The following is a 60,948-nucleotide window of genomic DNA, read 5'->3' on the forward strand; positions in this document are numbered from 1 at the left end:
TAGGCCATGATGTTCAAGGCTGTGATAAGTAGATTGTTAATCAGTAAGGGGATCAAGGGTTATGGGGATAAGGCTGGAAGGTGGAGTTGAGGGTTAGGTCAGACCAATCATGATCCCTTTGCATAGTGTAGCAGACTTGATGAGCTGAATGGCCGACTTTTGCTTTTGCATCTTGTGGTCTTACAGTCAGTTTTACCCAGGGCTGCTCCATGATGATCTAAATATCAGCAACAACAACAGTTTGCTTTCAGAATTGATCATTGCACAAGTGTTTTAAAAAGTTCATTTATTATTGCCACAAGTAGGTTTACATTAGTGACACTGCAATGAAGTTGCTGTGAAAATCTCCTAGTTGCCTGTTCGGGAACACTGAGGGAGAATTTAGCATGGCCAATGCACCTAATCAGCACATATTTCAGAGGAAACCAGAGCGCCCGGAGGAAGCCTACGCAGACAGGAAGAATGTGCAAACTCCACACAGACAGTTATCCAAGCTGGGAATTGAACCTAGGTCCCTGGTGCTGTGAGGCAGCTGTACTAACCACTGTGACATGCTGCCGCCCTCATGGGGGAACTGAGAGGCTGCCTTGTGCTGGGTTCTAGACCTCTGACTCACTTAAGAAATTCCATGTTGCTCTCAACCTAATATCTTCCAAATAGAAGTTAAAGCCCTCAAGTGGCTAATTGATCACCAAACCCCTCTCCGTTCCAATGAAAGGAGCACCCCATGAAACTCAAGGATGATGACTGCTGCCCTCCATGGAAAATTGAACCCAGGTCCCTGGTGCTGTGAAGCAACACTGCTAACCACTGTGCTGCCGTGCCGCCCTTTTTATTACCCTTTTATTACCCAGTCCTCATTAACCTTAGGAAGGTGGTGGGTCCTCTATTCGCAGCTGTGTCTTAAAAGTGCTATTAGCGAGGGAGTTCAGGGATTATGACTCAGCGACAGTGAAGGAATGGTGTTAACCACAGTCTCAGTATAATGCTGATTGCATCAGAACTTTAGAAACCTGAGTAAGAAAATTAGGATGTGAGGAGTATTTGTTTTTTGAGAAAAAGTTCATTCTCAATATGTGGTGATTGTCTGCCTGAGGGAAACTTGATATATTGGAGCGACTTGCGAAAATACTGAGAAGAATAATAAAGAGTCGACCAGGTTAGCATGGGACATGATTCACTCACAGGTCAAACTAGGTAAGGACAGTGCGCTGCTGAAGGACAATGTTCAACCAGTTCGGGGTTTGGAACAGCCAATAACTTCAAAGCGCTGAAATAAATCATAAAACTTTATTCTTGGTTGAAGAAGAAAAATAAACATTCACTTCTGCCATTGACAAGAGAAATAATTTATTTCAAATTTCTATGTTTGGTAAAAAATGATTACAAATACATTTGTTAAATAAGGAACATGCAGTAAATTTTCATTATTTTTCCATTTGTTGTCCCAAGATAACAATAAGGTATTCAAATTCTTCCACAGAAAGTAATCGCACAAGTAATAACAGGCTGAGGTAGCAAAGAGCCCAACACTAACCAGTATCCTTCAGAAGAGAAATGTGGTGCAGACGCAAAGATACACTGCTTCTTGTTATTTTCATCTGTTAATTTATATAAAGCGTCCTTTGTACAATTGTAATTCCAATTTGCATGTTTTGATAAATGAGAGTTTAGTTCTTGCAGCATGTTCACGGACATAGTATGAATTGTTTAAAATATTTGCAATATATCACTTAAATCAGCCTTTCTAAACTGTTGAGAAATGTAATAAATGTAATTGCAATAGGCTGATTTTATCTAAGCTTCCTGATATATCTAAACTTCCTGCTTGAAGGATGGAGATTTCTAATTAAAGTGGTTCCTTTAATGAAACAATGGCAATCGCATCAGAAGAATCATAGAATTCCCACAGTGCAGAAGGAGGCCATTTGGCCCATCAAGCTTGCACCGCCAACAATCCCACCCAGACCCTATCCCCATATCCCCATGGATTTACCCTGCTCATCCCCCTGACACTAAGGGGCAATTTACCATGGTCAATCCACCTAACCTGCACATCTTTGAGCTGTGGGACAAAACCGGAGGAAACCCACGCAGACACGGGGAGAATATGCAAATTCCACACAGGCAATCTCCTGATGCCGAAATTGAAAGCGGGTACCTGGCACTGTGAGGCAGCAGCGCTAAATTGAATTGAATCAAGCCTTGACATAGGGCAGCGTCCACTAAGTTGCACTGAGGACAGATCTGGAGCAATGCCAGAAGCATCAGAACATTTAATAGAGGAGGAAATAATGCAGCAAATTTGGTAATAACTGCCAAATTCAATTGTGGAGGTGATAAATTTATAGGTGAATAAACACATGCCGAGCACCCTGCTTAATATTGTCCCTCTTAGGACAGATATTGTTGATATTAGTGACTGCGGCATGGTCCAAATGGTCGGCAGAATTATTCCTAAGTGGAAAAATTCAAGTTAAACAATGTTAGGAATGTATTATAATAAAACCAACTATGTTCTATTTTCTTTCTGATCACGTCGATCTGAAACGTTAACTCTGACTCTCTCCACAGATGCTACAAGGCCTGCTGTGTTTATACAGCATTTTCTGTTTTTGCAGTATTTTCCTTTTATTAGTTAAGAATGTATTTTCCTGGCCCAAATTATTCTCTGGAATTGTGCACTTTCCTGAAGTACATTTGGGCTGCTTAGTCAGCAGGTTAGATCTTAACCAAGGCTCCATTTTTCTTGGGCAATAGGCACTGATAAAGGAGGGTAGTTGTTCCACAGTCACTGGGAGAGGAGGAAGTGTTGGCTGGTGCCTGGGAATGGGGAATTATAGAATCCCCACAATGCAGGAGGAATTTGGCCCATTGAGTCTGTACTGACCACAATCTCATCGAAATCCTATTCCCGTAATCCTTTATATTAATCCTGTTCATTCCCTGGCATTTGAGTCAATTTAGCCTGGCCAATCCACCTAACCTGCACATCTTTGGGAGGAAATCGGGGCACCCAGAGGAAACGCAAACATAAGGAGAATGTGCAAACTCCTCACAGCGGATGACCCGAGGCCGGAATCGAACCCAGGTCTCTGGCGCTGTGAGGCAGCTGTGCTAACCACTGTGCCACCATGTTGGCAATCGGATCATTTGTAATCCTGGGATGTACCATACTTTCCCCCACATTCTCAGAGCACTGGAGCCTTCCCTTTTTGCAAGATCATTCATACTTCTGCTCCTCCGCTGCTGTTCTGTTGTAACCATTTACAGGACCAACTATTGTCTCACTATCTATTGCATCACCTTCCAACATCAACCTTTTTGTCATTTAATCACTCATATCTCCATCCTATCCCTTCCCCCTGCCAATCCCAATTTCCCCCAGATTTGTATTTGCTTACTCATTTCTAATATCATCCAGTTCTAATGAAAGGTCTCAGTGTGAAATGCTAACTTTGTTTCTCTCTTCACGGATGCTGCCAGTATTGCTGAGTGTTTACCAGCACTCTCTGTTTTTATTTCAGATTTCCAGCATCTGCAGTATTTTAGTTGTATTCTCATTAAATCGACTGTTTTGTACAAAGAGGGATGAGCTTCAATAAGCCTTTTCTCAGCCTGGGCTTTTTTTTTTAAGTATTCTTGTAGCATAACTGGGCGTAACTCACCCATTGCAAGTTTGGTGAAGGGGGGATATTTAATCGGGTGGCAGGATGGCAGGATGGCTGGTGCAGATCGCCCTTCCCCCCACCTTTCCATCCATTTGGTCTTTGGCGAAAGGTCTGAGGACAGTCATCCTGCCTCGCTTCCAATGGACATCCCTAAGTAGTGAATGAACTCCTATTTAAGGGCCTTATCTCACCATCACAGGTATTAACCCAAGCAGTGGGCAGGGGTTCATCACGTGGGAAGCATGACCAGGTTGCTTATGGCTCTCAGCGAGGGTGCATGATTAAGGGACTAGGCATTGGAAAGGAGTGGGGAGCCCAATGACAGTCACCTTCCCTATTTTCCCCTCTCCCTTCTCCTGCCATTACTCACCTCTGACCAGGAATCCAGTAATGATTCACAGCCTCAAACAGGTGCCATAATGACAACAACCACTGCCTCCCCAGTTGTGGCACTATTCAATAGAACTGATTGGCTGGCAGCTGCCACTCAATAGAGCTGCTGGCCTCTGATTGGCTAGCAGCTGCCGCTCAATAGAGCTGCTGGCCTCTGATTGGCTGGCAGCTGCCACTGAATAGAGCTGCTGGCCTCTGATTGGCTGGCAGCTGCCACTCAATAGAACTGCTAGCCTCTGATTGGCTGGCAGCTGCCACTCAATAGAGTTCAACCATAGAACCCTACAGTGCAGAAAGAGGCCTTTCAGCCCATCAAGTCTGCATCAAACACAATCCCACCCAGGCCCTACCCCCATACCCCTACATATTATACCCACTAATCCCTCTAAGCTATGCATCCCTGGACACTAAGGGCCAATTTCTTAGCGTGGCCAATCAACCTAACCCGCACATCTTTGGACTGTGGGAGCAAACCAGAGGAAACCCACGCAGACACGAGGAGAACGTGCAAATGCCACACAGACAGTGACCCGAGCCAGGAATCGAACCCAGGACCCTTGAGCTGTGAAGCAGCAGTGCTAACCCACTGTGCTACCGTGCCGCACACTTTTGGACTTTGGGAGGAAACAGGAGCACTTGGAAGAAACCCATGCAGACATGGCGGGGGTGTGTGCAAACTCCACACAGAGAGTCACCCGAGGCCAGAATCGAACCCAGGTCCCTGGCACTGTGAGGCAGTAGCACTAACCACTATGGCACCATGCCACCCCTCAGCTGGCCTCTGATTGTTTGACAGCTGCCCTTTAATAGAACTGGTCTGATTGGCAGGCTGCTCTCCGCCACTTGGATTTTACTCCCTTGGATCTTCCCTAAAAGAGGAGACATGGAGCTCTTTATGGCTCTTCAGCTGAGAGCCAAAATCCCCATCACCTCCACAAAATTCTGCCCATTGTGTACAAATGATACCGGGCCTTATTTTTAAGTGCACTGCGAACTTAGACTTTGCTTAAACAGCTTTAACAAACAAGTATCGTTAAATTTAAAAAACAAAGACACCGGGTCATTCTAAGAAGTATTTTGCAGCAATAATTTCTGGGCAAGTTCAACTTAAATCATCCGCTCAGCATCCCCAAGCCAGCAGATCTGTAGATATCCAATGTATTCAGAGTAACCTTTCATTTCACATTCAATCCATTAAAGATCATTCATTCAAAGGGTGGCTGGATTTTATTGGTGTGGGAGTTTCAATAAATATTTGGAATTAGAACGAGAGGAATTATTATTAAACAGTCATAACTCTCCACACTTCAAACATGACTTTTGTTTGGAAGTAAATCATGTTGTGGAAATTTAGTTTACATTAGCTTCAGGAAGCATGGAGAAATTTCTGTCAAATTTTCTTCATATTCCAGAAGTTTTTTCCAAACTTTTGCAGGAAATTCTGGGAAGTAAGCTGGCATGCGGTCAGATAGTAAACCAGTTTTAAAAAGTTCCAAAGTTTACTTCTTAGTGTCACATGTAGGCTTACATTAACACTGCAATGTGGTCACTGTGAAAATCCCCTAGTCGCCACACTCCAGTCCCTGTTTAGGTACATTGAGGGAGAATTTAGCAAGGCCAATGTACCTAAACAGCATGTCATTCAGACCGTGGGAGGAAACTGGAGCACCTGGAAGAAACCCACACAGAAACGGGAAGAACATGTAAATTCCATATAAACAGTGCCCCAAACCGAGAATCAAACCCGGGTCCCTGGAGCTGTGAGGCAGCAGCACTAACCACTGTGCCACCGTGCTGCCCAATTTCAACCAATTTCAAACAAATGCAATGTTATTTTTAAAGAGTTACAAAATAAATAAATGTATATAAAATATTTCAGCTTATAGACCCTTTCTGCTTGTAGAAATCTATTGATCGCACTGAATCACAGCTTAATATTTGAAAGTGGTGCATTGTTGTAACATTACATTGAATGTTTGCAGAGGCTTTGATGATGGAGCATCTCAGGAATAGTTGAGCACCAAAATACAGTGTCCACAAAGTGATGGGTCATACTTCCCACCATTGTGGCTCTGTGCAGATGCCCCACAGGTGGATGAAAAACAAGAGGGAAAAAGTTCCTTATGCACTCCTGCATACCTCACGGTTGTTGCAATGCAGCCAATGGTAACATGCTGTGAAGGTCAGCTGCCCAGCTGGCCTGATTGACAATGTAACCAATGGCAACATGCTGTGGTGTCAGCTGACCCTGTATGAACAGGAAGCAGATGGGGGGACAGGAAGGCGCATTTATGGCTCAGGACATGGCCTAAACGGTGGTGAACTGAAGATTCTTTATTCAAGTTTAATTATTAGTCGCAAGTAGGCTTACATTAACACTGCAATGAAATTACTACAAAAATCCTCTAGTCGCCACACTCTGGCACCTGTTCAGGTACATTGAGGGAGAATTTAGCATGGTCAATGCACCTAACCAGCACATCTTTTGGAGGGTGGGAGGAAACCGGAGCACCGGGAGGAATCTCACACAGACACAGGGAGAACGTGCAGACTCCACAAAGATGGTGACTCAAGCCAGGAATCAGACCCAGCTCCCTGGCGCTGTGAAGCAGCAGTGCTATCCACTGTGCAAACACACTGCCTCTAATAAATCTTTATAATGTTGTTACTTTTTGTTTATTATCGCTTGCTACTGGAGAATCCTTACTGCCAGATGAACAACAGTGGCTACTCCAGAGCTGTTTTGGGTTCTTTGGCCAGAGTTGGTATACATCCCAGAGATTGAGAAGGGTTTTACAATGAGGGATTTACAGGGGGCAGAAAAACACTTTACAGCTCTCTGCCAGGTAGTAATGTACAGAGAGAACTATATTGAGAATAACTTGTTAGAAGGCTGTGCACAGTGACAAGGATTTGATGAGATAAACATGGCAGAGGACATTATGTAACCAGATGTCCTAAACTCCTTTCCAAGCACAGTTTAGTTTCATAATATATGTTGTTTCATTTTTGTTTAGCCTCTAGAGCTTTCTCTTCAGTTTGAATCTTCCGCTGCCACTGCAGCCAAGAAACATTTCCATCCAATTCCATCTCATGAGAGGGAGAGGTTTAGAAATTCTCAACCAAGATTCGAAAGGGTCAATTGACAGATTTACCATGAAATAATGCACTCTATTTCATAATGCATTAAAAAATAGCTCATGAGGGTTGTAAGTCTATACAGTTCTATATATATTTATGAAAAAAATACACAAAGTAATGCCATAACACAAAACAAAGTCGTTAAGCAGCTACCCTCACCCCTGTTGGCCCTCCTCAGTACAATAAATTATATTCAATGGTATCATCGGAATTTGCACATGCAGATACTAATTCTGGAAACATCTTCCAGATCTCTGATGGTTTATAAGTATGCCATGAAGAGAATTTCTTTTTAAATAAGAAAACTACATTGGTGACTCCAATGCGCTATTTTTTAAATTCATTTCTGGCTGGCCAGCATTTATTGCCATCCCTAGTTGCCCAAGGATTGTTGAGTGTCAATCAAATTGCTGTGGCTCTAGAGTCACATGTAAGCCACTCCTGGTAAGGGCGACAGATTTCCTTCCCTAGAGTACATTAGTGAACCGGATGGGTTTTTCCGACACTCAGCAGAGGTTTCATGGTCACCAGTAGATTCTTAATTCCAGATATTTTTTATTGAATTCAGATTCCACCATCTGCCATGGCAGGACTCAAACCCGAGTCCTCAGAACATTAGCTGAGTATCTGGACTAATAGTCTAGCAATAATACCACTGGACCACCACCTCTCCAAATCGATTACTCATTTAACATGGATTATTCATTTAATATGACTTATGCTTGTCACCCCATTATCATCGTGTGTTTTCCCATGGATTACTGATCTGATGGCAGAATTGGTTTTACAATAGCGTCCCTCCCAGCTCCCCCTCTCTCCTAACCTTCCAACCGTAACCATAGTTTCGGTAATGCACATGAACTGGTAAGGGCGTCAATGTCACATCATTCTTAGCAGGGAAACTGTGATGGAGTCATGTGGTCTAAATGACTGGGCAAACTGCATCCAAAGGATAGGTAAGAAATTTCTAACAAGCGCTGAGGGTAGTTCAATAAATTGGAAATTCCGACTGTATTGTTGTGAAAGGAATAGTTTCGCTTAGATAGTTCTGATGAAAGGTCAGAGATCCATATGCCGAATTTTACCGCCTCGTCTGCCCCAGAATTGGGACGGGCGAGGCTCACAGAACAGCATTCTCTGTTGGCCTCAGGCACAATCTTACGAGCCTCGGGTGGGCAAGGCAGTAGAATTCCGGCAATAATGTTAATTCTTTGCTCTCTCCACAGATGTAGCCAAGCTTGTTGAGCTTCTCCAGCATTTTCTGCTTATATTTCAGATTTCCAGCATCTGCAGCATTTTGCTTTTATACAGTTTCACTTAAAGTTTGGTTTACCTTTAAATCAAGTTTATTTGTGGAATATTAGACAAACAAGGGTGCAATGTGGTCCTCAATTAATCTGAGGCAGTATTTACACAAGTGGCACAGCCACAAGACATTACAAACCCTAAGGTAATGAGGCATCACCTGTACATCTGTGTAACTCATTCCTTGCCCACCAAATTTTGTATAAAATATACAAATTCCTTCCTCTGGTCTCAAGTCATGTACCATGGCTGTGATATTACAAGTGTAATATGACCTTGTGGTCAGCAATCCCAAGACTGAGCCTGTGGACATCTGACATGTTGGGACACATTCTGATGTAAGTACAGATTACAAGGATACAATTTCTGAGTTCAAAGAATGAGAATGGAGCTTACATACATTAGAATCTAACAGTTACATGATGCAATAACCTTTAACACAATTGGTTATCCAGATTATTCAAGCCAAATGCTATGCGAATAACTTCTGAGGTGAAACTCAGGCACCCAGTATCTTCAAAGGAAAAAGTCACCATCGTTTTGCTATGCAAATGGAACTAGCATTGTTGACATTTTAGCTGAATAACCTGGATGTCCAGTAATATTTACCAGCCTTCATATCCTGTGCACTTCCAGCCAAAGGAAAAGCTACCATGAAGTCCTGAAGGCTTTCCCTTTAACTGTTCTCTAGAACTTGTGTCACAATATGTACACACAGCCAATTTGAAGTGAAGTAAGCAAATGTAAAAGACACACAACCCCTAATCCCAATAGATTGCACTGAAATATATATCAAACTAAGAGTAAATACTTAACTATATTAATATCGAGCCATTTAACTTATAGAATTACCAGCACTGCTGTAAATAACTATATTTCTGCCTTTAAACAAAATATTAAATTTATTATGTACAAAAATGATAGGAATGTTCAAACCAGAGTCCATTATTTTTGGCAGATGAGATGCAAGGTATGTAGTCTGAGAGTATTGTTTAATTCTTCTTGTGATGAGGATGGTCACTATTATCAAGTGTGCACAGTTTCTGTTAATATTTCTTGTGTTCATGCTTCTTGCCCTCGGAAATCAGTCTGGCAAACCCAGAAGAGTTCTCTCACGATTAACTTCACATTCATGCCACAGCAAATATTCTGAAAGCTTTCCCATCAGGAGGATTTTTTATACTGGAAGAGAACAAACGACAGAGGTAGTCAATGTCAATTTTATTTATTTATTAGTGTCACAAATAGGCTTGCATTAACACTGCAATGAAGTTACTGTGACAACTCCCTAGTCACCACACTCCAATGCCTGTTCGGGTACACGTTAAGGAGAATTTAGCGTGGTCAATGCACCTAACCAGCACGTCTTCTGGACTTGTGGGAGGAAACCAGAGGAAACCCACACAGACACGGGAAGAACATGCAGACTCCGCACAGACCTACCCAAGCCAGGGATCGAACCCAGGTCCCTGGCACTGCTAACCACTGTGCCACTTGTATTATAGCATCGTGTGCATTGTCTCTATGGATGTGACATAGCAACTCAGTAACGTTGGAGTGGAGTTCCATTTATATACTTACAAGGAGTTTCCAACATAATTCCATAGAAGTGCGGGGAAAAAGTTCCAAAACAATTCATGGCCAAAAAAAATCGAAAACTTATTTAGTCTCATTAACTTCACACTATCTATTAGTTCCTTTCATTTCTTTAACAAAGACAGCATGGGTTTGTTATGGGAAAATCATATTCAACTGATTGCGTTATTTTGATGAAGCAACAGACAGGATTTTTTTTTAAATATTCATAATGGGATGAGGTTGTCACTGACAAGGCCAGCATTTATTACCCAAGCCTTTCTCAACCCTTTGGCTTCTTGAATCCAACTGATTGTCTTATAAGGCCAATTTAGAGGGCAGTTAAGAGTTGAATTGGCTCTGGAGTCAGATGTAAGCCAAACCAGATAAGGATTGCAGATTTTGTTTCCTAAAGGACATCAGTGAACTAGTTGGGTTTTAATGACAACCCAAAAGCTTCACGGTTACTGGTACTGAGACTACCTTTTAATTCCACATTTAATTAATTAACTGAATGTAAATTCTCATATCTCCAAAGCATTAATCCAGGTCTCTGGATTACTAACCCAATAACATAACCCCAGTGCTACCATACTCCTGAGGAGTGACAAAGTGCCACATACAGATTTGTCAGCATGATTAAAGCCCCTGGAATAAAAATGACAGTGGCAAAATACACTGGCTGACAAGAAATTAGGGCTGTTCTTCTTAAAGGAGTTAGGGAAGATGGAGAGGACATTTGAGAGAGACGTTCAAAATCAGGAGGGGTCGAGCTGGAATAGATGAGGAGAAATTGTTCCCATTGGCAGAAGGGTCAAGATCCATGCGACATTGATTTAATGTGATGACGAAAGAAACAGGAATGACATGAGGAAAAAAATCTTTCCTCTAACAGTTGGTTAATATCTGGAAGGCACAGGCTGACTGCAATGGACGTGGATACAAATGTGGCTTTCAAAAAGCAATTGGATAATTCATTCAAGAAACAAAAAAATTGCAAGGCAACGGCGAAAAGGTGGGGAGGCAGCACGGTGGCACAGTGGTTAGCACTGCTGCCTCACAGCACCAGGGACCAGGTTCGATTCCCGGTTTGGCTCACTGTCAGTGTGAAATTTGCACATTCTCCCCATGTCTGTGTAGGTTTCCTCCAGGTGTTCTGGTTTCCTCCCACAGTCCAAAGATGTGCAGGTTAGATGGATTGGCATGTTAAATTACCCGTTAGTGTCAGGGGGACAAGCTAGGGTAAATGCAGTGGGGCTAAGGCCTGGGTGAGATTGTGGTCAGTGCAGAGTCCTTCTGCACTGTAAGGGATTCTATGATTCTCAGGTGAGCTGCTCCTGCAGGGAGCTAGCACAGACATGACTGGCCAAATGGTCTCCTTCAGGGCTCAAATCATTCTGTGTAAAGAATATTTCTTCTCAAATATTTGTTCTCACCTCAGCCTACTTCAACTGAGAAATGCAACAGCCACCCATCATCACCTTTGGACAGTTAGACATATAACAAGATGTAATGCACAATTTCTCTTCTTTCTATTCTGAAGGTTACCTCTCTGACTTAATTCCATTTTTGGAGGTTCCTGTGTATCGATTCTTCTTCTCCACAGGCTTCACATCCACGAGGCCCCCAATGTGGTTCTTAATCACACCGGCGTGTACTGCTGTTCGACAGATACTGGATCTCTAGAAGAGCAGCAGAAAAAACGATTTGAATTCTTCAGTGCCTTGTGCAGCTCAAATCTTGGCAAGGTTTGCAGTTAGAAATTCTATCTATATATGGCAATGATAAAACAAGCTTTCGTAATGGAGTGCGGAAAGGCAGATCTCATTTGCCTCTGATATATCCATCTAACTATTAAATGAGACAGGAAGACTTTTATTAGTTTTCGTATAAAAGTAACGGTGTTCATTTTTGTTAAGCTCATTTCCAGTTTTTTTTTCTAACATACTATTTTGCCATTTATCCTCTCAAATCAGTCTACAGTCCAGCTTAGAAGGAAAGGCCACTGTTGTTCTTTGAAAACGCGGCTAGCAGAATGAGGGGGAGTAAAAGGAAACTGAGGAAATTGAAAAGGTGCCAGTTATCTGATCATTGACAAAAAGATTCAGATTGACATCACGTCACTTGGTCATCTGTTTCCATCACCATTGAGCTGAAGTGACCAATGCTTTTACTGATTATTGATAGATTCTATTGCGCTAGACCTAGCTCAATCAATCTAAGTCATCCTTCCTAAATTGCTGCCATTCTCTCTTCAGTCCTTTGCAACAATTCTCCTGCTGCAATTGCAAACAGCATAACTTATAAAATTCCAACAGGGTTAGACAGGGTAGATTCAGAAAGAATGTTCCCGATAGTGGGGAGTCCAGAACCAGGGGGTCATGGTTTGAGGATAAGGGGTAAACCTTTCAGAACTGAGGTGAGGAGCAATTTCTTCACCCAGGGAGTGGTGAATCGAGGGAATTTACTACCACAGAAAGTAGTTGAGGGCAAAACATTATGCGATTTCACGAAGAAATTAGCTATAACTCTTGGGGCTAAAGGGATCAAGGGATATGGGAGGGGATCAAAGGGGGGAAATCAGGATCTTGAATTTGATGATCAGTCATGATCAAAATGAATGGCAGAGCAGGCTTGAAGGACCAAATCGCCTACTCCTGCTTCTAGTTTCTATGTAACTCATTCCTAAGAAGCTTATCTCCAAACTCTGTGGCCTGGGCTTCGGCTCCTTCCTCTACAACTGGATCCTGAACTTCCTAACCCACAGGTCACAATCGGTAAGGATAGATAACAACTGCTCCATGATCATCCTCAACAAGGATGTGCTCCACAAGGCTGTGTTCTCAGCTCCCTGCTGTACTACTGATATACCTACAACTGTGTGGCCAAATTCCCCACCAACTTGAGTTTCAAGTTTGCTGATGACACTGCCACAGTGGGTCGAACCTCAAACAATGACAAGACAGAGTACGGAAAAGAGATAGAGAATCTGGCAAACTGGTGTAGCCACAATAATCTCTCCCTCAATGTCAGTAAAACAAAGGAGATTGTCATTGTCTTCAGGAAGCATAAAGGAGAACATGCCCCTGTCTACATCAAATAGGATGTGGTAGAAAGGGTCAGGTTTTTAGGTGTCCAGATCACCAACAACCTGTCCTTGTCCCTCCGTGCTAACACTATCGTTAAGAAAGCCCACCAACACCTCTAATTTCTCAGAAGACCAAGGAAATTTGGCATGTCAGCTACAACTCTCATCAACTTTTACAGTTGCACCATAGAAAGCATTCTTTCTGGTTGTATCACAGCTTAGTTTAGTTCCTGCTATGCCCAAGACCGCAAGAAACTACAGAAGCTCATGAATGTAGCCCAATCCATCACACAAATCAGCCTCCAATCCATTGACTCTGTCTACACTTCCCACTGCCTCAGCAAAGCACCCAGCATAATTAAGGACACTACGCACTCCAAACATTCTCTCTTCCACCTTTTTCTGTCAGGAAAAAGATACAAAAGTCTGAGGTCATGTACCAACCGAGTCAAGAATAGCTTCTTCCCTGCTGCCATCAGATTTTTGAATGGACCTACCTTGGATTAAATTGATCTTTCTCTACACCCTAGCTATGACTGGAACACTACATTCTGCACTGTCTTCTTTCCTTCTCTATGAATGCTATGCTTTGTCTGTATAGCGCACAAGAAATAATACTTTTCACTGTACGCTAATACATGTGGCAATAATAAATCAACTCAAATCAAAACTACCCCCCACAAAAAAAAATCAGTATTACATTCCAACTGACTCATGACACCATATGTGTACCATGCAGTGTCAAGAACCACAAGAAAGAGCAAATGGCCAAATCTACAATTGCACAACTCAAACCCTCAGCGGGTAGCTCCTTAAGACAGCTGCACTACCAGGTTTCCAGTTCAACTCATTTGTTTAAGCCTCCACTTGTGTATGAATATAATTGTTATACATCTGCAGTCCTTCTGCTGTATACAGCAAACAGTGTGAGTCCAACTGGAGCTGACTAGGGTTGCTATTAATATATATCTAACCCATTTATATTATGCCTTCCATAAGATTCTTCCCAAAAAGGAAACGGAATCACAATTAATTTGTTGAAAGGTACTCGCTGTGCACATTACAGCCCACTGGTCACACAAGGCAGAAGAAACCAATCACTCATAACTTTACTGTAAGATTGTGGGCTTGGAAATTAGAACTCTTAAAACATATTTTGCTACAAAATCCATAACTAAAGGCTCACCCTGATTTCATCTGATAATCCATAATTCTCCCTCGAAAAAACTGGGAACCCAAACTCTCTGCATTAGCTGACAAAATACCTAAACGTGCAGCCAAGTATACATATAGAAATTGGTTACCGACACATCTCAATTAATTAACCCACCAATAACGGGTAAGAAGGACACTGTCGTGAGTCTAGGGAAATCAGAACCCATCCTGCGTCAACCTAACAGTGCCAACCTGTGCCAAGGAGCAGGCCCCAGTGGGGGCCTCATGGGAGAGGTAGGGCTTTATTCAGATTTGAGTTGGGGGTTGGGAGCGGACGGAGGAGCAGAAGATGCTGGCAATGGCCATTGGAGGGTGAAGGGAGGTGTTGGGGGGTGGGGGGATGCTGACTTCAACTATGGGGTGTGGGGTAAAGGGCCCATGTTCTGGCGTGGGGGGAGAAGTGCCAACTCCAATCAGGGGTGGGGAGCCTCTGGGACCTCCATGGTGGGCCGGGGGGGGCAGCTTTATTCTTGTTATGATCGGGACACCCTGACCTCTGTGCAGTCAGGATTTGCAGGTGTGTTGAGGCCCCGTCTCTCAACATGACGGAGTGAAACACGCCTCCCTGATTTATTTAGGCAGAGTGTTGTAAGATCTGGCGAGAATATCCATCCAGAAAGCTCCAGGATTTGAGGTCTCAGGAGTGGTGTGGGAGCATGTGAATCAAGTGAATGGTGTTAAGGTAAGATGTTGCCACAGAACAGTGGGAGTCAGAGACTAGAGCCATTAATAACAATTAACTTTGTTAACCTGTGATAATACTGTGCTATTTTGAAGTATTTGATGTTTAAGGTGGAGCTACTGTAAGAAGCAGAAGCAGTGTTTTTTTACAAGAATCAATTTGTCTGACAAACATGCTGCAGATGCTAAGAATGCAGGCTAACAAGTGTTTTTATCTAGGAATGTGTAACTTTTTAGTGTCAGTGGACCTTTCATTTATTTAGGTTCTCCTGGGATTTTAGACTAAGTATGCAGAGACATGTGAATTTTTGATTAGGTTGATTGACAGGACAGAGTCATATGATCAATGAGAGGAGCTAACCCTGTTTCATTTTCATTTTAAAATATAAGCAGTTGCTGTCTGAACCGGTTGGAAGAAACAGGTGCCTCTCTCTCTCTTTCTCTCTCTCTCTCTTTCCAGAATGTTCTGAAAGCTCCAGAACTATTAACCTAGGACAAGCAAGGATGTCTGTGTTTTGCTAACTAATTGTAAAGAGGAGTTTGCATCTGTAAGGGAGATATTGCTTGATTGGAACTCATAGTGATAGATTAGCTGTTAAGAATTGTATCTTGTCACGTTTAAGTATTGTTCAATTGTTAAATGTTAAGCTAATTCATTTGTTATTTTTAAACTGAGTTGTTAAATAAAATTTGTTTTAATAAAGGTTCCCTGGTTTATCACTAGAATCACACCAGCCATGAAACAGCTTATCCTCACATTAATGCCAAAATAGAACATTCTTGGGGTCTATAATATACCTTAGGGGTTCTGATCTGGTATCCTAACAAATCAGAAAACAGGCCCCACAGACTCCATTCCAGAATTTCGGATGAGGGAGAATTCTGGTTGACAGCATGCTGGATAATAGAAGTGTTACTACGTCACAGATTTACTGATAAATAGTGAACATTCAAGTTTCCTAAGTGTAAAATCATAAACAGTATAGTCTTTGGTCAGTGTGACATAGGCCTACTCGCACTGCAGTGAAAGAACTGAGCGTATCCTTTAAAAAAAATGTTATTACACTCAGGCTAGGCAACATTAATGTCTCATTGTTCTTTTTCTATCTTGGGCATTGGTGAAGAAGCTGTACTCCATAGTTGGCAGTGCTCTATCTGTCAGCCTCGATTTATTGCCCCTGCATATAACAAAGTTCTCTGGAGATGTGCAAGAATGCATTTACTCTTGTCACACAGTGTCACCACACATTAACAGGACCTGATCTGTTGAAGAGACACAAGGACTTATCGAATCCAGGTCTTTCCCTTAAAAATTACATAAAGTTGGTACATTATAACAGATTGTACTTCAACTCAAACTCTTGGCTTAAGTATTTTGCAAAGGGACGATCCTATGTAGTTTTTAATCATCAATGGCAATGCTGCCTCAGACTGGGATTTTTAAAATGATTTATATAAATGTTTCAGTGGATGCTTTTTGAGAGTTTTAGAGTGCCCAAAAGAATGACATGCGTGCAAGTGTAATTACTTTATTATTCATTTATAACACATTCGCTATTGTAGTTAATGAAGTTGATGAAGTTAATGGGTGGAACTTCCCGTCCTGCTCGCCACAGGAACCATAGTGGGCAGGACACTGACCATGCAAATGTCCATTGAGCTTTGTATGGTCTGCGTCGAGGCAAGCATGGCTGCAAAATCCCACCCAGTGTGTTTGCTCACCCCGAGGTCCAGGGAGAAAGATGGTTCAGTAGATAAAATGGAGCCTTACCCCGATTGTGAACAGCCAACACAAAAGTGATTTAGCAACAACAGACTTCCTTCTGAAACCTGCACTTGGAATTTTCCCAATTCTCCCCAAGATCATCCAGATTGTAAATAAACATATCAACTACTAATCTAAAAGCTCAAGCCTGCTAAACATGTCCCACCAGTGGACAGCAATTAACAGATTTTAGAACTACTTCACCAAAATAGTGGAAATACAATTCAAAGAAATGCACAATCAAACATACAATGCTCTTGTCAGACCACACTTTGAGCTTTGTGGCAAGTACTGGCCACTGTGACACATGGAAGTCATTGGAGCACTGAAGACCGCATTGGGAAGCACCACAAGATTGATCTCTCATTTCATGAGTTATGGAGGAAGACTGGAGATACTGTCTGGAGGGGAGATATTTAAGAGATGACCTTATAGAAGCATGTAAAGTAGTGAATGGAATAGCTATTAATTAATCCAATAAGGAATCCAGAAGGAACTACTTTCCTCAGTGAGTAAGAGAATGTGGAATTTGCTACCACATGGAATTGTTGAGGCAAATTGCATAGATGCATGATGGAAAGCTAGACAGGTTTCTGAAGGAGAAAGGACTAGACAATGATTCTGATAATGAAGCAGGGTGGGAGAGGCTAGTGTAGAGTCTAAACACCAGCATAAATCAGCTGAACCAAATGGCCTGTCTGTCAGCTATTGTTTTGATGTAATTATCTTAGCAGTAAAAGCACATTTAAATTTGGACAAGGCTACACAGATTCACATTGATAAAATGTAAATTAGGAAAAGTTTCTACACACAGAGAATGGTGAATATAGAGAATAACTTTCTGACGGATAAATTCACTGGAAACATCTGGATGATAAAAGGGGAGAACTTGAGGGTCTGTCTAGAAGGATGAATTCAAAAGGCCATCCATAAGTCAGAGATGATCTTATAATCAGCACAAAACTGAGTAAGATGACAAGTTAGTTCATCTAGCATAACTTTACACCAAACAAGAAGAACTAGTTATAAACATTATGTTTTCTCATTTATATGTACACCATGCACCAATGTGTAATCATGAAGACATCTAACTTTGTGTACTGCAATAACACATTAAAATAGAAAAACCTGTCCATTAACAACACTATTTCAATTCACTTCCAGCACCTAATGGTGCACTAAGATAGACTTTTGTCTGTTTCTTTAGCTAGCAATTGCTAGACCAGGTCACTATCTTGAGGGATATCACTCCACATCAAGCGTGGCAGACCAGGACTCTCTCCTGCTCTTACCACCAGCCATTCGTGTGTTTGGAAGGATTTGCAGATTGACACTCTCAACCTGTTTGGTTGTTCTATGAGCACACCTGCCTTGGCCATCAAGTCCTGAGGTGGGACTCGAACCCAGAGCTTCTGACTCACAGGCTACGCACTGTGGCACAAGGTCTCCTTGTGCTTCAGTTGGGACGAAACAATTTTACTGTCATAGGTGGGTGTGTCATGTTTGCCAAGGCACTGCGTAACAAGATGCACTGAAATTCATCTCTGATAGATAGATAAAATGACACAAGATATTCACAGGTAAACTCATCTTTAAAATATAAGCATTATGCAGAACAAAGCCGGAAAAAATTCATCAGAAGAAACCACAAAAGTTGCTTAGTTAGGCAAATTAGAGTCTAAAATGTAATCTAGTGAATCAGATTAATGCAGATTAATGTTCTTTTTAATCAAGCATCATTATTTCCACATTGTTCCTTATCACAAGGTGAATGATAGATACAGACATTGACTGATTTCTCTTCCATTCATACACACTAGCTCCAATTCTTTCTCCATAATTACTATATTCTCTCTCCTTTATATCAATGCTTATCTTGGCTTAGTCTGTCCATGTGAAATTTCTATTACTTTTCCTTATTACTTCTTTTCCCTTCCAGTTACATTAACTTGCTTTTTGCCTGATAGATAATATGCCCTTCCTCTCCCTTTGAGCTTGCAGCTGTGCTATCTGACACTGCACGTGACTTTTCCTGGCAAACCATCACTATTCAATGTGTGCCCTACATACAGTAAACCATTCCTTTCACCTCCTTCCTTATCAGTAATGCATTCTGACACATAATTATGCAATTCTGGTCAAGGCTGATCATTAGGTGGAACACAATGGATTAACTCTGGGAATGTCTACAGTTACGTGTTTACAGCTGAGTCCCATACCACCCCAGTTGCCCTCTTAAAGCAAAACTGACCCTGCTGAGAATATCAGGATGTGTGCCCATTTATATGAATTCAGCTAATTATTTTGTTAATATTCCTGGTTGTCTCACATGCAGTCAATATGACAGAATAGAGACTAAAAGGGATATATGCCACTTTTGAACTAAAATGGATGCTGAATTCTAGGTTTTAACTTGATTGATTCTAAATTTGGAGCCATCAAAGAGGAGTCCATAAAAATTGTTTAGTTAAGTAAATTAAAGAGTCTCAAATATAATCTAATCAATCAACCTTTACCATTAATATTGCAAAAAGGAATTGTTAAAAACATCTGCTAGAGAGATTAAAGAAATTCACATAAAAGTTCATTAAACTATTATTAAATCAAAGCATATTAGCATTCCTGCCTAAATAAATACTCGTTAAAATCTGAATTTTTAGTATCTGTGATTAGAGGGACATGACAATTGGTGATTAAGAAGGCCTATGGTATGCTTGCTTTCATCAGCCAGGGCATTAAGTGCAAGAGTTGGCAAATCATGTTGCAGCTATATAAAATGTTGGTTAGATCACATTTGGACTATTGCGTGTCGCTCTGGTCACTACATTACCAGAAGGACGTGGAAGGTTTGGAGAGAATGCAAAGAAGGTTCACCAAGATGTTGCCTGGTCTCGAGGGTGTTGGCTATGAGGAGAGGTTGGATAAACTAGGAAAGACAGAAGCTGAGGAGAGACCTGATTGAGGGCTACAAAATTATGAGAGGCATAGACGGAGTGGATGTCAAAGGCTTTTTTCCCCAGGGTGGAAGTGTCAATTACCAGGGAGCACAGGTTCAAAGTGAGAGGGGGTAAGTTTAAGCAAGATGTGTGGGGGATGTTTTTCACGCAGAGAGTGGTGGGTACCTGGAATGTGCTGCCAGAGGAGGTGATGGAGGCAGGCACATTAGCAACACGTAAGAGGCATCTGGATGGGTACATGAGTAGGGAGGGAATAGAGGGATACGGACCGAGTAAGAGCGGAAAGTCTTTTGTTAGTTTAGTTCGGGCATCATGATCAGCACAGGCTTGAAGGGCCAAAGGGCCTGTTCCTATGTGTACTTTTCTTTGTTCTTTGTTTGTCTAATTCCACTCTGAAGGGCTTTAATGATAATCAGCCTATTCTCTAACGAGCTTTCTCTGGCTTTGATCCTCGCACAGTCCAGTGATGCAATTCCTGCAAGAGATCCTTAGCCCAGACACTTCACATTATATGAAAAGAGACACTTAGTGATTTGGATCACATCAACTGTATCAGTCTGTCAGTGATAGTTATCTAGTCTGTTGTGGGTGCAGCTATCAATGAAAAATATATGCTTCATGGCTTCAATGTTTTTTTTACTGTGAAATATGATACTAGCAGCAAAAGAGGAACAAAAGGATTTAGAAAACAGAACATCTGCTAGAATGAACCAGTACCAAAAGCATAATTGGTCATCGCACAGAAAACAAAACTGAGAAAGTGAATGAAGTAACCGCAACGGAAAGCTCCCTCATTGGCTTTCTCTTGTTGCTGTTATCCAGCTTTTAGAAACACTGTTCTGATATTAATGAAAGCACAATACAGAATGAAAAACAGAATGCTCTGTGAACCTTCCGGAGAGGTGAACAAATGCTCTTTTCTCATGGGACGTTACATTGGATTAGCGTCAGACGTTATGAACACAAGCCGCACAATCCATCCCACAAAGGTGGCTTCTACACATCGTGCTACTGCTTGATCCAAGCACTTACATTTCTAGATAATGTATAACAACTGCATCAAATAAAATGTACTTACATCAGAATAAATCTTGTTGCCGATGACCCGCGCCCAAAAGGGAAACTCTTCCAAACAGTTCGGTGGGCAGTTAATTCTAAGGATCAAATAAATTAGTCTGTAACTTGGGAAGTGCACAATAAAACATTATTATCGGAGTTACACAGAGATTAATCAATGCAAGCTTACAGCTATAATGACATAAAAATTCTTTCATTTAAATACAGATACGCAGTTTCAAATCCAGTTTTTACCAAGGGCTTAATGAGTGGAAAGATGGGCACGGTGGCATGGTGGTTAGCACTGCTGCCTCACAGCACCAGAGACCAGGGTTCGATTCCCAGCTTGGGTGGAGTTTGCACGTTCTGCCCATGTCTGAGTAGGTTTCCTCCAGGTGCTCCGGTTTCCTCCCACAAAAGACATGCTGCTTGAGTGGATTGGCCATGCTGAATTCTCCCTCTACCCGAACAGGCACCGGAGTGTGGCAACTAGGGGATTTTCACAGTAACTTAATTATAATGTTAATGTGAGCCTACTTGTGACACTAATAAATAAACTTTTGGTGACACAAAAGAAACAACAGCAAGTGGCAGGTGGAAACAAGATCAAGATAAAATAAATTATATTAAGGAGTTGTAAAAGGGTTCACGTCTGTTTAACTTTGTACTAAACTTCAGCTTTATCCTTGTGGTTTAACTTCACAGTAACTTGGTGAAGCAAAGTATAACTGAGTGATTAACATTACTTTCTTGCATTGATCTGGCAACCTTAGGATGCTCGATTAATGGAAACATAATGGATGTCTAGCCTTTAGGGAAAGATTAGTTGAGTGAGCCAAATTTTGATAAAATAGATATGTTTTGGAATTTTTTCAAAGAGGAAGAAGTGGAATGAGCAGGGATCCAGGGAAGGAGTTCTGAACATTGAGATTGTGGAGCACCGTTAGCAAATGTGAGACAAAGGGATAGAGACACACACAATAAAAGGAATCAGTTCATTGAAGAGTGTAAGAGGGGCAACATGGTGGCACAGAAGTTAGCACGGCTACCTCACAGCACCAGGGACCCAGTTCAATTCAGACTTGGGTGACTGCATGGAGTTTGCACATTCTCCCCGTGTCTGCGTGGGTTTCTTCCAGGTGCTCTGATTTGCTCCCACAGTCCAAAGATGTGCAGGTTAGAGGGCTTAATGGAGTAAATATATGGGGTTACAGGGATTCGATTTGATTTATTATTGTCACATGTATTGGTATACAGTGAAAAATATTGTTTCTTGAAAAATATTGTTTCTTGCAGACTCTACAGACAAAGCATACTATACATAGGGAAGGAAAGGACAGAGTGGAGAATGTAGTGTTACAGTCATAGCTAGGGTGTAGAGAAAGATCGGCTTAATGTGAGGTAGGTCCTTTCAAGAGGCTGAAGGCAGCTGGGAAGAAACTATTTTTGAGTCGGTTGGTACTTGATTTCAGACTTTTGCATCTTTTTCCCGATAGAAGGGGATGGGAGAGAGAATATCCAGGATGCAAGGGGTCCATGATTATGCTGCCTGCTTTTCTGAGACAGCGGGATGTGTAAACAGAGTCAATGAATGGGAGGTTTGTTTGAGTGACGGACTGGGCTCCACTCATGGCCCAATCATGTTTTTCACAACATTTCTTCATAATAATCTGCAATGTTAATCTGAATTGCTGGAGAAGAATAACAGATAGGCATTGTTCCTGTCTTACCTGGGACAATGAGTGGCTGGTTTGCGGAATGGACACAGTTCAGCCACTGTTGCATAGCAGTCAACTGACTGAGCTGGTAAAACAAGATCATATAATTATGTTCAGTACAATGACACCACTCAAAGTGGAAGTAATGCGCAATAAAGCAAAACATCTTGAACCATATGAAAATTTGAAGAAATGAACTTACTGGTCACTGCAGTTACACTGAATCCATTTGCTGACTTGAACTTGCTGTAAATGAAATCACATGAATTAAATTGCAGATCAGTGCTGGGCATGGAATGACAATCATCATCCCTAACGTCATGATTTCTATCTCTCAATTAATCAGCTGTCATGTACCATATTGGAAAAATCAAACTGCAGAATCCAGTTTTGACTACCCATTCCTGAATTTTGCCTTCTTTTCCAATGAAGTGTTCTTGCCAAGAGAATCGCAGTTGGCTAATACCAAACAGATTAATTGCATACACATGTAAGCTATCGTCATATCTTCTTCTGAGAGTGATTGTGTTTGTGTGCGAGTGAGTGAATGACCGAGAGAAAAGGGCTTGTAAACCTGCAACAAAAGGGTCTCTGAGCCAGGCATCATTGGCTTATTGATATTTGCCAGTTTTATTAGCCTTTATAATTAGTGATTAATCAACTCAGTGGCCACATGCCTAGAGGGGCTCTATATAATTACTTGAACTTTCCATGGAGGTCTCCAGATGGAGGTCAGCGCAATTGCCCAAAAAGCAGTGTTAAGTGGCTAAAAACAACCATTGATCCAGCTTTTCCAGAGCTCTGGCCAATCTCCTGATAACTTTATGGAAAGAGATGGTGAGTTCTTCCATTTAGTGCCATGTTGCACCACAGTTTTTTTTTCTCATAACTCATGTTGATGGGAACTAAATTAAGGTGCACGCACTTTTATTGTTCCAGTCTAGACTGCATACATTGCCATCCAATAAATTAATACACTGTGTAAAGCAATTACATAAAAGTCACTGCACGAAGATTGGTCATTCAATTCACCTTTTTCTATGTTGGTGCTTATCCTCCACATAGTAACAATAATCATTTTATTTTAAAATTTTAATTTTAGTCTTTAGTTTCATGAAGATTAAAAAGCCCAGCTAACCCTGGTTGATGTATACATAACTGTTAAGAATTTTGCCGCAGCATCAAAATTAAATCAGTAAAGACTTTGAATACTTCTACCCATATATTGCAAGCTCTTACCTCAGAGACTGGACACCATTTCGAGAAGATTTGACAAAAAATGGGATCTTTCCCTTTCGAGTCATATCCACAAGCCCACCTTCTTCATTACTGATAATCCCTTGATGCAACGCAGCCCGGCAAATGCTGGATTGCTATTAATACACAAGAGAAATGTTTTGTCCATCTGCCACACTACCAGCCAAAATACCAGAAAAACAATAAGCCACTAAAAGTCCAAGATGTTTCCAATAAACTCCATCGGGAACCCAATGGAATGCTACAAATCCAGCCAGGACTCTCAGATTCCAGAATGGTCTAATTGGAACACAGCCATTGCCTCTCCTTAAATGGTCACCATGGAAGATGGAAACACAGACAGTAAGTGTTCCCACACCATCACTTTCTGATGGGAGGCTGCATTATGTCCAACCCCCAAAGAAGTGGGGCCTGCATGGAGTTCCAGGCTTGAGTTGAGGAACAACTCAATTTTTCAAACAAACATTTAAAAGTAATTCTCTGCCAAAGAAGGATGTTGGGTTGGGGTGACAGCCGAGATTTCTGTGTCTCTAGGAACTCCAGTGGTATGGCGATTGGCAACACCAGTAAACCACCGCACCCAACCACCCCCCCTCAACCAACCCAAACTGATTCCACTGCCACCTTCATTGAATGTGGAGCAAGGGAATAGTGCCTCAGGTGTGCCCTATACCCCCCACTCCCCCTCAACATCCCCCTCTCCTCCACTTCCCGCCAAAGGTCTGCATCACCTGGCCCTATCTATAACCTTTGATGAGGTCAGCCAATAGGAGTCACCCCATCCCAGAAACCTTTGTGGATCATCGAGATAATGGTAAACTGAAAGGCATTCGAGCTCTTACTGTTTCATAATAAAGTGTTCCGATTACTTTAGCCTTTGAGAATTCGCAATTCCTTGGGCACTTATACCTAAACAACAACAAGAATACTATTAGTCAATATTTCTGCACTTGTTGCTTAACACCTGAACATTAGCAGGTCACAGAGCATTTTGAAGATAAATTTTAACAAGCAAATTGATCAAAATAAAGATGTACTCATAGTAAGTGCTCTCACTGCCAGTTTAAAAGTACATTTTTTTCTGGCTTTCATTGCTGCTATATGCCGAACCATTAATATAATGGATCAAATGTCAAGCTTTGACATTCAGCTCTGCAGCAACCTTTAATGGCAACACCACTACTGTCAATTTTCTTTTCAAAGGCTTAGTACCAACGTAACAAAAGCAGAACTGTCACAACATTGTGGGAAAATACCAGATATGTTGAACACGTGTTATACAGCCAGATATGACCTTGAAATCTTCTGGAATAAAAACAGAAAATGCTGGGGGAAAAAAACTCAGCATGTCTGATGGCACTTCTGTGTCAATGCACTGGTGATACAAGAATATTAGACACAAATACAGATGTAGGAATCAATTCCCCTGTGGACGTCTAGAGCCCAATTGACTCTTCTTCAGCCACCAGACCTGCTGACCTGCTGTATCATCCCACCCACCATGAGAATCGGAGCAGGTGAGTAGCAGACAATGGAAAGGTTCGTTGACCCCAGGCAGGATTTTGTGGTTTCAGGATGAGCGAGGCTGTAAAAACCCGCCCACTGAGTTTTCCCAGCATCTTCCATTTTTACTTCTGATTCCCAGCATCCGCGATATTTTGCTTTTATGAAACATTCTGACGTGTTCCTTCCATTTCCAAGTTATTTAATTGTGCACCTTCCATGAAAACAACTTCATTTTCCTCATATCACAAGTATCAATAACAGTTTGTGTCACATAATAAGAAGGGTTTTACTCCCATTATTATAGAAGAAAGCAATGCACCATGGCTAACTTGCATTACTAATTATTAAGTAAAGTTTATTTATTAGTCACAAGTAAGGATTATGTTACTGCAATAAATTTACTGTGCAATTCCCCTAGTCACCACATTCTGGTGCCTGTTTGGGCCAATGCACCTAACCAGCGCATCTTTCAAGCTGTGAGAAGAAACTAAAGCACCCGGAGGAAACCCATGCAGACACGGGGAGAATGTGCAAACTCTGCACAGACAGTGACTCAAGCCGGGAATCAAACCCAGGTCACTGGCGCTGTGAGGCAGCAGTGCTAACCACTGTGTCACTGTGCCCATATACAATTGTGTCTTGTGATCACGTGACTCCTGGGGTAATGGTCCCTCAAAGGGCAATTCTCTTTACATCAGGATTTCCATGTAAATCCCTCACAACAATGCTATATCCTATTACTGCATCCTATTGCACCATTACTATATCCAGTGCCAATGTGTTCCGGCTAGGATTAGGTGATAATCCAATCAGATTAATTCAATCTAAGACAATATATTGTCATATCAAGCTGTTTCAAAACATGTGCCACATATTGGATGAACCATAATCTCTATGCTACCAAGATATAACAGGAGTTACTCAATTACAAGTGTTTACTGTCGAATTGATTACTTTCCCAAGATTTGCATTCTTTATGTGACACAGATCTGTTCCTGTCCTTGTAGAATCCAGACTTGTTGAATTCTAACATTTTACGTATGTACCTGAATTCCAGTCAAGCACTGTATTCTTGTTATTAATGTGTCATGCAAGAAATACAAGAATATTAGACAGAAATACGGATGTAGGAATCAAAAATGATACCTGTTGCACGGTGTCCCTTTGCATTTATCCCTCATTTTAGTTTCACACTTGATGATTTGAGCTGGAAAATTGGAAGACAGTCACGTGTTACTCAAATAATCCAAAAGCAGAGTAATTTAAATCAAATTGAACAGTGAGCATATGAACATTGAGATGTGATGGTGAATCGATGTAAAATCTTAGTGAAACCATAATTGTTGAATTATGTTTCGGACTTATCACGAAAGATGTTGAGGCAATTGAGAGAGTATAACGCATAATCATAGAAACATAGAAGGCTGAAGCAGGAGAGTCTGCTCCGCCATTCGTCATGATCATGGCTGATGGTCCAACAATAGCCTAATCCCCATAACCCCATAACCTTTGATCCCGTTCGCCCCAAGTGCTATATCCAGCTGCCGTTTTGAATACATTCACTATTTTGGCATCAACTACTTCCTGTGGTAATGAATTCCACAGGCTCACCACTCTTTGGGTGAAGAAATGCCTCCTCATCTCCATCCTAAATGATCTACCCTGTATCTTCAGAATGTGACCCCTGATTCTGGACACTCCCACCATCGGGAACATCCTTCCTCCATCTACCCTGTCTAGTCCTGAGAATGCCTGATCTGCGAAAACACAAATAGAAAGAATGATTAGAAAAATTGTGAGCAGTTTTCATTAGGAGAGATTATAGGTGATTTTATAAAGGTGTTTCAAATTATGAATGGATGAGGGCGGGTACACAAAAATATGTCTTTAGTTCAGTTGCAAGGCCTAAGTTAAGGGGACAAGGATAGAAGATTAAATCACAGAATGGATACAGCACAAAAGTAGACCATTCAACCCGTCTTGTCTGCTCTGTCTCTCTGAAGGAACATTCACTTAGTGACAGTCCCCAACTTCAATGGGGTGAGAAGGCAACTGAGTCGAGTGAGTTGGAATCAAATGTTGGCAGAAAAGACAGTGGCAGTAGACCACCTTCATTGAGAAAGTACTGCAGCCAATGTCAAGGTATGTTTCTTTGAAAGAGATGGATAGAAAAATAAATCTAGAGCACACTGGATGAAGAGAGAGCTGGAGGTGAAAATGAAAAGGAAGATGTGCGAGGACAATAGATGTCAACAGAAAATACAATGGACAATCAGGCTGAATACAAAAGAACCAGGTAAGAAGTGAAAAAACTAATAAGAAAAGCAAGGAGAGGGCATAAAAAGAGACAGGCAGCAAACATAAAAGGCAACCCAACATCTTCTATAAGCATATAAATAATAAAAAGATGGTAAGAGAAGGAGTAGGGCCGATGGAACATAAAATGGGGACCTGCACATGGAGACGGGAGAAAAGTGAAGGTATTAAATGAATATATTTAATTTATCTTTCAATGCTACCAAGGCTGTGATGAGAGAGGAGGTAACTGATACACGAGAAGAATTTACAGTTGAGAAGGAGGAGATGTTAGAAAGGCTATCTTTATTTAAAATTGATATAGAGCACCATGACCACATGAGATGCATCCAAGGCTACTTAAAGAGGCGCTAGTGATAATTGTCCAGTCTTCCTTACACACAAGTGTGGCACCAGAGGACAGAAGAATTGTGAATGTTATTCAAAGAGGGGTGCAAGATCAACCAATCTGTTTGAATTCTGGAAAATTCTGGAAACTATCTCAGGATAACATCAATAGTCACTTAAACAAGTGCAGAATAATTAAAGAAAGCCAGGGTCAATTAATTAATGGAAAATCATGTTTAATTTGCTGGCGTTTTTGAGTTTAGTGTAGTTTCTTTATTAGTGTAGGCTTACATTAACACTGCAATAAAACTGCTTTGAAAATCACCTACTCGCCACAGTCCAGCACCTGGTCAAGAACACTGAGGGAGAATTTAGCATGGTCATTGCACCTAACCAGCACTTTCGGACTGTGGGGGAAACCGGAGCACCTGGAGAAAACTCACACAGATAGCGGGGGGAGAACGTGCATTCTCTGCACAGACAGTGACCCAAGCCAGGAATCAAATCTGAGTCCCTGGCACTGTGAGGCAGCAATGCTAACCACTGTGCCACCAGGGGGAGGTGATAACTGAGAAGGTTAAGGGCAATGCTATTGATGTGGTATATATGAATTTTCAAAGGCATTTGATACAGTGCCACACAACAGAATTGTGAGCAAAATTCTAGCTCATGGAATAAAAGGGAAAGTAGGCATCTGGATAAGAAATTCGCTGTGTGACAAGAAACAGGCAGTAGTGATAAAGTGTCGTTTTTCAGGTTGGAGGAAGGGTTGTTGTGGAGTTCCCCAGGGGTCAGTGCTGGGATCCTTGCTCTTCCTGATATGTATTAATGACCTGTGGGAGGAATCCCCCAACCGTTCACATTGGCGGGATTCTCAGGTCCGTCTGGCAGTGCACCCTTTCTCGTGGATATTGCAGTGGCATGGGGTAACATCAGTGGGAAATCCCATAATCAGCGGCAGAACCAGAGAATCCCACCGCCACGAAAAGCCCACCACCTCCCACCACCGTGAAACAAGCAACTGGAAGGACAGAGAATTCCCTTTGTGTGGTTCAGCGCATAATTTCAAAATTTGCAGATATTATAAAGATTGGAAATATTGTCAACTGTGATGAGGATAGTCTCAAACTTCAGAAGCACATAGACATATTGGGCAGACATGTGGCAGATGAAGTTTAATGTAGATAGGTGTGAAGCGATTCATTTTGGTAGAAAGAATGTGGAGAGGAAATATAAAACAAAGGGAGAAACTCTAAAGTGCAGGAACAGAGGGAGCTCCATGTATATGTATACAAGTCATTATATGGCTTCATTTTGATGTCTTCTGGATTCTCAATTTTCTAACTAATGGTAACAGCTTTTCCTTGTCTACCCTGTCCAGACACCTTATGATTTTGAACACTGCTATCAAATCTCTTCTCAACCATCTCTAGAAGGAGAACAAGGAGAACACTCCCAACTTCCCCAACCTACCCACATAACTAAACTGAAATAAGTGATTTAGGACAGAGAGCAAGAGAAAATGCTTCTCCACATTTAGAATTAACTCACGGCATTGTTACTAATGGGAGCAGAGTCCATGTCAATATTTAAGAATAAACGAGGTAAGTGATTGACTGAGAATAAACAGATATGTGAACATGGCAGGCACATGGATTTGGGACTTCTGCTCACATGGAAGATAAGCACGTGCCAAGATCAATCATGCTGATAAGATTGTGGCCGGAATATTCCAGTCATTCAGCGAGATTTTCCGGTCCCGCTGCAGTGAATGGAGATTCTCTGTCCTTGCTTGCAACGGCATCGGGGTGTGAATAGCTGAAAAATTATGGCCAATGTGTCTTATTTTAGAAATAACAAAACCCATTCTGAAAACTGCAGCGGCCCACTGGGAGAAATTAGAATCACAGAATTCCTAGGGCAGAAGGAGGCCTTTCAAGTCTGCACCAGCTGCCCGACAGAGCACCTTTATCACGGCCCTATCCCCGTAATCCCATATATTCCCCCCCCAACCCCACCCCCGCCAACCTACACATTGTAGGACAACACTAAGGGGCAATTTAGCATGGCCAATCCACCTAAACCGCGCATCTTTGAAGTGTGGGAGTAAACCAGGGCACCTGGAGGAAACCCACGCAGACATAGGGAGAATGTAACAACTCCACACACACACACACACACACACACACACACACACACACACACACACACACACACACACACACACACACACACACACACACACAGTCACCCAAGGCCAGGTCATTGATGTTGTGAGGCAGCAGTGTTATAACCACTGTGCTACTGTGCCGCCCACAAAATTAGACCTGTCTTTCTGTGGGTGCTGTTTGATTGATTCAGTCAGTCTGAAAAGAAGCAGCTTATAGGGCAATTTTTAACTTACGCGTACCAGCTGGAGTAAACTGCCCACCCATAACAGCACGAAATCAACCAAATAAAAAGTGGGCAGCTTACACTCATGAAAAGTTTGTTTGTATATTTCCAATTTGTTACTGCCCTGCTCCCATCGATAAATGATGCAGTTCGATCAGGCATCGGGGTGCTGCTGATTGCTGAACCTTGCAACACGCACAGCTGCTGGCTGAGGTGCCAGCTTCAGCTTAAGACTGAAGGGTATAATTATGGTGCATTTTGTGCACTGTCAGATGGGAAGGCAATTTGTAAACAAAAAGCCTCTCTCAGGGCACTCCATGTGTTTTGGCTGCAGGCAGTAGGAGTGTGAAGGGACCACTGTCTTTCATTACATTAACCAAATTATATGTTTTGCTTTGAGCAACTAACTGAACCTCACGTAAATTATTATATTTGACCAAAATAAGCATTTTGTTCCATAGCATTCTTTTTCTTTTGATCTGTAAACTAATCCACTGTGAAGATTCTAAAGTGTACTTTTACTGTGTAATATATTATATTAACACACACAAAATTCCACATAATCCCATTTTTATATAGCAAATAAAATATATTTAGATTGAAAATATCTTTAAGAACAGTTGTTTGCTTCTGAACAAAAGGCTAGAAAATATAATTAAACAAATTTAAGGAATAATTATGCTAACCCAAATGTTAACCTTAAAGAAGCTCTATCTATTTTAATATCAGGAAAATATGTAAAACTAAGTCAAATGCCTCTGTTATTTGTTACGGATCTTGTTGTGTTCTACGCTGCGCAGAGAAAGGTGGTGTTATGTCAGGTTTTTTTCTTGGGTTCACTTACAACATTCTGTAGTTGAACCACTACCTCCCTGCACACTGGGTACATAAGAACATAAGAACATAAGAAATAGGAGCAGGAGTAGGCCATCTAGCCCTTCGAGCCTGCCCCGCCATTCAATAAGATCATGGCTGATCTGTCGTGGCTCAGTTCCACATTCCCGCCCTCTCCCCATAACCCTTAATTCCCTCTCTTATCAAAAACCCATCAACCCGCGTCTTAAAAATATTTAGCGAGGCAGCCTCCACCACTTCAACGGGCAGAGAATTCCAGAGATTCACCACCCTTTGAGTGAAGAAGTTCCTCCTCAACTCCGTTCTAAACTGCCCCCCTTTATCTTGAGGCTGTGCCCCCTAGTCCTACTGTCCTTTCTGAGCGGGAAGAGTCTCTCCACCTCTATCCTATCCATCCCATTCATCATCTTATACGTCTCAATGAGATCTCCCCTCATTCTTCTGTACTCGTTAAAGTACAAGCCTAGTTTATTCAGCCTCTCCTCATAGCTCAACCCCCTCAACTCCGGCATCAGCCTAGTAAACCTCCTCTGCACTCCCTCCAAGGCCAAAATATCCTTGCGTAAGTACGGCGCCCAAAACTGCACACAGTGCTCCAGCTGCGGCCTCACCAATGCCCTATACAGCCGCAGCAAGACCTCCCTACTTTTATATTCAATCCCCCTCGCTATGAAGGCCAGCATCCCATTCGCCTTCCTGACCACCTGCTGCACCTGCAAGCTGGGTTTTTGCGACTCATGCACAAGGACCCCAAGGTCCCTCTGCACCGTCGCCTGCTGCAGTTTTTCGCCACGTAAGTAATAATCCTTCCTACCATTATTCCTACCAAAGTGGACCACCTCGCACTTGCCAACATTAAATTCCATTTGCCAGTTCCTGGCCCATTCGCCCAGCCTATCTAGATCCTTCTGCAGACTCTCCACACCCTCCGCACAATTTGCCGTTCCACCAATCTTGGTGTCATCAGCAAATTTCAACACCATACACTCGGTTCCCTCCTCCAAATCATCTATATAAATGGTAAATAGCTGAGGCCCCAGCACCGACCCCTGGGGCACTCCACTAGTCACCAACCGCCGATCCGAATAGCACCCATTAACCCCCACTCTCTGCCTCCTATTTGACAACCAATCCTCTATTCACGCTAACACCCTACCCCCAACTCCATGTCCCCTGACCTTCTGCAATAACCTCTTGTGACGTACCTTGTCAAACGCCTTCTGAAAATCAAGAAAGCTGTTGTCTAGTCAGGGAAAGGGAGATAAATGATAGGTTTAAAGTTTATTTTTCAGTCACAAGACTTTCACAGTAACTTCATTGCAGTGTTAATGTTAGCCATAAGTAAGACTTACATTAACACTGCAGTGAAGTTACTGTGAAATTCCCCTAGTTGCCACAGTCCAGCACCTGTTTGGGTCAATGCATCTAACCAGCACGTCTTTCAGAATGTGGGAGGAAACCAGAGCTCCTGGAGGAAACCCACACACACACGTGGAGAATGTGCAAACTCCACACAAACGGTGACCTGAGGAATTAAACCCTGGACTCTAGCACTATGAAGCAGCCGTCTAACCACTGTGCCACCATGCTGCCAGGTTGAAGAGGCAGGCACAGTCTTATTATGAGCAGTCTGGGACTCATCAAGCCATCTCATTCAAAGCCAAGTTCCCTGTTTTCAACATAAGCAAAGTAAGTGAATCTATTCACTTGGATTCCAATGGATTCCAGCCAGTCTAATACTATCTGCAGAACTCACTGTTTCTGCTTGAAAGCATGGCATTATATGAATTACACAACACCTGAACTGATCTGTCCCCAGACCAGGGGTTCCCGACTGCAGGTCGCAACCCTCAATGGGGGGGGTCGCAGAAATGACGTTTGAGACCGCAAACTGTCCCCTCATCTGAGATATGGAAAGGAGACTCCGGTGGGACAAATCTGGATTCATTGGCAGCATGGAGCCAATCAACAAGGAGCAGCTGGTGAACCCAACACCCTCTTTATCCTCAGGAAACACCTTTAGCAGTGAATGCCAACGGAACCCAGGATGTCTGGGCACCAGCCTGGCGCAGGCAGAAGGGGAAATCATAGAAACTAGAAGCAGGAGTAGGCCATTCGACCCTTCAAAACTACTCTGCTATTCATTTTGATCATGGCTGATCATCAAATTCAATATCTGACCCCTCCCTCCCGCCTTGATCCCTTCAGCCGTTTTGAGCTATATCTAATTTCTTCTTGAAATCAGACAACATTTTGGCCTCAACTACATTTTGTGGCAGTGAATTCCACACATTCACCACCCTCTGGGTAAAGACACTTCTCCTCACCTCAGTTCTAAAAGGTTTACCCCTGACCCTCAAACTATGACGTCTAGTTCTGGACTCCCCCACTATAGGAAACATTCTTGATGAATCTACCCTGCCTAACGATATTAGAATTTAATAATTTGCTATGAGATCCCCTCTCACTCTTCGAAACACCAGCAAATATAATCCTAACCGACTTAGTCTCTCCCCATATGATAGGCCTGCCATCCCAGAAATCAGCCTAGTAAAGTGTGTGGGAAAAACCAAGATGCCGTGGTCCCACACACAGGGGGCAAAGAGTCTGGTTAGAGCCTGTGGGGTTTGTGTGAGTGTGTGTGTGTGAGGAGGAGCGGAGAGGGGCTAATTAAGTGTGGGGAGAGGGGCTGATGATTACTGAGTGGGGGGAGGGGCTGATTACTGTGTCTCAGGAGAGGGGAAGATTACTTTTGCACATGGGGGGGAGGGACAGAGAGAGGCTGATTACTATGTGTGGGGGGAGGGGTAGAGGGCTGATTACTGTATGTGGGGGGGTAAGGGGCTGATTATGTGAGGGAGGGAGAGGGGCTGATTACTGTGTGGGGGTGAAGAGGGATCATTACTGTGTTTGGGGGGGAGAGGGGCTGATTACTGTGTGGGGGGGAGGGGCTGATTACTGTGTGTGGGGGGGGAAGGGAGAGGGGCTGATTACTGTGGGGGGGAGGGGAGAGGGGCTGATTACTGTGGGGGGGGGGCTGATTACTGTGTGTGGGGGGGAGGGGAGAGGGGCTGATTACTGTGTGTGGGGGGAGGGGAGAGGGGCTGATTACTGTGTGTGGGGGGAGGGGCTGATTACTGTGTGTTGGGGGGGAGGGGAGAGGGGCTGATTACTGTGTGTGGGGGGGAGGGGAGAGGGGCTGATTACTGTGGGGGGGGGAGGGGAGAGGGGCTGATTACTGTGGGGGGGGAGGGGAGAGGGGCTGATTACTGTGTGTGGGGGAGGGGAGAGGGGCTGATTACTGTGTGGGGGGGGAGGGGAGAGGGGCTGATTACTGTGTGTGGGGGAGGGGAGAGGGGCTGATTACTGTGTGTGGGGGAGGGGAGAGGGGCTGATTACTGTGTGGGGGGGGAGGGGAGAGGGGCTGATTACTGTGTGGGGGGGGAGGGGAGAGGGGCTGATTACTGTGTGTGGGGGGGAGGGGAGAGGGGCTGATTACTGTGTGGGGGAGGGGAGAGGGGCTGATTACTGTGTGTGGGGGGGAGGGGAGAGGGGCTGATTACTGTGGGGGGGAGGGGAGAGGGGCTGATTACTGTGTGGGGGGAGGGGAGGGGAGAGGGGCTGATTACTGTGGGGGGGAGGGGAGAGGGGCTGATTACTGTGTGTGGGGGGGGAGGGGAGAGGGGCTGATTACTGTGGGGGGGAGGGGAGAGGGGCTGATTACTGTGTGGGGGGGAGGGGCTGATTACTGTGTGTGGGGGGGGAGGGGAGAGGGGCTGATTACTGTGGGGGGGAGGGGAGAGGGGCTGATTACTGTGTGGGGGGAGGGGCTGATTACTGTGTGTGGGGGGGGAGGGGAGAGGGGCTGATTACTGTGGGGGGGAGGGGAGAGGGGCTGATTACTGTGTGGGGAGAGGGGAGGGGGCTGATTACTGTGTGGGGGGAGGGGCTGATTACTGTGGGGGGGAGGGGAGAGGGGCTGATTACTGTAGGGGGGAGGGGAGAGGGGCTGATTACTGTGTGGGGGGAGGGGAGAGGGGCTGATTACTGTGGGGGGGAGGGGAGAGGGGCTGATTACTGTGGGGGGGGGAGGGGAGAGGGGCTGATTACTGTGGGGGGGGAGGGGAGAGGGGCTGATTACTGTGGGGGGGGGAGGGGAGAGGGGCTGATTACTGTGGGGGGGGGGAGGGGAGAGGGGCTGATTACTGTGGCGGGGGGGAGGGGAGAGGGGCTGATTACTGTGGAGGGGAGGGGCTGATTACTATCTGTAGTGGGGAGAGGGGAGAAGATCTGATTACTATTTCTTCCCTAATGATTCTTTAAATTTACTTGGTATTTACCCAAGTTTGGAGCTGCTGTGATGAAGCTGGGTCCATCTCTTCTTTTGTACAATCTGTGTTACGGAGAATTGAAATTTGTTACATCCATAAGCAGTGTTTTTTAAAGTTTCCTAGTGTTAGATCAGCCTTCCCCGGAGATTCACTGAGCCACCACTACCGCTAAGTCGGAATGCTGAGCATAAAGGTGTGATGCTTTATTAGATTTTAAGTTTCAGGACTTAATCTGAGTCAATAGTTAGCAACTTCATTCCCCAAATGACAGAAAGGTATAAGAAAATTAACGAAGGCATTGCATTCCATGCAAAGTAAACCATTCAAGAAGATCCACGCTAGATTGTTCTTTATTACAGGTGATCATGGTTGTTGCAAGAGTCACGAAGATATTTCGCTTTCAAGACAGGAGAATTACAGAATAGCCTCTGCCAAGAAAGGTGTTGATGCAAGGAACAGATCCAGTAGTGTTAACACGCATGACTGATGACCAAAGAACAGGTAACACAGATAGCCGACAAATAACATTGTGAAGCACGAACAACAATAAGGAATGGTTGAAGCAGTGAGGTTACATAAATAGCATAAGCAATGGAGGTGACAGATGATGAAGCAGTACGTATTCCAAATGACGTTGAAAGAGGCCAAAAAAGGACTTGAAGTGATTACATAAAGCTTCGACATTGTTCCAGTCTCATTCATTTTTACTGCTGCAACTATATGCCAAAAGGCCTGCGCACCCAAAAGCCTGAGCAACTGTATTTGCAAATGATTAAACCTACACAGCATCTCTCTAATCAGCGTAACCTGGATTGGATGGTGGTGAAGGGGGTGGTGGGGTAGAGGGGGTGGTCACAGAAGGAAAATAAAGAGGAACTTAAGAGAATGGCTAGGATTATTAACAGGTACTGCAGATAGGCATCAACTCACTGCCCACGCACAACTAGATAATAAGAAAGTAAATAAAGGTAACTAAAACATTAGGGTGGCAAGATGGTTTGCACTGCTGCCTCACAGCGCCAGGGTCCTGGGGTCAATTCTGGCCTTGAGCGACTGTCTGTGTGGAGCTTATTTCACAGTAACTTCATTGCAGTATAATGTAAGCCTTACTTGTGACGAATAAATACACTTTAACTTTACTGCACGCTCTCCCCGTGTCTGCGTGGGTTTTGTCCGGGTGCTCCGGTTTCCTCCCACAGTCCAAAGGTGTGCAGGTTAGGTAGATTGGCCATGTTAAATTACCCCTTAGTGTCCAAAGATGTGTCGGTTAGAGGAATGGGCCGTGGTAAATGTATGGGGTTACAGGATAGGGTGGGGGAAAGGGCCTAGACAAGATGCTCTGAGGGAGAGTCGGTGCAGATCCGATGGGCAAATTGGCCTCTTCTGCACCGCAGGGATTCTATGATTCATTGGAATAGCAGATGAGATGGAGATTATTCAACTTATTGTTATTAAGTTTAAAACTTATTCAGGATAAAATTAATTAAAAGACTACATTCAATTTTGTTCAGTTCAAGAGCCATAATGTACAGCTTGAGTGAATGTTTGCTCTTAAATCAGATCCAAAAATGGATTTTAAATGACATATGGGACAATTGGGTTCTTTTTATAACAAATAAGTATAATTAGACCAAAATTGATGTAAAACCAGATGGGTGTAGAACCACTTATTCTGCCTGGAAAGCTTGTGTCCAAATCATTGATGGAACTGGATCGAGACAGACAGTGGCGGACATCGAAGCTGATTGGGAATACCTACACTGCAGAAGGAATGACACATGTTTAAAGTGGAGAATTCCTGATGAATCTGAATCAGCCAAAATCACCGATAAGAGGGGAACGGAGAGTGTGGAAACCACCTAAATTTACTGTACAGAGGATCGAATAGGTTGTCCTAATTCTCATGTGCATCAGCACATTGCCGGCTTGTGATTTTACTATTGATGAAGGGTCCCCCTATCTGTACTGACAACGTTAAGAAATAGCACGACTACTTACTAAAGCAGTAGTTCCCATGAGACTCTTCCGGTGTCTCAGCTATCTGCTTAACCAGACAAAGCAAGATGCTTAAGACCTGATAGAGGTTTATAAAATGTTGAGAGGAATGGATAGGGTGGATTCTCAGAGACTATTTCCCCGGGTTGAAATGGTCGCTACGAGAGGACACAGATTTAAGGTGCGGGGAGGAAAGTACAGAAGTGATGTTAGGGGTAAGTTTTTCACTCAGAGGGTGGTGAGTGAGTGGAATCGGCTGCCGTCAGTGGTGGTGGAGGCGAACTCGCTGGGGTCTTTTAAAAGACTTCTGGATGAGTATATGGGGTTTTATGGGATTGGGGGTTATAGATAGGTGTTGATGTGATCGGCGCAACTCGTGGGCCAAAGGGCCTGTTTGTGCTGTAGTGTTCTATGTTCTATGTTCTATCATAACTCCCAAGGTGAACCTCTGACTATGATTTGGATCAGTGGATGCTGTTTATATCTACCTATCAGCAACGCAAGATCTTTAGGATGGGCGATGCGTATTGTTTGTTAGCAGTCGTGCTATTAGTATGGTGGGGCTGTGAAGTAGAATTATTCTTACTACAGGTACTCAGGGACTGAGAGCTGAAATGAAGATGGTTGAATCTTTGGAAAGGATGCTAGAATTAAAAGGTGAAAAATGTTGGCAATGAATGTTATAGAATCCTACAACACAGAATTAATCTTTATGCTCATGCATTGATGGGTACGAGTTAGCCCCACTTCCCTGCTTTCTCCCCGTACCCTACAAATTTTTCTTTTCCATTCAGTTGCTCCCAATTTATTCCAATTAAGACCCTTTATAAATTTGAGCACCGCTATTAAGTCTCCCCTTAACCTTTTCTGTTCTAAGGAGAACATCCCGGCTTCTCTAGTCTCTCCACTTGGCCAAAATCCCTCATCCCTTGTATAATTCGGATAACTTTCCTCTTCATTCTCTCCAAGGCTTTGACATCCTTCCCAAAGATTGTGATGTCCAGAATTAAACCTAATACTCCAGCTGGGGATATACCAATGATTTATAAATGTTTAGTATACTATCCTTGTTTTTGTGCTCCCTGCCGCTACATATAAAGTCCAAGGATCCTGTTTTTTTTTAACAAACTTTTTGATTTAGGCATGATGGAAATATGGTAGAAAATATTGAGTACTGTTATACAATAAAGGTTAGAAAGCATCAAGCGTCCATCACAATGAGACAGTAAAGAGTTCTGCATGTTTTGGAGGTGTTGTAGGGGGACATATGGGGAAGAGGGAATGGAATGAAAGACAAAAGAGCAAACACTGACTACAATAGAAGGTCAAAATATGAAAATAGAACTAGATAAGACTGACATAAGCAAAGGAGAAGAACTACCATTACCGGATACTAATGAATAATTACATTGGGGTTTCTGTTCTAACCATAAGTATAACATGCTTTCAGGAAGCCAAGAGTTCCCTTTCCCAAGAACCTTTGCAACCATGTGCATAGAGGTTCCCAACAGATCATTGGTTCTATGTATGCGCTTACAGCCATCTCCCATTGCCCTGAGAGGGATTCCATTTGTAATTAAATGGACCACTCACACAAATGCTTTATTGCTACATTACTATTAGCCCACTTTCAGCTTCTCAATCTAATTCGGACTTACGCGTTTCAACAAAGACCAATCTTCACTTGCGCTTCTGAGACACTAGAGAGCTGTACAAGTTTTTCTTTTTTCAAAGCAGCACATTAAACTCCTGATGCTTTCTGTAGCATTTAAGTGAAGGATGCATAAAGCTGAAATTCATCCTTACTCATGTACTCCAGGCTGTTAGCTTCCTCCTTTGGTTGTGGCTGTGGCTGTGGTTGTGGTTGAGGTTTTGGTTGGGAATGTGGCACTGACCATGGAATTAATACATCTGTGTTGATCTGGGGAGGCTCCACCTCATTGGTTTGTTCATGCTCTGGCGTTCTCATTGCAATGTCTGAGAATAAATGTGGAAACAAAATTAAATAACATTTTGCATACCCTGGGCCCAGAACTTTAATTCAGATGCAGTGAATCAAGATATATTTTCTCCATTTATCTTTGTGAGTTTCTTTCTCCATTTCCACTTTCCACCCCATTCATTTTCACTCAATGTGTGAAGGCTTAATGTGTGAACTGTAGACAGTCCTGAATTTGCACACCAATAATTGACCTCACCTTCAACAATAGAGGTCGCCATTTTTGCCAGGCATAATGAATTGTCAGTTCCCCCCACACCCCACACAAAGATTGAAGGACCCCTCTGCTAACACCAAAAGGCTACTTGTGAAATATGCACAAGCATTAGCAAGTAGATTTGTACAACAGACACTAGCTCAATCACTGAACTTTGTTAAAAAAGTACCTTAGCTTCTGTGCCCTGTGATACATACATGTCTCAACAGGGATCTTGGGTTCATGTTGCACTATCTGTAACCCCCATGACTTGCCTGGGTTTGCAAAACCTCACTTACTGTACTGTCTGGAGACAATACACATCTCTTTAACCTGTGCTCAGTGCTCCTTCCACTCACATTGCTAGCCACTTTAAGACTTGAATAGCAGGTTAGGTGTAAAGATTTGCATTCTAATCAGTAATCTGTAAACTGTCTGTGCTGTTATAAGCTCTGTCTGAGGCCAGAACTCTCCATCCACCTGACGAAGAGGGAAACCTCGAAAGCTTGTGAGTTTACTATCAAATAAATCGGTTGGACTTAAACCTGGTGTTGTCAGACTTCTTACTGTGTTTACCCAACGCCGGCATCTCCACATCATATATACATGAACACAGACATACATACATATGGCCAGAATTCTCTGATCTCATACACCCCGCTACTGCTGCCAGCGAGAATGGAGAATTTGGCACTCAGCCAAATCACCATTCACTGCAGCAGGGTTGGAGAATCCCAGTTGCCCGTGAGGTTGGAGAAATCCAGCCTCTGTCTAAATGTGAATGGACATCTTGAAAATGCTTGAGTGCTTTTAGTGGCAAAAATATCAGGAACTGGATTATAAGCGCACCCCCACCTCACCCCTCTGGGCATGTTTCTGGTGGGATTGGCACATAAAATATGACGGGTGCGTACCTCACCATCTTCCCACCCACCCAGCCGATTCATATGATAGGGAATGGATAAGGCATCCATCAGCTACCCCCCCCAAACCCCCAACCCCTTCTTAGGCCTAACAAGGCTCTTGGCAGCCCAATTACGGTGGCAATTAAAGACCTAACGTTGCCTCCAGTACCATAATAAATTAAACATTGAATTGTGGAAGGTCAACAAGAGTGGAAAGGCCGTTCTTTTGGTAAAAGGGCAAGAAGGAAGGGGTGGCACATTACCCCCCCCCCCTCCCCCCACCACGGAATGGCCCCATCACCCATGGACATCTCCATCGGAAACTCACCCACCTCGACACTGCTCCCTGAACATGCCCCTGCTGGAGGGGGGACAGTGTCAGGGGGAGTGCAAGGGTTCCACTAAGGCATGACCCTCTCCACCTCCCGCGGGGACCAACTTACCTGTGCGTCCCCAGTGGGTTCGTCAGGTCCCCGCTTGTCAAAACCCCGCTGACATGACATCACATTAGCAGAGGGGGAGTGGGTATTATCTAATGTGGGGGGGTGGGGGGAGCTCAGTAATGATATTATAATATATGCTAATGAAGTTCCCCACCTCTCATTGCGGGAACCCCACTGCATCATTGGTGGGTTGCGGGAATCATCGGAACAGGAAATCCTAATTGTGTAAAAGCTGTTTGGAAACTTCCCTTGGATTCTCTGCCCCGTTGCAATGTCCCCCTCTGAAAGCAGGGATGGAAAATACACCCCACCCCGCCAATATCTAGCTCAATCTAACCTAATTTAGCTTTACGTATCAAAAAGTAAAATGTGTACGGAAATAGAAATGTCAGTCCAAATAAATGAAGTTCATTCAGTAAAACCTCTTTAACATTCAGTCTAATTTAAAACAAATGGAAATATTGTGTCTGAGTATATTAGAGAGTCGGTGGATTGGTGGGGAGGAAATATCTCCAGTTAGGTGGCAGTGAGGTGACAGTAGACTTCACCCCTCAAGTTTTCTCTCGATTTGAGCCAGAGGTTTGCACAGGGATGCACAGCACTGCCCTGAATGGAGTGGAGTGGCAGGAGGCCTAATGTCAAACCTCGATCCTGACCGCACCCACTTCCAGCAGTGGTCTTTATACAGCAGTTTATAACAGGAATGTTGATCACATTTCCCCTCCCTCCCCCTTCCCCTCCATCCCCCTTCCCCCTCCCCCACTGCCTTTCCCCCTTTATAAAAGACAATTTCAGTGGCCCCATTGATTAATGACAAGTCTACTCAAAGTGAGAATTAGGCCTGGGATTTCTTTTTCCAAATTCGATCATAGGATCCCTAGAGTGCAGAAGGAAGCCATTTGGTATAACAAGTCTGCACTGACAACAATCCCACCTATCCCCGTAACCCCACTAAGGGGCAATTTAGCACGGCCAATCAACCTAACCCGCACATCTTGGGACTGCAGGGAGGAAACCGGAGCACCTGGAGGAAACCCACACAGACACGGGGAGAATGTGCAAACTCCACACAGACAGTGGCCCAGGGCCAGAATTGAACCCAGGTCCCTGGCGTTGTGAGGCAGCAGCGCTGACCACCCTGCCACCGCCATGCCGCCCTGTGGTTTGTGAAATCTGCATGTCACCTTATTTGTCCCCAGTATAGCCCACTCGCCTCTCCATTCTGCTCAGAAAGTTAAGTTTGTGTCAAGTCAGCTGTTGAAAAAGAACCTGGCAGCTCAAAGTGAAAGGTTGTGTTGAGAAAACAAGTGGCTATTCATCACAGGAGTGGATTATGCAAGCCAAAATCAACTGGATTAAGAATTTATAATTAGTCGGCAGAAAATTATATTAATTTAACCTGAGCAGTGAGACATTGAAATCTTTTACTTGTAACAAACAGAAAAATAAATTGGAAACCACATAGTGTGATTTTAACTGTACCAGCTTTTTTTTACCTGATGGCCATATTTTTATTTAAACTGAGGTAAATTTTAAACTCCCTTTAGTAAACTAGACATTGTGCAGCCATTGCAAAACTGCCTGTTCCAATGTTACAAAAACGACCTTTCTGAGAAATATAACATTGCAATAAACTAATTGTCGGAAAGTTCAATTCGATTAAATTTAAATTGAAAGCGGAAATCAGTACTGATTACAGCTAATTATAATTCTGGTTAATGCTATTTTTAATACAAGTTCCCTTCCAAGCCACTCACTACCCTGACTTGGAAATATATCGCCGTTCCTTCACAGTTGCTGGGTCAAAATCCTGGAATTCCCTTCCTAACGGTATTGTGGGTCAACCCACAGCACGTGGACTGCAGCGATTCAAGAAGGCAGCTCACCACCACCTTGTCAAGTGTAACTAGGGATGGGTAATAAACACTGGCCAGCCAGTGATGCCTATAAATGAACGAGTAAAAAATTTTCATTCAGTCTTTTTTTGCATAAATGATATCTAGAATATTCCATTCAAAGACCCCAGTTGTTTGTCTACATTTCCCTTGTTGGTGCAAATCTGTCCTATTCTCCTTTGATTATGCTTCCCATTTATTATTCCTCATTGGCCAATGTTCAATCCCCGTTGGGCATTTGTCATTCTGAACTTTAGATCTTTATTCTCATATCCTCACTGATGGTTTAAGTCAATTGCAAGTTCTTCTGCTTATGGGCTTTACCTGTCTCCATTGCTCACATTTCAGATTCTTTCAACCCAAGCCTTTCCTTCCACCTTACAATCATAGAATCATACAGAGCAGAAAAGGCCCATCGGTCCATCAACTCCTCACAGACACATTAGAAACACCTGAACTCCCACCTGATCCCATCTGCCAGCACTTGGCCCATAGCCCTGAATGTTATGATGTACCAAGTGCTCGTCCAGATACTTTCTAAAGATGTGAGGTAACCCACCTCCACCACTCTCCCAGGCAGCACATCCCAGACCATCACCACCCTCTGGCTAAAAAGGTTTTTCCTCACATCCCTCCAAACCTTCCACCCCTCACCTTGAACCTATGTCCCCTCGTGACTGGCCCTTCAACTTAGGGGAACAGCTGCCCTCTATCCACTCTGTCCATGTCTCTCATAATCTTGTACACCTCGATCAGGTCACCCCTTAGTCTTCTCTGCTCCAACGAAAACCACTCAAGCCTACACAACTTCTCTTCATAACTTAAATATTCCATCCCAGGCAGCATCCTGGTGAATCTCCTCTGTACAGTGCAATCACATCTTTCCCATCATGTGGCGACCAGAACTGCGCACATTACTCCAGCTATGACCTCCCCAAAGTTCTATACAACTTCAACATAACTTCCCTGCTTTTGTAACCTTCTTTCCAAATGAGTGTGAGCACCTCATTCCACCTTCACTCTTATCATCTGAAGGATGCCATTAACTGAGACCTTCAGTGCGATCTTACCACCGGTTCACACCCCGGTGCAGCAAGGTCAGACAATTTGAAGGCCAAATCTCCATTCACTTACCAGTGGGCAGTGGTAAACATTGGTAAGATTCTGGCCCTTCCTATACTACTATACTTACTCACCCAACTATACTAGTGACCCAGGTTGTATTGGTGATGCAAAATGTTGGGTAAAATATAAGTGAACACTCATCCATTTTCAAACAAGCTGCGTTTCTTGTTCAGTAAACCTTAGGATTATTTTAGGATGTTAAAAGTTTGCTGATCCATTTTTTTGGGCACAGAACAATAGATTTATTTACCTTTGTAGCAGAGATTGTTCTTGCAGCCTCCACCATAGCTGGGTGGACATTCTGAGCATGGCCGACCATGCTTATAAGGAGCTTCTCCAATCCAATTCCCCCTGGTTAGTTAAAAACAGAAAATAATTCAGATAAATCTAAATACAGCTTGGATGAAACAATCTAAAATGAAGTTTTCTAATGAAGCTGTGTGTCTTTGCTTCTTGAATGAAGGAATTAATAGTTCGCTAAATGTTGGTTCCAAATTTGTGTACAATTTGTGTACAACAAGAACAGTCATCACCGTCATGTAATATAAAGCAATGTTCCAGCACTTCTTCAGTCACAGTAATGAACATAAGGACTACACAACCTGCTATTTCTCATTGCTTACAATCCCGACAGAGAAATGGTTCAAAGTCATAAGTGAGACATATTCTCATGCATTTGTTTCTTATGTTTGTTCAAGCAAAAGAAAAAGTCCATGTCTAAACAAAAAGCCAAGGTAGCCACACTCAACTCAAAAGGTCTTAGGATAAGGGGTAGCAAATATAAAACAGAGTTGAGGAGAAACTATTTCTCCCAAAATGTTGTGAATCTGTGGAATTCGCTACCCCAAAGTGTGGTGGATGCTGGGACAGTGAGTAAATTTAAGGAGGAGTTAGATAGATTTTTAATTGGGAATGGGTTGAAAGGTTATGGGGAGAAGGTCGGAAAATGGGGATGAGAAGCATATCAGCCATGATCGAATGGCCTAATTCTACTCCTATGAAAACAAATACTTTCCCCCAAAGGGTTTTCTTCTCACTACACCTGAAGACAGTAACTCAAGCTGGGTATCATTCCTGGTCAGCGACATTCTCATATTTTGCCCAAATGGCCACTGACTATATCAACACAACCAGTGACAGTGTTATTCATCCATGCAAGGTTACACACCCAAGTCCAATCTGGTCCTTCCCTGATGTACACATTTGCAAAATTTCTCGCACCGTCACAGCATGGATCAGTTGGGCCAAAGGGCCAATTTCCATGCTGTGTTGCTCTATGACTCAGGAATCCCTGACTGGTTTTCAGTTTCCTAACACGAGGTGCTGAAGCCAATGTTGGCACTCCCTCCACCACTGCGAGTCTATCTACTGGCAGCATGGTGGCAAAGTGGTTAGCACTGTGCCCATACAGCACTAGGGACCTGAGTTCAATTTCGGCTTTGGGTCACTGTTTGTGTAGAGTTCGCACATACTCCCTGTGTCTGCATGCCCTTTAGTGTTAGAAGGACTAGCTAGGGTAAATATGTGGGTAAATATGAGGATAAGGCCTGGGTGGGATTGTTGTTGGTGCAGGCTTGATGGGCCAAATAGCCACTTTTTGCACTGTAGGGATTCTATGATTCTACACCACATGGACTAGAGCAATTGTAGAGGGCAGCTCACCACCACCTCTTCATGGGCAATTAGAGATGTGCAACAAATGCTGGCCTTACCAGTGACATTCAAACAACAGGAATGAACAGAAGAAACTTCATCATCAGGATTCAAATAAGGTAATGGGTTTACTCTCTCACACCTATTTCTTTGAGCAGGTCACTGTAGTATTGTGTGTGACTTAATACATGCACACATCATGAAGAACAAATAAAATGTTACTCGCCAACAGCTCAACAGATTCAAGAATTCCACTTTACCTCTCCATTCATTGACTAAATGACAATAAATCTAAAATGATACGATGATCAGTAACTTACTTTGGTGAGTAATTGCATACTAAATAGACTGCGTTCTCCCAGATTTCTCCCCATACATTCATCCTCGCGCAGACATTTACAGCACAGCCAACTCTGTTTGTAGTTGCCCACACCAACTGAAAATAAATACAAAATGAATGTTAAACAAAGAATGGGGCTTTTAAGAACATCTTGCGTGCAGAACATAGCTTACTGCTAGCCAAGTGAAAATAAGCACTGCTAACTTTATTGTTTTGGTTTGAAAAAGGAGAGGCAACTTGGTTGGCCGTCTTTACTCATTCAAGACAAACACTAGGTTTTTAACAGATTGCAAAATAAGCAACATTGCATAATCGCTTTTAAGGGATGATTATAGGAGGAAATGAGATTGAGGGCGAGTGAGAGTGCATAGTACTTGCACAGGCTGAAGAAAGGCAAAAATCTGAACTATTCTTTGATACGGGGCCAAGTTGGAAGATAACTGAACGGTTAATGGTCAGATCTGGGAGTGAATGGGCTGCAGCTGTTGTCTGCAGATGTTCGGGATAGTGGATCGTTGAAATACTGAGGCAGATGACCTGGTGGGTTGCCCATCCTTCATTGTGACATGAATCAAGATGAAACCCATGGCAAGGTACAACATCCTCTATGAGACACAAACATATCAATGTGTTTCGAGTTGAAGCATCACCCCCAGTACTGTCCGAATCTGCTTTTTTTAAAAAAAATTAAGAACAAAGGACTCAGGGCAAACGTAGCTTCCTTTGGGCGACACGGTGGCACAGTGGTTAGCATTGCTGCTTCACAGTGCCAGGGACGTGGGTTCAGTTCCCATCTTGGGTCACTGTTTGTGTGGAGTTTGCATATTCTCCCCATGTCTGTGTAGGTTTCCTCCAAAGATGCACGTGTTAGCTTGATTGGCCATGCTAAATTGCCCCTTAGTGTCAGGGGGATTAGTAGGGTAAATAAGTAGGGCTATGGGGATAGAGCCTGGGTGGGATTGTGGTTAGTGCAGACTCGATGAGCCAAATTGACCTCCTTCTGCACTGTAGGGATTCTATGAAATCTGAAACCCTCAAAACAATTTTTTCTGCACAAAGGGAGACTGCAGGATATCCAGAAAACAAATCATTTTAAGATTTAGAACCCAGTCCTGTAGGAAACTGCTCCTGTGAAATTTACTGCGATTCTCAACAAACACCGAGTGAACGTTCTTTGGTGCAAGATTGCTTTTAAAGGTTTGAGGCAGGTTTCATCTTACAATGGAATACTGTGGTAATTAGAGCACTGGTCACATTCTAGTGACAGTTGTTTATCCATTATTGACGCTAAACTAATGGCCTAAAAAAATACTTTGCTAACTAGACTGCAGTCTGGACACAGCACCAAGCAAGGGGCTGTTAAAGTGTTTCTCTTACAACCTGGAGCAGACAGCCAGTGCCAGCTGGATAGAATTGCAGTATCTCCTCCACACTGTCTGGTGGCCTGTAGCCCACTTTGTGCTATGTTCCCTAAACTGCTGCTTGAGTTTGCGTATCACTTTCTTTGCCACAAACATCTCAAATCCGTGATTGATATTCATGAGTATTTGTGCCACAAAAAAGTTAGAGTAATATACAAAGCATACAGCAAGCACACACATTCACTTGCATCTGTAAGTTGATCAAACTTTTAGTTTATTTTATTAGTGTCACAAGTGGGCTTGCTTTAACACTGCAAGGAACTTTCTGTGAAAACCCCCAAGCCATCACAGTCCTGCGCCTGTTCGGATACACTGAGGGGAAATCTAACACTGCCAATGCACCTAACCAGCATACTGCTGAATATATTTAAGTCACGGGTAGATAGGTTTTTGGTAGGCAAGGGAATTAAGGGTTATGGGGAGAAAGCGGGAAAGTGGAACTGAGCCACTTCAGATCAGCCATGATCTTGTTGAATGGCGGGGCAGGTTCAAAGGGCTGGATGGCCTACTCCTGCTCCTACTTCTCATGTTCTTATGTTCTTATGTGCGGGTTAGGTAGATTGGCCATGTTAAATTGTCTCTTAGTGTCATGGGGTTTAGCAGGGTAAATACATGAGGTTGTGGGGATGGGGCACAGGGGGGATTGTTGTCAGTGCAGCCTCATTCTGCACTGTAGGCTTTCAATGACTCTATGAGAACATCACTCTGGGTCTTTTGGACTGTGGGAGGAAACTGGAGCACTTAGAGGAAACCCATGCAGATACGGGGAGAACGTGCAGCCTCCACCCAGACAGTGACCCAAGATGGGCATTAAACCTGGGTCCCTGGCACTGTGAGGCAGTAACGCTAATCGTGCTGCCTAACATTGATAGACAGCCCATTGGACAGTCAATGTCCACAGACACTGGCATGGTTAAAAATAATATTCCCTGAGTTACAAGACTCCCTGAGAACATTAAAACCTTTACAATATCTGCAGTAAATACTGCAACTACAAACTGAAGCAGTGCAAGACTGTCTTATCAATGTGATTTCATGCCACCAACCTGATTTAGGTCCAAATTATACAGTATTGTTGAAAAGTCAACACTGATTTGTTTCATAATTACTCAACTAATCATTGCTGACACTTTTGTCACAGACAGCTCCACACCTCTCCTGAAATAGATTTCCCTTGCTCATTTATCCGCTGCAATGCAAACACAGCAACAAAGGTTAAAATTCAACTGCCTCACAGCACCAGGGACTCGGGTTCAATTCTGGCCTTTGGTGATTGTCTGCGTGGAGTCTGCACATTCTCCCCATGTCTGCGTGGGTTTCCTCCCACAGTCCGAAGATGTGCAGGGTGGATTCACCGTTCTAAATTATCCCAAGATGTGCAGATGGATGAGCCATGGGAAATTTATGGGGTTACAGGGATAGGGTGGGAGAGAGGGCCTGGGTAAGATATTCCAGCTGGAATTTTACCGGCATGCCCAACCCCGGAATCAAAGGTTCAGAGAATGCATTGTCCATTGGCCTTGGGTGGGATCATATGAACCTCAGGTGGGCATGACGGTGAAATTACGCCCTCCATCAAAGAATTGGTGCAGACTCGGTGGGCCAAATGGCCTCTCCTGCCGTGTAACGATTCTATGATTCTAATGAATCATGTTTGTCACAACCGATGAAATTCATAAATGTTCCCAACCAGAGGACACAGACATTTTGCTCTTCACAACAACAACTTGGCCACTGTGTTTGTTTTTTAGTTTGTGCATGTGTTTCGAAATGCAATTTAATTCTCAGGCATTTGACTTACTTGTGTGTAGTGAGTGCACATTGCACCGGAACATCTCTCGGGGCACCAGGGATTACATTCGTGTTCATATGGGTAGGTGTAATCTTTCACTTCATCATACCATGCTTGCACATGGGAGGCTGGAGAACGATATCTGAAAGAACAGAAGCAGTAATCTGTCACAGCCTATTCTCACAGATCACATTACTGGTGAATCAGATAGAAAATGTACCTTTAACCCAACACAAACATCTTAAAATTAAAACAACATTTTAAAAAATGGGAGCCAGAATAGACTACACATTGAACATGCTCTTCTGTCTAAAGATGTGCAGGTTAGGTGAATTGGTCATGGTAAGTTCTCCCTCAATGTACCCAAACAGGCACCGGAGTGTAGAGACTAGGGGAATTTCATGGCAACTCCATTGCAGTGTTAATGTAAGCCTACTGATGACACTAATAAATAAACTTTAAACAATAGGATCATGGTTTGTCTGAACTTAGCCTCAGTTGGCTTAGCTGCCTGTTCCATGCAACTCCCATAGAGTTCACAAATCTGTTTATCTCGGCTTCAAATATATTCAATGACTCAGGCAGAATTGTTTCTGATGCTGCTCTACTTAGGGAGTGAAGACTGGGGATGTGGGGGATGAGGAGGGTGGAATTGGGGAAACAGATGGTGAGAGCGATGGCCTACTAATATTATCGCTAGGCTATTAATCCAGAAACTCAGCTAATGCTCTGGGGACCCAGGTTCATAAACCTGCCACGGCAGATGGTGGAATTTGAATTCAATAGGAAAAAAATCTGGAATTAAAAATCTACTGATGACCATGAAACTATTGTCAGGAAAACCCAACTGGTTCACTAATGTCCTTTAGGGAAGGAAATCTGCTGCCCTTACTTGGTCTGGCTTACATGTGACTCCACAGCCACAGTGATGTGGCTGGCTCTCAACTGTCCTCTGAACATGGGCAACATGGGCAATAAATACTGGCCAACCAGCGACACCCATGTCCCATGGACGAATAAAAAAGAAAATAAAGCATTCAAGTGAAACAGGATGTGCACAGGCACAATTCAGTCCCCTTTTCAAAGTCTTAAATCAACTCCTTAATTTTATAAAACAATATTTTTGATGTAATGTTATTATGCAATTAAGTAGCAAATCTGGCAGCAATTTAGGATGCAGGTTGGACCCAAAGAACTGGAAAGCAAAACTGCCAATTCCAGTGCTGGTGGCACTCCAGGGTTGATTACAGGGTAGGAACTTATGCATAGAGAATTTCCATTATAAGAGAGGGCATTTATGAATCCATCTAAAAATAAGATTTTTAATATATTATTAGCTGGTCACATGTAGCGTTACAAAGTAACAGAATATGTTCACTTTCTTCTCTGTCTCTGCTACTCATTATTTTTTTCTACTTAATCTGAGAACTTGGACATTTATTGGCCATTCCCTATTGCCTTGAATTATCTCCAGCAGTTTGATACAGAGGGCAGTAATGATACTGGAATGGAACTGAGTCATTACAGGCAGAACCAGGGAAAGGTGACAGGATTCTTTCTAAATATTTTTAAGACGCGGGTTGATGGGTTTTTGATATGAGAGGGGATTAAGGGTTATGGGGAGAGGGCGGGAATGTGGAACTGAGCCAAGACAGATCAGCCATGATCTTATTGAATGGCGGGGCAGGCTCGAAGGGCCGGATGGCCTACTCCTGCTCCTATTTCTTATGTTCTTATGTTCTTATGTAAAGGACATTAATGAACCAGTTGGGCTTTTATGACTTATAGCAATAGCAGTGTTTTTAACAATTCCGTTAAACATTCAAATTCTGAACTACTATAGTGGGATTTGAATCATCGGATCCCTACAATGCAGAAGAAGGCCATTTGGCCCATTGAATCTGTATCAACAACAAGGCCCTATCCCCATATTTTTACCCCACTAATCCCTCTAACCTACGTATCCTGGGACCCTAAGGGGCAATTTAGCTTGGCCAATCAACTTAACCCACACATCTTTAGAGTGTGGGACGGAACCAGAGCACCTGGAGGAAACCCACGCAGACATGGGGAGAACATGCAAACTCCACACAGACAGTCACCCAAGCAGGGAATCAAACCAGGGTTCCTGGAGCTGTGAGGCAGCAGTGCTAACCACTGTACCACCATGCCACCCTTAATCGCTCCATTACTAGTTCAGTAACATAACCACTACACTACAAATAGCTCACCCACTGCTTTTTGCTGTCTATTCTACTCTCATTTTATTTTTCCTCTTCCCTGACTCTAAATCGCTGTTTCTCTTTCATTTCTCATTTCCTTTTGAATGGGTGGTAGCTAATGGTGTGTCATTTTAAACCACCAATAGGAGCTACCTGTGGGCTGGGGTTTAGGGGGAAATTGTGCTCCTCAGCAGCTCCCTTCACATTCCCCCTCTCCAATCATTCATCCTTGTCCCTTTCCCTTGTGTTTCCACTGTGGGCTTCTCCACCACCCTTCCACCACCATCACGCTCTCACCTTGCTCCTTTGAACTTCCCGTTGTATATTGAAAGTCCTCATGTATATTTCCACCCCTCCTTGCCCCCCTGTGAATCAGTTCGTCATTAATCCTCCTTCTAGCCCATCCCACTTTAATCCCCAGGCAGACAGCCAGAAGTCAAAGTTCTCCTTCTTCACCTTGCCAGTTTCCTTCAAAATAGCTTTATTTGTGAGCGGTGTGGTGGTGCAGTGGTCAGCACTGTTGCCTCACAGTGCCAGGGACTCAGGTTCAGTTCCCAGCTTGGTCACTGTCTGTGTGCAGTTTGCACATTCTCCCTGTGTCTGTGTGGGGGTGCTCCAGTTTCCTCACACAGTCTGAAAGATGTGCTGGATAGGTGCATTGACCCAAACAAGTGCCAAAATGTGGTGACTAGGGGAATTTCACAGTATCTTCATTACAATGTTAATGTAAGCCTTATTTGTGATTAACTTGGTTTTGAAAATTCAACTTTCTTGAATTTGCACTTCTCTCTGACTGTGTTAATAGCTACAAACAAGTGTAAGCAATTTGCAACTGTTTTTTCCACTGTCTAAATGTATTCCTCTTCCAGGCACCCTGCCCTGACAGGGAACCGGTATTAATGGGACTTCCATTGGATTGATCCATCAGTAGACTTGACAAAGTACTGCAATATTTGCTAGTGCCGTCAGCAGCATGGCTGACCAGGAAACTCACCTGATCTTACCACCCCCCATCATCTAGGTTGGAAGGATTCACAGGCTGATAATCAACCTGTTTGGTCATATGTGAAGAGACCTTCCATGGCCACCCACTGAGACTTGGACTCAGAGCATCTCACCCAGAGTTAAGGACACAACTCCTTTCTGAGGAGGTATGTTGCCAATATTCTAACTATCTCACATAACCCACACCCCTTAAAAAAAATCCAAAATAAATTTCACCTCGATAAAATGTTGAAATTTGGCATCTCTTGGGAAAAAAAGGGCAACAGCGCTTGGAGCTGAGGGAAAAGATAGGATCAATGCATCTGCCAATACTGGGTAATTGAGCATTCTTAGATTGCAAAAATTCAAAAATGGTGCAGCATCAAATCTCTAGACAAAGTACCCAATCCAATCTGAAGCTTCTGTGAGAGCTTTGAGTTTTCCAACTATAAACTTGAACTGCAGCACAATGCAATGGATAATTTTACTGGTTAACATCCATTTTCTTAACATTTAAAAAATCTTTATTTAGACAATAACATTTCTAACTAAAGAATGAGAGGCAATTTCTTGCTTGAAAATTATTCAGAAGACGTTTTGAACACTTTGCAAAAGCAAAAGCCACCAGCTGGTCAGAAGATGCAATAGCAATTAATCACACAAAAGTGTGACGACGTGTAATGTTTCGTAGAAAATGTGGGCGGTATAAGATTTTTGAAAAAAAAGTTTTATAGTTAAGCAGCAAAGGATTATGGCAGTTTAGAATGCGGGGCAGTGGAATTGGTTGGAACCTCAGCATTATCGAAAGAGGAGCTGGAGATTTAAAACTGAGATGCAACTGTGCCACCACTGGTGGATGGGTTTAACTACAGAATTACAAGTTTAATTCTGTCCTTTTCATTATGAATGCAGAAGCAAAAACGCATTATGGAAAAAGTTGACAACATAGTTTGATGGCAGGAAGCATATATACTGATATAGCATTTTTAATATAACGTAAATCAACAATTGGATCATAACCTTTTTCCATGCAAGGATTCTTCGGGTCACCCTAATTGGACGAGAGGTGAATTTCTTCATTGCCCCAAGTTTAATCATTTATTTTTTGCTTCTCCCCAGGAGATCAGGTGATTTTGGGTGGGATGGAGAGTGCAGGGTGTGATTGATGCGCAAGGTACACAGTAGTGTTAGACAAGCGCGATACTATATTCAAATGATTGAATCTTCTATTACAAGGACCTGTACTTGTTTCAAATTGACCCATGCAAGCCGTGTTGTAACCGCAATCCTGAAATAAATGTAATACAGTGCGCCCGTGTAAAGCACCTACCTTCCCCAGTGCACTGCCAGGTTCTGACCTATTGACTTGAGCAGTTGGGAAGGCCCATGATCCCATACGCATTGCTGGGCCCAGCTTTCGGCAGAACGTTCCAATTCATTATCCCATTCCTATGAAACATAAGAGCATACATTGAATAATGGCCATTCATTCTGCGGCTGGAGCATCAACTACAATTAAACCATTCTTTATAATAGACCCATCATTAAATTTTATTATAGACGCCTACGTTCACTGTTCATTCATTCCCACATAACATTTCAGTTTAGTGCAGTAATAATGAATGAGAACCTTCTGAATTAAAACACAGAGTTATGAAATTACTAATTTAGATTCCTAGATCCCCTCTAATGTTTGCTTTAACGATCTCATTATATGCATTTAGTTTTGGACCTTTTTTTATTCACTCAGAGGATGTGAGTGTCACTGGTCGACCAGCATTTATTGTCCATCCCTAGTTGCCCTTGAGAAGGTGGTGGTGAGCTGCAGTCCCTGGGGTGTAGGTACATCCACAGTGTTGTTAGGGAGAGAGTTCCAGGATGATCCTGCAACAGTGAAGGAACGGAAATATTTTACTGTTCCTTCACTGTTGCAGGATATTTCCAAGTCAGGATGTCGAGTGACTTGGAAGGAATCTCCAGGTGGCGGTAATCCCAGGTATCTGCTGCTGTTCTCCTTCCAGTTAGTAATGGTCATGGGTTTGGAAGGTGCTGTCCCAGGAACCTTGGTGAGTTCCTGCTCTGAATCTTGTAGATGGTACATACAGCTACCACCATTCGTCGGTGGTGGAGGGGTTGAATTTTTATGGAAAGGGTAGTAATCAAGTGGGGCTGCATTGTCCTGAATGGAGTCAAGCTTTTTGAATGTTGTTGGAGCTGCACTCATCCAGGAAAATGGAGACTATTCCATTACACTCCTGACTTGAGCCTTCTAAATGGTGGACAGTCTTTGGGGAGTTACTCATCACAGGATTCTTAGCCTTTGACCTGCTCTGGTAGCCACAGTACTTATATGGCTAATCCAGCTCGGTTTCTGGTCAATGGTACGTTGATAGTGGGGTATTCAGCAATGGTAATGCCAATAAGTGATGGTTAGATCCTGTCTAGTTGGAGATTGTATCCTGACACTTTTCCACCAAGGTTTAAACCCCACTTGTAAGAATTTTAGGAATATATGGAGGGAGGGAAAGGATAAATAAGACAGGTTGGCTGTATTGACCAAATATTGAATATTGAAATGTCTAGTTTTCTCAGTTGATAGTTCTGAAAATAATGTCTTAGTTAAATACCCTTCCCTGCTCTTTCATTCATTGCCCACTCCTATTTTATTCATGTGGGCTTTAACGGTGCCCACAGTCTACTAGAAAGAGGCACAATGGAAAAATGAGTCTTGAACAGAATGGAATTCACAAGCAAACATTGAAAAGGTGTCATAAAAAGGAGATTCAATGGATTTCTCTAGCAGACGCCAATAAAAAGTGGTTTCTTCATACTTTCCCCATGTTTACTCTGCAGGGTTTGCTTTACAAGAAAGTTTCTCTGTCATTTGGACTAATCAAACACTGGTTACTCATGCTTCCATCAGTATACACGGAGAGAAGGAGGTCATGCTTCCCCCTCCCCCAATGTGAGAGCTTCAAGGACAGGCCAGGAGGGGCAGTACAGTTGAGGCCTAATCCAACGATGGATGTATCATCTCACAGGATAGGCATCCCTGAAATAATGCATGGGGTGCCCCCTTGTGTTTTCCAGAATGATTGATAAATCACATGGGGCAGCATGATAGCAGAGTGGTTAGCTCTGCTGCCTCACAGCACTGGGGACCAGATTTGATTCCCGGCTTAGATCACTGTCTGTGCAGAGTCTGCACATTCTCCCCATGTTTACATGTGTTTCCTCCTACAGTCTGAAAGATGTGCTGTTTAGGTGCATTGGCCATGCTAAATTCTCCCTCAGTGTATCCGAACAGGTGCCAGAACGTGGCAACTAGGGGATTTTCACAGTAACTTCATTGCAGTGTTAATATAAGCCTACCTGTGACACTAATAAATAAACCTTAAACTAAACTGAAATAGCAAACAAAAGGTATTTCAAGTTGCAATTACATTATATACAGTATCATTTTCCTGCCCTAAATTATTGTCTCTCTCACACAGAGGTGCAAAACACTGGGAAGCTCAAAATGCCGTTTTTCCCAACTAAATCTGAAAGGGCAGAATGAACAAAAACAGAGTGAAACTTCCCTCTTACAGAAGTATCTAAGGTGTTTGGTTTTGAGTGTCCCTCTCTAGAACATCGGGGATGGTCAGATGTATCAAACCTACTCACCATGTATTCCATGTTCGAGCAAGATGGGTAGACCTCTCCCCTCAGATGGTTGTGAAGGTGTAAAATCTCGTCCTTGTCGATCTGGGAGATGGCCCTTTTGTGCCTGGAATGAATGTAATTGAACAACCTTTCGAAATGCGAGGCATTGGGCATCATCTGGCAGCACGATTCTTGGGCCAAGGCCATTATTGCCACGAGCAGGAAGCAGGGGAGGAAAGGACTCATGTCTGAGGGAAAAAAAGGGGTGGGTTCACCAAATCAGCACACCAGGAACTGGGAACGATCTGGAATGAAGATAAGAAGAGGTCACCTGTTGGTGAAATAACTGGACCAGTAAGGCAAACACATATCTGTCAGTACTGATGTTGGAAAAAAATCAGTCTGGCCTGAGCAGCTGAAAGATTCACGGTGCATTATTCAAATGGAGCAAAGAGGGGTTTCTTTAGGTGTCAATGGTAGTCATGATGCCGGCGTTGGACTGGGGTAAACACAATAAGAAGTCTCACCTGGTGTTGTGAGACTTCTCACTGAGTTTATTTAGCACAGCGACAGATGCTGCACTGGATAATCGACAGGAAACTACAACAGAAGGAAGGGGGCAATCCAACACATCCATAAAACAAAGCCAATTCCACCCCCCCCCCCCCCCAACTCAATTAAAGATGACTTTATCAAATCCGATGTTTTCCAATCTCCGCTCGCCTCCCGTCCATCACCCGAATGAATGATTCCAATCGCCTCCCTGGAATCCGATTGAGACTTAGAAGTGGAAAGTTGTCCCTGAGTTGGCTCAGAAAGGGGGCTTTCGCAGTAACTTCACTGCATTGTTAATGCAAGCCTACCTGTGACACTAATAAATAAAAGTTTAAAACTTTAAAACCAGGAGTGGGTGGTGGGGGAGAGAGATCAGCGGCTATTGAACCCCAGGCATTAAGATATTTCTGTGTCTCCAGGATATTCCAGTAACTACTATAACGCTAAATAATTCCTTGTGTCCCAGAATATTTCACTAACTAGTCCTGTGCCCGAGGTGTCTGCTTTTGTTTTGGGGGAAGTAAAGAAAAGTTTGGTAAGTTTATGCAAACAATAGATCTTACAATCAATCATTCAACCCTCTTTTACTCACTTTGCACCGAGTGTGGAAAGATGAGAGAGAGAGAGAGACAGAAGGAGAGTTCCAGATTCCCGCACCCTCGGAATGTGTCTCCAAAAGCTCCTCACTTTTGACACAGAAAGTACCGCAGAGCAAAGGCAATTTCAAGCGCTCGCTGCTTTATTCTGGATGTCTGTTTCCCGGCTGGGCTGTGGAGGTTGGATTGATGGCGAGACTCTCCGTCTCTGCAGAAATCGATTGCTGAATTTATATATTTGAGCTGGGAGCAAGGAGGGGTGGGGGGGGGGGGTAAAAAAAAACCAGGCTGGTCATATCCTGTAAAATGAGGTTCTTGGCTCCGGAATGGGCTGTGACGCTAGAGTGAGAGAGAAATGACGAGGATAGTTCCTGGATCCTGATGCAGAATCTCCTGTGAGAAGTCTTACAAGTTTGATACCAAGTAAACTTGTTGGACTTTAACCTGGTGTTGTGAGACTTCTAACTGTGTTTAACCCAGTCCAACGCCGGTATCTCCACATGCAGAATGTCCTTACAGCCGGAACATCTTGTCACTTGAGTCTAGGCTTGTGTACGTGTGTGTGTGTTTCATGACATTCACTCACTCACTCACTAGTTTTGCTGATGCTGCTTATAAATTTGCCACACTCGCGCCTTTCCACTTTCCCAGCCAGATTGTGGGACACCTCTCCACTTCAGCCCATCTCGCTGAGTTTGGGTATGAAAGAAGGGTTTGCCCGGATGAGCAGTAACTCTCTCCTGATCCATCCCCACTGTCCAGACGGCTTGTTCCTCGCCGTTCAAACATTTTCAAACCCTATCAAATGGAAATCGGGAGCACTTCCCTCCCTAACATTGCCAACTTGGCAAACAAAAGCGTCTTAATCACAATACGCTGAAGACCCAATGATGAAACATAAATAAATTTATTCTAAGACAAATATCTTTCTACCCCACACAGCTTCGGTTCTTCTGCTAAGTGAATTACGATCAAGCTTTTTTTTTAAAACAAATATACTGTGGAGACTGGAAATCTGAAATAAAAACAGAAAATGCTGGAAAGTCTCGGCTGGTCTGGCAGCATCTGTGGAGAAAGAAACACAGTTAAGGTTGAAAAGTCACATCAGACTGGAAGCATTAACTCTGCTTTCTTTCTCCACACAATTGCTGCCAGACCTACTGAGTTTTCCCAGCAATTTCTGTTATTATTACTACTGTGACAGTGAGGTGGGACTCAGGGCTGAGAATTGTCGCTTTCAGATATCATACCCTTTTCCACTGGGTATTAAAGTACAGTTCATTTAGAATGTCCTTCAATGTGCACTTACTGTCCTATCCCACTTTCCTGTAAACATACACAAAGAACCGCCAGCTTTATCAATCTTTCCCTCATTCTGCATTAAAATATGGGTGCAATGATGAATGAAGTAATTTAGGGAAACATGTTAAATTTTCAAGGAATATGTTGGAATGTTGATGCCTGATGAGAATTATATGCTTAGTTTAAAATTAAGCTTGGATCGAGGTGGGTTTATTTTCGCCCAATTGGATAGATCAGCACTTCTGCGTGACCGTGATGTTGAGTGGGTTTGAGTTCTATCGTGGGTTTGAGTTCTATCCTGGGTGTGAGTTCTATCCCGGGTGTGAGTTCTATCCTGGGAGTGAGTTCTATCCCGGGTGTGAGTTCTATCCCGGGTGTGAGTTTTATCCTGGGTGTGAGTTCTATCCTGGGTGTGAGTTTTATCCTGGGTGTGAGTTCTATCCTGGGTGTGAGTTCTATCCTGGGTGTGAGTTCTATACTGGGTGTGAGTTCCATCCTGGGTGTGAGTTCCATCCTGGGTGTGAGTTCTATCCCGGGTTTGAGTTCTATCCCGGGTGTGAGTTCTATCCTGGGTGTGAGTTTTATCCTGGGTGTGAGTTCTATCCTGGGTGTGAGTTCTATCCTGGGTGTGAGTTCCATCCTGGGTGTGAGTTCCATCCTGGGTGTGAGTTCTATCCTGGGTTTGAGTTCTATCCTGGGTGTGAGTTTTATCCTGGGTGTGAGTTCTATCCTGGGTGTGAGTTCTATCCTGGGTGTGAGTTCCATCCTGGGTGTGAGTTCTATCCTGGGTTTGAGTTCTATCCTGGGTGTGAGTTCTATACTGCGTTTGAGTTAATTACTGGATGTGAGTTCTATCCTGGGTGTGAGTTCTATCCTGGGTTTGAGTTCTATACTGGGTGTGAGTTCTATCCTGGGTGTGAGTTCTATCCTGGGTTTGAGTTCTATCCTGGGTTTGAGTTCTATCCTGGGTGTGAGTTCTATACTGGGTGTGAGTTCCATCCTGGGTGTGAGTTCTATCCTGGGTTTGAGTTCTATCCTGGGTGTGAGTTCTATACTGCGTTTGAGTTAATTACTGGATGTGAGTTCTATCCTGGGTGTGAGTTCTATCCTGGGTGTGAGTTCTATCCTGGGTTTGAGTTCTATCCTGGGTGTGAGTTCTATCCTGGGTTTGAGTTCTATCCTGGGTTTGAGTTCTATCCTGGGTGTGAGTTCTATCCTGGGTTTGAGTTTTATCCTGGGTGTGAGTTCTATCCTGGGTTTGAGTTCTATACTGGGTTTGAGTTCTATACTGGGTGTGAGTTCTATCCTGGGTGTGAGTTCTATCCCGGGTGTGAGTTCTATCCCGGGTTTGAGTTCTATCCCGGGTTTGAGTGCTATCCTGGTGTGAGGTCTATCCTGGGTGTGAGTTCTATCCTGGGTGTGAGTTCTATCCTGGGTGTGAGTTCTATCCCGGGTGTGAGTTCTATCCCGGGTGTGAGTTCTATCTCGGGTTTGAGTTCTATCCCGGGTGTGAGTTCTATCCCGGGTGTGAGTTCTATCCCGGGTGTGAGTTCTATCCCGGGTGTGAGTTCTATCCCGGGTGTGAGTTCTATCCCGGGTGTGAGTTCTATCTTGGGTGTGAGTTCTATCCCGGGTGTGAGTTCTATCCCGGGTTTGAGTTCTATCCCGGGTTTGAGTTCTATCCCGGGTGTGAGTTCTATCCCGGGTGTGAGTTCTATCCCGGGTGTGAGTTCTATCCCGGGTGTGAGTTCTATCTTGGGTGTGAGTTCTATCCCGGGTGTGAGTTCTATCCTGGGTTTGAGTTCTATCCTGGGTGTGAGTTCTATCCCGGGTTTGAGTTCTATCCTGGGTGTGAGTTTTATCCTGGGTGTGAGTTCTATCCTGGGTGTGAGTTCTATCCTGGGTGTGAGTTCTATCCTGGGTTTGAGTTCTATACTCGGAGTGAGTTCTATCCCGGGTGTGAGTTCTATCCTGGGTTTGAGTTCTATCCTGGGTGTGAGTTTTATCCTGGTTGTGAGTTCTATCCCGGGTTTGAGTTCTATCCTGGGTTTGAGTTCTATGCTGGAAGTGAGTTCTATCCCGGGTGTGAGTTCTATCCTGGGTGTGAGTTCTACCCTGGGTGTGAGTTCTACCCTGGGTGTGAGTTCTATCCTGGGTTTGAGTTCTATCCCGGGTGTGAGTTCTATCCTGGGTGTGAGTTCTACCCTGGGTTTGAGTTCTATCCTGGGTTTGAGTTCTATCCTGGGTGTGAGTTCTATCCTGGGTGTGAGTTCTATCCTGGGTGTGAGTTCTATCCTGGGTGTGAGTTCTATCCCGGGTGTGAGTTCTA

General features: G+C 43.3%; 1 protein-coding gene across 2 annotated transcripts; it reads right to left on the bottom strand.

Moving 5' to 3' along the window:
- Positions 1 to 9,385: 9,385 nt before the first annotated feature.
- On the bottom strand, positions 9,386 to 57,545 carry LOC145341796 (cysteine-rich secretory protein LCCL domain-containing 2-like). Of its 2 annotated transcripts, none has more exons than XM_080186732.1 (15): positions 57,314 to 57,545; positions 56,188 to 56,414; positions 53,852 to 53,970; positions 49,325 to 49,457; positions 46,083 to 46,198; positions 44,360 to 44,460; positions 39,353 to 39,523; positions 26,475 to 26,535; positions 24,665 to 24,731; positions 23,805 to 23,938; positions 22,768 to 22,811; positions 22,578 to 22,650; positions 20,870 to 20,945; positions 11,634 to 11,767; positions 9,386 to 9,692 (listed from the first exon to the last, which is right to left on the bottom strand). In XM_080186732.1, exons 2-15 carry the CDS (start codon positions 56,410 to 56,412, stop codon positions 9,641 to 9,643), a joined length of 1,506 nt encoding a protein of 501 aa, XP_080042858.1. In that variant the 5' UTR covers positions 56,413 to 56,414; positions 57,314 to 57,545; the 3' UTR covers positions 9,386 to 9,640. The 2 variants fall into 2 exon arrangements, with proteins under 2 accessions (XP_080042858.1, XP_080042857.1); XM_080186731.1 differs by having other exon boundaries at positions 56,188 to 56,471.
- Positions 57,546 to 60,948: the final 3,403 nt, after the last annotated feature.

This window comes from Carcharhinus amblyrhynchos, chromosome 4 (assembly GCF_965287045.1).
Source record: "Carcharhinus amblyrhynchos chromosome 4, sCarAmb.v2.hapA, whole genome shotgun sequence".
In the NCBI taxonomy this organism is placed as follows: domain Eukaryota; kingdom Metazoa; phylum Chordata; class Chondrichthyes; order Carcharhiniformes; family Carcharhinidae; genus Carcharhinus; species Carcharhinus amblyrhynchos.

What these genes read in the sequence shown, in the direction of transcription:
- LOC145341796 (XM_080186732.1), bottom strand. Translation starts at nt 56,412, where the DNA reads ATGAGTCCTTTCCTCCCCTGCTTCCTGCTCGTGGCAATAATGGCCTTG. An exon ending in GCTCGAACATGGAATACATG is followed by an intron (nt 53,971 to 56,187) that starts GTGAGTAGGTTT and finishes TATGTTTCATAG; the next exon opens with GAATGGGATAATGAATTGGA. An exon ending in GAACACTTTATTATGAAACA is followed by an intron (nt 23,939 to 24,664) that starts GTAAGAGCTCGA and finishes GTGTATTAATAG; the next exon opens with CAATCCAGCATTTGCCGGGC.